At 37.3% G+C, this 72,089-nt stretch overlaps 2 protein-coding genes across 4 annotated transcripts; one reads left to right on the forward strand and one right to left on the reverse strand.

Moving 5' to 3' along the window:
• The first annotated feature begins 257 nt into the window (after positions 1–257).
• Positions 258–20,993, forward strand: CLEC4D (C-type lectin domain family 4 member D). 3 transcript variants are annotated; one of them, XM_058558877.1, is made up of 7 exons: positions 258–414; positions 11,653–11,754; positions 13,465–13,557; positions 15,754–15,864; positions 16,603–16,754; positions 17,802–17,917; positions 18,195–20,993. In XM_058558877.1, exons 2-7 carry the CDS (start codon positions 11,727–11,729, stop codon positions 18,340–18,342), a joined length of 648 nt encoding a protein of 215 aa, XP_058414860.1. In that variant the 5' UTR covers positions 258–414; positions 11,653–11,726; the 3' UTR covers positions 18,343–20,993. The 3 variants fall into 3 exon arrangements, with proteins under 3 accessions (XP_058414860.1, XP_058414859.1, XP_058414862.1); XM_058558876.1 differs by lacking the exon at positions 258–414 and having other exon boundaries at positions 11,522–11,754; XM_058558879.1 differs by lacking the exon at positions 258–414 and having other exon boundaries at positions 11,522–11,754; positions 13,468–13,557.
• Positions 20,994–23,209: 2,216 nt separating this feature from the next.
• CLEC4E (C-type lectin domain family 4 member E) lies at positions 23,210–30,615 on the reverse strand. The gene is made up of 6 exons (XM_058558880.1): positions 30,021–30,615; positions 29,080–29,172; positions 27,966–28,055; positions 26,840–26,991; positions 26,082–26,197; positions 23,210–24,845 (listed from the first exon to the last, which is right to left on the reverse strand). The coding sequence occupies exons 1-6, from the start codon at positions 30,055–30,057 to the stop codon at positions 24,695–24,697; spliced, it is 639 nt and encodes a 212-aa protein (XP_058414863.1). The 5' UTR covers positions 30,058–30,615; the 3' UTR covers positions 23,210–24,694.
• Between the last annotated feature and the right edge of the window lie 41,474 nt (positions 30,616–72,089).

Genomic DNA, 72,089 nt, shown 5'->3' on the forward strand with positions numbered 1-72,089 from the left:
AAAGTTAAGTATGTCCTTGACTATAAAAGCAATACAGATGTAAGTGTCTAATCTCTTATTTCCCAAGGATTTCATCTTCTGTATATAAACCCAGTCAGTTGCCCAGAAGCATGGATGCTGTCTACCCTACTTGAAGAAAGTTCTTTGGTTAACGTCCTCGACTGCAGTCTGGCCTCTAAGATGCGTCAGCAGCACTTACGAGAATAAAGGCAATTCTTTACTGTTGGTCTAGACACATTCACTTGTAAACATTTCTGGTTTACTCTGGCCTGTCTGACCTCTGAGAAGCATATAACCCCAGATGAGTATTTTTCACTTGCTCCACCAAAACAGGAAGCTGTGGGTCCCCACTGAGTCACTGGATTGCTGCTAGTTGTCATCCTGTTTGCCTGTGCTGGTTTCATCACCATCGTGGTTAGTATACATCTTTCCTTTCTCTGCTTCTTGCACAGATTCCTTTTTTAGTGTACTCCAGTCATGATTTCCGTACTTGATATGTTCTTATTCCCTGTTAGTCTATGTTTTTAGTTCATCTGCCAGCTAATGTTTATTTTGTCAGTTGCTTTTTACTTGATAAAATGTCCTTCTTTTCTCTGAGAACTATCACCTAGTGGTTAAGAGTATGGGCTTGAGTGCCGTGTTACCTAGATCTGAATTCCAGTTCTAGCACACTCTCTATGAGTGCTCAGGCAAGTTTTTAACTTTTCAAAGACTTGGATATGTTATTTGTAAAGGGGGGAAAAATGATAGTACTTACCTCATTTTATGAAGATTAAGCAAGTTAATTTCTGTTCAGTGCTTAGAATAGTGCCTGGCTTCTCAACAAATGCTAACTATTATTGCTTTAGAGGTATGTTTTTCATAATGCTCCCAGGTTATAGCTAGCATCAACTGGCACTCATTTTCTCCCAGGTGTATTGCTTAGGTTACTTGTATTATTTGTATTAACTTTTTTAGACCAAGGGGTATTGGGGGTGGGGCGGAAGACACACTAATGATCCAACAAAAGATGTGGATAATAAATCAAAGACAACCTGTAAGACCACCTTGTTAGGAATCAGTCTACAAAGCATCCATACTTGTCGGCCACTCACTTCTCCAGCATCTTCCAGCTGTATTCACCAATGTTAACCTACTGCAAACTCAGCCTTGCTTAGTCTTTGAGTTGAGCTGAGAAATCACAAAGGATGTCAACTCGCCTCATTTGTAGGGCTGAAATTAATTTTGCTGCGGATAGACTTGATATCTACAGTGTGAAGTATTTGCATTGCCTATGAATTTTGAAATTCTTTACCCTATCATCATACTACCCCCCAAATACATCCATTTTTGACCCATTTAATATGATTAGGCTTCTGCCTCAGTTTTTCTGTTGACGACTCTGGTTTCTTGCTGAGTTTTGGACCCTGGGTTGAAACTGTTCAACTGACGCTCAATCCTATCCTTTCTGATCCCCTCCTCTGGCTGTTCTCTGTACCTAAAATCATCTAGTATGAAGACTGTCAGTGCTGTTACTCATCTGATTTCAAGTATGACCAATGGCTTGACCATTCTCCTGTGGCTGAGTCCTGACTCCAGAGTTTGACTTCCTCAGAGACTGACAATATGTTCAACCATGGCTGAGTTAGAAATGCTTTCTGGACGTTGTATAATTGATTGTTCATTCTTATCCCTGTGCTTTAATGCACTCAAAGGGTGCATTTTGCCATTGTAATTCTCTATTCACTTGTACTGACTTATATGCTTTTGCCAATATTGGTAGTATGCAATAATAAAAAAGAATGCAAACTCTGAAATCATAAATGTCTATTGTCAAATAAAATGTGCACAAGAAGACAATTCAAACAGATAAAAGAGTTCATGATGAAAAGCAAGAATCTCTCACGTCATTGTTCCCTATCCTAACTCTATTGTGCAGAGGTAAATTGTTTTAGCTGTTTTTTGTTTTTTTTTAAGTTCTGGTGATTTCTTTCCCATGACTCTAAATAATGCTTGTATCTCTATTTCTGAACATTACAATCCTGTACTTCTTGCTCCACTAATTCTTTTTTACTCCCTCCTCTATTTTTACCTCTTCTGAATTTTATTATTTTTTTTGTGAGGAAGATCAGCCCTGAGCTAACATCCATGCCAATCCTCCTCTTTTTGCTGAGGAAGACAGGCTCTGAGTTAACATCTATTGCCAATCCTCCTCCTTTTTTTCCCTTTTTCTCCCCAAAGCCCCAGTAGATAGTTGTTTGTCATAGTTGCACATCCTTCTAGTTGTTGTATGTGGGACGTGGCCTCAGCATGGCCAGACAAGCAGTGTGTCGGTGCGTGCCCGGGATCCGAACCCGGGACGCCAGCAGCGGAGCGCGAGCACTTAACCGCTAAGCCACAGGGCCGGCCCAGCCTCTTCTGAATTTTGATAATTAAATGATGATGATTATTACTTTTAGTTATTAATTTATTGGTTACTTTTGTAACTGTAAATAATATTTTGTTCATTCATTTTTTTATATCTCTATTAGAATGAGGATGGCTGCCTCTGCACTCCCTTCACCTTTCTGCTCACTTTTACTTCCTACCTTTTGTCAGCCACACTTTTAATTTTACCTTGTCAAAGCTTTTGACACTTACATTCTCTACAACAGCCATGATCAGGTGCCCAGTTTTGTGGAAAGACTAACTCTAGCCAACGAACTTTTACATGACCATGACTCTTTGGGGCCAAGAAATTGTTGAAGATTATGTTTCCTTCTCTGTGGGTCCCATGTCTCAATTCTGATTTGTTAAGAGGAGATTGGTCCTATTACTAAGGTCAAACGGATTCTATTTTCTTAGATTCCATAAATTGTTTTAATTCAAACCACATTTTAATTTGCTTTCTAATTAGACCCTATTCTCTCATATAGCTTTTTTTTTCCTGATATTGTTAATTATCTTTTCTTAAATAATCTGTTTCTGTTATATCCTTATTCTTCAATCCTTCCAATTTGTCTATTACATGGTGTTCATCTTTAATCTGGTTTTCTCGAAGCCTTCCTTCTGCTGCTCCATACTGTACTCACTGCTCTCTAGGCCTGCTCACGGTTGTCAGACTCCCCATCCTGGCTCTCCAGGTTTGTATCTACTGTTTCTTGTATCCTGCACCTTTCTCTTTGTTGCAGTGGGTATAACTCTTTGTCTACAAACTTGAGTGTGCAAAAAAATTCACATTTTTTTTAAGTAAAAAAAATATCTGATTCTAAGACTATTATGCCAGCCTGGTAGGAAAGCCCATCTCAGTCAACCTGGGGCTCCTTTCTCCTCATCGCAATTGCAGGAGAATCCAGGAAGCTTATGTGTTGTCTAGTGAAAGGAGGAAGGACTCTTAATCTTCAGTGCCTCAGGGTCACCAGTCATTGTCCCTTCATTCAAGTCTATGTGGGATCTGGGAGGTGGATGGCATCAGATTTCCTGTGACGACAGTCCAGCTTCTCTAGGGGAACTGAACAGTTTTTCTTCTCTGAAGTCTATCCGCTTTTGGGGACCTGTCAGGGTGCAGAGTACAAGTTCTTAGTATAATTGGAATGTGACAACTTTTGTTCACATCTAAGTCTTTGGAAAGCTCTCCTCTATCTCTTTATCTGCCCTCTAGCCTAATCAGCCCAAGAATCTCCATCTTCTGGAAAACAAAGGGGAGAAAGGATACTGTTTGTTACAAGGAATTTTTCTTCTTGGCCCTGTGCCACAGGCCTTCTCTGAGGTGAGGAAACACAGGCCTGGTGGCCTATGAAAGTGTAATTTCATTTATTTCAAGTACCCAGTTACATTGGTAAGAAGTCAAATATCAATTTCATTTCTTTCTTTTGAGGAGATCTGTATTTTTTCTCTCGGGAAGAGTTCAGCATCCTTTCTTGATGCTCGGTCTTTTAAAATATTTTGAGTCTGTGAGCAATGGTTTGTCATTTTTATGTACTAACTTTTTCTAACATTATCTTAGAACAAAGATTGATACAAATATCTTGTAAAATACTGAGACTCTCACATTTGAAAGGAACTCCATTTCATAAGATTGAAACGAATATCTTGTAAAATACTGAGACTCTCACATTTGAAAGGAACCCTGTTTCACCTAATTAGTGAGTCATTTACTAACTATGCAATCTTGAACATTGTATTGCCTCTTTCTAAGTCTCCCAGCAGGTGGTAGGACATGGTGGGACATAGGGGGACAACTTCTACTTATCTTCTAGGTCATCCCTTCCTCCAGGAGGACTTCTTTCCTCCCTCTGCATCCCTACTCTATCCCCAGACTGGGTTATGTTCTCCCATTTTTCTTCACTATTACTTAGTAATTACTTCTGGGTAACCCACATCAGTTATATAAGTATTCGTTGAAAAATCAGTTTTCCCTAATACAATATCAGCACCAAGAGGGCAGGTAATTTTTACCTATTTTGCCCACCGCCTTTTGCATAGTGCCTGGAAAAGTCCTGGCACATAAATAGGTACATTGTGGAATTGGTGAAAGACCATGTTCCCTGCTATTTTCCCACAACCTACATAGTCCTTTGCATATAGTAGATGCTCACTAAATATTTGTGACTAATTAGTGATTAGTTTTTGTTTCCATCTCCTTCCTGGCCCTGGTTTCTTCATCAGGAATTTCCCTGTTATGTTTATTGTCTATATACCTTACTCAGGTTCTATCATTAGGACAAGTCCCAAAACTCTGAAGGCAAAAAATTGTTTCTTTGCTAAATTTTGACATAAGATTTGAGGCTGAAATGTTTCTTGCACTTCAAAGCAATAATTCACCTGTAAGATACTGTGGGAGAATCTTTGACAACGGCCATTAAAGGGAAAATGGCAAAAAACAGAAACTCATGGTGTGGAAGAGATTGCACAGCCCAAAAGAATGGGCAGCTTAGAATTTTTTTAACTAACAAACTTTGCAATGCATTGTGAGATTTTGAATAGCAGACTATCCATCTCTCTGGCAAACTTCTCTGGCTTACTTTCCATAGACTCATCTCCATTTCCGGGCTTGGTTGCTGCAAATTAGTTTGCTTATTTGGAAGAGTTGTCTGACCAATGTCTTAATGAATTTAGTAGGCTGATTTGATTTTCATGTCAATTTTTAAAAGGACATTTGTCTTTTTTGTTGTTCTTGTTTTTACTTCAAAGAAATAATATATTTTTTATCATGTAGGCATTTATTGCTATTAACTTCCTTCTTAGGACTGCTTTTGCTGCATCTTACAAGTTTTTGTATGCTGTGTTTCCATTTTCATTTGTCTCAAGGTATATTTTGATTTCTCTTTTTATTTCTTTTTTAACTCATTGATTATTCAGTAGCATGTTGTTTAATCAACACATAATTCTGAACTTTCCAGTTTTCTTCTTGTAATTAATTTCTAGTTTCATACCGTTGTGGTCAAAAAAGATGCTTGATATGATTTCAATCTTCTTAGATTTATTAAGACTTGTTTTGTGGCCTAACATATATATGATCTAGCCTGGAGAATGTTCCATGCGCCCTTGAGAAGCATGCATATTTTGTTGTTGGATGGAATGTTCTGTAAATATCTGTGAAGTCCATCTGGTCTAATATGTAGTTTAAGGCCAATGTTTCCGTATTGATTTTCTGTCTGGATGATCTATCCGTTGTTGAAAGTGGAGTACTGAAGTCCCCTAGTATAATCGTATCACTGTCTATTTCTCCCTTCAGGTCTATTGATATTTGCTTTATATATTTATGTGCACCTATATTGGTTGCATAAATATTTGTAAATGTTATATTTTCTTGTTGGATTGACCAGATTCCCATTATTCAGATAATGACATTCTTTGTATTGCAGTCTTTATCTTAAAGTCTATTTTGTCTTATATAAGTATAGCTACCCCTGCTCTCTTGTAGTTTCCATTTGTGTGGAATATCTTTTTCCATCAATTTACTTTCAGTTTGTGTGTGTTCTTGAAGCTGAATTGAGTCTCCTATGGGGGGACTCAATTGGGTCTTGTTTTTTTAATCCATTTAGCCACTCCATGTCTTTTGATTAGAGAATTTAGTCCATTTTATTTAAAGTAATTATTGATAGGTATGGACTTACTATTGCCATTTTGTTCACTGTTTTCTGGCTGTTTTGTAATTCCTTTGTTCCTTTGTGATCTGATGATTTTCTGTTTGGGTATGCTTAGATTCCTTTCTCTTTATCTTTTGTGTATCTACTATAGGTTTGTGCTTTGTGGTTACCATGAGGCTTATATAAAACAACTTATACTTAGAACAGTCTATTTTAAGCTGATAACAACTGAAATTTGAACACATACTAAAGCTCTACATTTTTACCTGCCTCCCCACATTTTATGTTTTTGATGTCACAATTTACATCTGTTTACATTTTTTATTAAGAAATTATTGTAGTTATAGTTACTTTTAGTACTTTTGTCTTTTAACCTTCATACTAGATTTATAAGTGATTTACTCACCACCATTACAACATTAGAGTATTCTGAATTTAACTATATATTTCCTTTACCAGTGAGATTTATACATTCATATGTTTTCACATTACTAATTAGTGTCCTCTCATTTTAGCTTAAAGAAGTTCTTTTAACCCTTCTTGTAAGTCCAGTCTGGTGATATTGAACACCTTCAGTTTTTTCTTGTTTGGAAAACTCTTTATCTTTCCTTTAATTCTGAAGGGCAAGTTTCTAGGTAGGGTATTCTTGGTTGGCAGTTGTTCTCTTTCAGTGCTTTGAATATATCATGCCCCTCCCTTCTGACCTGCAAAGTTTCTGCTGAAAAATCTGCCGATAGTCTTATGGGGGTTCCCTTGTATGTCACAAGTTGTTTTTCTCTTGCCACTTTTAAGATTCACTCCTTGTCTTTAACTTTTGACAATTTAATTATAACGTGTATTGGTGGGGGTCTGTTTGGATTCATCTTGTGCAGAACTTTTTGGGCTTCCTGGATCTGATGTCAGTTTCCTTTTCCAGATTAGGGAAATTTTCAGCCATTATTTAGTCAAATGAGCTTTCTACCCCAATCTCTCTTTCTTCACCTTCTGGGACCCCTACAAAGGACAATTGTTGGTATCCTATAACTGCTTTAAACTATCTTCACACTTTTCATTCTTTTTTCTTTTTGCTCCTCTGATTGGATGAATTCCACTGCCCTGTCTTTGATTTCACTGAGCCTTTCTTCCACTTGATCTAGTCTGCTGTTGAGCCCCTATACTGAATTTTTTAGTTCAGTTATTGTATTATTCACCTCTGTGACTTCTGTTTGGTACTTTCTTATATTTTCTATCTCTTTGTGGAAATTCTCACTGTGTTCATGCATTGTTCTCTTGACCTTAGTAAGCATATTTATGACCATTATTTTGAACTCTTTATTAGGTAAATCACTTATCTCCATTTCATTATGGTCTATTTCTGGAGTTTTATCTTGTTCTTTTGTTTAGAATATATTTGTCTATTTTTAATTTTCCTTGATCTCTGTGTTGGTTTTGGTGCATTAGATGAAACAGCCTCTTCTCCCAGTATAAAAGGAATGGCCTTGTAGGAGATGAACCTTATTGTTCAGCTCAGCCTTAGCTCTTGGTTGTCTCTCAAACTTTTGTGATTAACCAAGCCACCTTCTTTGTTCTTAGTGGTTCCCAGTAGTTGAGGGTGTGCAAAGACCTGATAGTATCCCAAAGAGGAGGATCTCCACACCTAGAAGTGGGCTGATTACAAGTCTGACCCTCAGACAGCAACTTTTAAAGTATGCAAGTAGACCTTTTTCATGGAAAGACTGGGAGCATTTCTGTCTGCTGTCTTTGCATTGAGCCCTAGGAAGATAGCCAGTTAAGAACTGTTTCTTTGTTTGCTATAGTCTTGTGGGTCTCATGGACCCAAGCCCCACTGGCTTTCAGAGGTAGGTGTTTTGGGGGTCTATCCCTCAAGTGAAGTCTCAAAAGTTGAAGTGCTAGATGTTGGGTTCAAACCCTTTCCTCTTCAGTGTGTAGCTGGGAGTTGGACATTCCCTCCTGATTGCACATCGCTGTGCCAGGGGTGGGGTTTATGGAGAGAGTGTGTCTTAGCCTTTCTGAACCATTTTGATATGGGTTTTTTCCTCATTTGCCTGATGTATAGGAGTCCTTCAGCTAGTTTCTGGATTTCTTTCAGAGGGAGTTGTTCCTTGTCTAGCTGTAGATTCATCGTGTCCATGGGAGGAGGTAAGTTCAGGAGCCTCCTGTGTCTCCATCTTGGACTGGAACCTGATAATTATTTTCATTTATAAACTTCACTTGTGATATTAGTCCATTTTAGTCTGTACTTTTCATAGGATTTATTTTTTTGCCACCAGATGTGTCTCCCAGAAATATTGTACTTCTACTATCTTGCTTGGCTACTGTTACATAACTTACTAGCTTCATCTGTTAGCAATATTCCAAAACCATGTATTCCTCATTTCATCAATATCAGTAAGTTCATATTGGGGTTTTATTCTAAGATATAAGTGAGTCCATATTCTTAGCTCTTTTGCTTAGTATATCTGACTAATTCATAATTTTGCATTGCCTTGCGAACCCTATTTCTACTCAGTTATTTTGTTTGAACTCTTGGCTTCCCTTTCCACTTGGTTATTAAATGTAACAACTGATGTATATTAGTCTTTCCTGTTGTTGATGCAGAATTGACTTTTTCCCAGGATTACTTCTCTTATCATTTCTGGTGTCTATTATTTAGTTTTACAAGACAAAACAAGGAAATACCTATGCTTGGAAATGTATATACTCTTACTGGAAAAAACAAACACTCACATGTATTAATGTACATATTATAATAATTTCTTTTTTTTTTTTAAGGTTTCTGCTGAGAAATCTGCTGAAAGCCTGATAGGGGTTCCTTTGTAGGTTATTTTCTTCTGCTGTGCTGCCCTTAATATTTTTTGTCATATTATCTGCCTTGGAGAAGGTCTTTTTGCATTGATGCAATTAGGACTTCTATTTGCTTCATGTACTTGTAAGTCCCATTCCTTCCCCAGGTTTGGGAAGTTCTCAGCTATTATTTCTTAGAACAAGCTCTCTGTTCCTTTCTCCCTCTCTTCTCCCTCTGGGATACCTATAATTCTTATGTTACTTCTCCTAATTGAGTCAGATATTTCATGAATAATTTCTTCATTTTTAAAAAATCTTAGTTCTCTCTCCTCTTCCACTGGAAGCATTTGTAGATTTTTATCTTCTAGGTCACTACTTCTTTCCTCCATAAAGTCTGCTCTATCTTTTATGCTTTCTACATTATTTTTTATCTCATTAATTGTGTTCTTCATATCTAGAATTTCTGTATGGTTTTTTTTAAGGGCTTCAATCTCTTTGGTAAAGTATTCCTTCTGTTCATTAATATCTTTCCTGAGCTCATTGAACTGTCTTTCTGCATTTTCTTGTAATTCATTGAGTTTCTTTATGACAGCTATTTTGAATTCTCTGTCATTTGGATTGTAATCTTCTGTGACTTCAGGTTTTGTTTCTGGAGAGTTGTTATTTTCCTTCTGTTCTGCAATGTTATGGTAGTTCTTCATGGTGTTTGATGAATTGATCCTCTGCCGGTAGGATTTGCGGTAGTGTCTGGTCACGGATTCCACCTACCAGCACTGCGGAGGCAGGGGCTGTGTTTTCTGTTCTCACCTCATTTCCTCATAGTTGTGCCGCTCTACATTTGGGTGGGCTGGCCACAGCCACTCAGCAGGTTGTGCTTATGTGGGCAGGCCTGATGTACTCAGCGGGCAAGTTGCACTTGCATGGGTGGGGTCACTGTGCTTGGCAGGAAGGTCATGCTAGCATGGGCAGGGCGCCTTTGCATGGGCTGGGTGCTGCATTTGGTGGGTGGGTCTGGCTGGGCTGCTGCACTTGCCAGGCAGGGTGCCTTTGTGGGCCAAGTGCTGCACTTGGTGGGTGAGGCACCTTCGTGTGAGCTGAGCTGCCACCATTCATGTGGATGGGGCCGCCGCAGTAGGTGGATGCCCCTGAGGGCTGGGCTACCACTCTGAAAGCATTTCCACGCAGGCCAGGCTGCCCCACCTCCACCCATAGTCCTGCTGGCTGTTGTGTGAGGATCTGTGACCTGGATTGCTGCTGCTGGGGAGGGGCAGGGGTCCACTTCCTTAGTTCTATTGCTTCCCAGGGGTCCAGTCCACCCACCTTCAGGTGTATACCTGTGTGGATCTCTCAGGCATCCTGTTGTGTTGTTTAGGGAATCCTCTGTTGGTTAATGAATGTCGATTTAGTTGTAACTTAGAGAGGAGAGACAAAGGGAACAACTCAGTCTGCCATGGTGCTGATGTCCCCCCATAATAATTTCTTTGTTTGCTAAAATCAATTAAAAATAAACAAGCCTACTAATATTTATTCATAGTTTATATTTGAATATATTTATATTCAAAATTTATATTTTGAATCATTGGGAATTTATGGATTTTTATATATTCAAATAGTTCTAATTAATCATCATCATAAAAAGAAATTATATTTATGCCAAAATTATTTAAACTTGTCCCTGCAAATGTTAACCTTCAAAAACAGAAACCAGTTTAAGAGGCCAGGTGTTTATTTGGGATCAAAGAACTACAATTCAGGGAGAACAGACTCAGGTAGGAACTCAAATAGTGTCCCTCTAGGGAGTAAAAGTCAGGGGCTTTTAAAGGCAAAGAGGGGAGGTTGTAGTACAAAGAATTTTAGTCGGAGTTGGAGGCAGCGAGCCAATCTTGGCTAGACACTGATTGACTATTGATTCTATCTTCAGCAAGTCCAGAATCCTCAGTCTTTGTCATCAGAATGTCCATTCTCCTGCTGACTTCTCAAACAATTGCTTGTAAAACAATTGCTGTTTTGGCCCAGTCCAAAGGTTTGGCCCAGTCCAACGTTCAAGACAGCAAGGCAGTTTCTCTGGAAAGGCAGCTCTGACTCCATTTTAAAATTGTTCCACTGTAGTTAATTTTGACACATGTTAACCACTTTACTTTTTAGTACATTTTATTTTTGATAAAGATTGTGTATTTACCACAGAATTTCACATTTCCTCTACCTTTGCCTTAATAAGTCTGTTTTATCTAGGAAGATCTTAGGGTTTAATCAACAGCTCCACCACCTCTTCCTCAACTCTAAAACAGAGGTTCTTGTGTCTTTACATACAATGTACATACTCTGTGTATATTAATAGCTTTTGTTCACTGTTCACGTTGTCTTTTGCCATCTTGCACACAACTTACTCAACTTGGAGAACTTTCTAAGGTGGAGCTTACCTCAAGCATATAACTGCCTTTGAAAATATAATATCCAGGAAAAAAGAAAGATGAAGGAATATTTATTAAATTTTTATTAGGTATAGTGATTATTCTTTTAAGGCATTGCTATATTTTTTGTTTGAATGAATAAAAAAATTGAGACATTCCACAAGACACACTGACCTAGTGACCTCAACATACTTAATGGAAATTTCTACTAACTACTTTTGGGCATTGCTTTCTCAATTTCCTTTTTTCTTTGCTCCATCTCCCAGAGTGAATCAAAGGAAACCTCTGTCTTTAAAAACACTTCTTCTTTTGGTTAAGTCTTTTACATTGAGAACTTTCTAATCTCACCAGAGTAGGTAAGATTGATGTTCAATCTCAAGTATTTCTCATGATTCCTTTATTCACAGAAATATACTCTGGGGAAAAAAATAAGAGGCTTCTGGTCCTCCCAATCACTGGAAAACAAGAGAGTTAACACACAATGAGGGGAGAAGAACCTCAAAGTAAACGTGAGTACTTTCTCTCCTTTCAACTTGAAAGAGGCAGATAGAAACTAAGATTTAAATATATGAGTTGACAGTAGTTGTAGTTGTGAAGATTGACGATGATAACGACGGGGAGGAGGAGGTGGAAGGAAATGAGGATGATTTTGGTGAAGAGGAAGGCCCTAGATAGATTCAAATAAATTGGGTAACAGCAACTTCTTTATAAAATGTAAATTGGGCCAAGAGAGGAGATAAAGTATACATAAGAGAAATAAGATGGAAAGAAATAGAGTAATTTGGGAAGATTCTTTTAAAGGGAAGAGAGAGAAGGAAGATATAGAAAACACACTGACTAAGGCTCACAGTGTGCCTGAGGCTTAAACTTTATTCCATTTTGTGTTTTACTTAATTGACACAAATAGATTTGTATTATGAGAACATTAAATAACATTTTTGAGAACTGGAAAGAACAAATGCAAAAATACATAATTTTAAAATTAAAGTTTTTCTTCATCCCTCGTCACTCTTCCATGGCAAACTTCAATGGGACCACAATGTACAATGGTCCAAAAAAACACATTTTTATGTAAAAATATGTCTTGGAGATTTTTTATGTCAGTAAATACTGATATACACGATTATTTTAATTGCTATATTGATTTCAATCATATGGATTCAGCATAATTTAGAATTTCTACTATTGATAATACGCATGCAAGCCTTGCAGGACATTTGGTCCTGTTCAAAACATCCATAACACATTTGGTCCATGCCAAAAAGTCCTTGATATTTACTCCTGTCCAAAACCATTTGGACCAAATATGCTCATGGATGTCTTGGACAGGACCAAATGTCAAGGACGTTTTGGCATGGACCAAATGTCTTCTGGATGTTTTGAACAGGACCAAATATCTGCTAATCCATGCAAGTATTAGTTTATAGTGTTTTTTTCTATTTTTAAAAGTACTTCAGTGAATATTCTTTTATATAAATAAGTTCAGTTATTTCTATAAGATAGATTCCTACAACTGAAATTCTTGTGACAAACGTAATGCATTAAAAATTGATAAATGCTGTTAAATTGATATAACAGGTTTTCTAATTTACGGTTCAACAGCAGCAATTATTTCCTCACCAAGAGTGCTTATTTCCCCTCATCCTTGCCAACACTACATATTTTCAATATACTTTTTAATATCTGATATGTGAAAAATCATACCATAATATTTTAGATTACATTTCCCTGATTAAGCATACTTTTATTTATTTAATGGCCAGTCATAATGTCAGCAAATTACATTTTCAGCAAATTTCCTGCTCAAATTTTTGCTCAGTTTTCTAATTGATTTTTATAATTCTGTATACAGCCTGGATATTAATACTGTAACAAGATTTTTCTTTCATGAGTTCCTTGTGTTTTAACATTATTTGTTATATAGAAATTTTAATTTTTATATACCCAAACTATCAATTTTTTAATGAATTTTTTGGGGTTATGTGTCTTGCTTATAAAAAGCCTTTTGATTCCAAGAAAAAAAACTGTTTACATTTTTCTTATTTATTTATTCATCAGTAAGCTCTAAAATTAATTTATTCAAGGGAAATCTTTAAGCACTCCTCTAGATCTAAAATATTTTGGGTGATTTCATATTTACCTGCTTCTTGGTAGAATTAGCTTCTCTAGTTCTTGTGGCTGAGAAGGGGATAACCTATTTATCTTTCTCTTCATCCTAGTAGAAGGAGGCTGCCATTCCCAGCTCATCCCTTGGGCCATTGCCATTGTTCTCATCTCAGTTCTCAGTGTCTGTTTTATTACAAGTTGTTTGGGTAAGTTATCAGCAAAAGTAGAACCCTCCTTGAATAACTTTCCCAAACAAATTTCATAAAGTTGCTCTAAACCTTTTATTATCTTGATTTTCCCCAGCATATCAATCTATAATGCCTTCAGGGTCTTGGATTAAAATTAAGAGCTACATAATTAACCTTCTGTTCTTTGCTGGTGCTGCCTTGTGTCAGGGAATGAAAGAGAATTCAGACCCTTTTCTATACATGTGAAGGTTGTTGACCATAGTAAATCATTCCCCATTTTGGCTGAGATTACAAAGAACTGCATTTTATGAGTAAAGAGTAACCAACAAAAGACCAACTTTCTTGTGGACTGCAGTCTGCCTTTGAAAAGAACAGTTGGAAGACTTGTTCTCTCTGATATTGAAGCCTTGTATAAAGTTACTGTAATTAAAGTAATATAGTGTAGGTGCAAGTATGGACAAATAGACCAGAGGAAAAGAATAGAGAGTTTAGCACATATGAACTCTTTACATAACACAAAAGGGGATATTGCGGAGTTATAGGGAAAGAATAGTTTTGTTCAATTAATGTGGTAGAGACTATTGATTATCTATATTTAAAAAAGTAAATTGGTCTCTTGTCTTATATCACGTACAAAAACCAATCTGAGGTGGATTATTGGCCAAAATGTGAAAAGGAAGTCAGTAACACTTTTTAGAAGATAAATGGAGAATATCTTCATGACCTTCAGGCAGGGAATGATTTCTTAAACAAGTCACAAAATGTGCTACCCAATAAAGAGAGCATTGAAAAATTATACTACATTAAAGTAAGAATTACTATACAACAAAAGATACCACTAAGAGTGAAAACAGAAAGGCACAGGAGATGTTTGTGTGCATACAATTAATAAAAGATTAGTGTACAGAATATATAAACAACTCTTTCAAATCAACAGGAAAAATATCGACAATACAACAGAAAAATGGGGCAAGTCTTGAATAGGCACTATAGAAAAGAGAAAATGAAATGTCTAATAAACATATAAAAAAGAGTCAACCTCATTAGTTTTCAGAGAAATGCAAAATCAATTCACAACGAGATACCTTGCAAACATACCAGGATGGCAACAATTAAAAAGTCTGGCAGTACCAAATATTGATGATGCCGTGAAATAAGTGGACTTGAATGAATTACTGCTGGTGGGAGTGTAAAGCAGCACGACCACTTTGGAAAAGTTTGCCACTATCACAGTTGACAATATGCATATCCTATTGCCAGCAATCCCACTCCTAGGCATATACCCTACAGAAATGCATGCTTATGTGCCCTGGGATGCATGGTCAAAATTGCTCACAGCAGCACAGCCCACAATAGCCAAACACTGGAAACAATGCAAATAACTACCAGAAGAATAGAGAAATACATTTTAGTGCATTAAAACAATAGATCACTTTACAGCAATAAAAAGGGGTGCTTATATTTGCATGTAACAACATGGAAAAATTTCAGCTTTCGGCTCAATGCTGAGCCGAAGACAGAACCAAAAGAATACATATTGTATGATTCCATTTACATAAAGTTCAAAAGCAGGCAAATCTGATCTACATGGTTTAGAGATATGTTATTAAGTGGTAAAATTGTGGAGCAAAGCACAAAGTGATTACTTTGGAAGCCATGACACAGTTACCTTAAGAGAGAGAGACTGGGCTACGTTTGGAATGTGAGGGCCACCTGGGGTGTTGGCAATGTTCTGTTTCTGGAGCTGGGTAGCTGTCACCTGAAGTGGTCACTTTACTATAATTTGATAAACTGGACATTTATGTTTTCCCTTTTACATTTGGTTATATTTCAAGGTAAAAATATTTAAAAGATAAATGTAAAAGGCTCATAAAACTTTGCAGAACTATCCCAGTGTTCACCAAAAATCTCCACTCTAACACAGATTCTGATTAAAAAAAAGTTCTTAAAAGCACATGCACATAAACCTCCACAAAGCACAAACACTCCCATAAAGCACAAAATGGACAATATGATAATAAAAGTATTAATTTTCAAACGTTGCTTTCAATTAATTCACCTGGAGCTGGAACAAAGGAACTGCGTAAGTAAGAAAAGAGAATGTAGGGGTCTTAACTATTAGGGTAGAAGAAAAGATAGAGAGGTTGGCCCTCATTTCCCTAATTAAGTGGTTATACAGGAAAAGGAAACTAACTTTTTTTTTCTCCTTGACAGTGTCTCATCGAAACTTTGTACGCTGCAGAAGAAGCATGAGTGGGTTCCAGTTACCAGAGCAGCACACAAAGCTGACGTGCATCAGAGAGAAATCAGAACTGAAAGGTACAGGTAGCAGAGAGCATAAGAGAATTTCTTCCTTATTTCCATTTTTATTCAAATTCATAATTTGATTTAAAGAATATCAGTAGTAAACCAGCAGAGATCAAAATAACATAAGATGAGAATCCGGCACAAAAGTGAACATCAGTAAATTGAGATGGAATTGCTTCTCATGATTGTAATCAGTTTTATAACTGGAGAACGTAACAATACATTTACGGGCCATTTTTGACATCCAAAACATAACGTTAATTTAATTCCATTTTCTTTTGATTTAGACATATCATAAGGACTGTTTCCTCCTAGAATATATAGTGTCTTTATCTTTTTAATTATTTTGGAATTTATAAAGTCAAATTCTCCCCAAATAAGGGAGAACGGAGAAATGCCTGAGAGTTTTAGCAGGTTCTTTGCCCCCTTCAGATAAAATATCCTGCCAAAGGCTTTGCTATGGATATACTTTAAATATGAAAGTAAATAGATGTAGGGACATTGAAAAATATCATGTTTTCTAAGAGAATACCCTGTAATTTTCTCACAGTCATTATGTGATTCAGATACTTTTGTTTAGAAGCTATTTAAAAATGTGACTTTCAGAATCTTTAAAAGGAGGAACAGAATGATTTTGGTAATCCTTGTATTATTCCCATAAATGTTAATTAAATATCAGGTAGTAGAATAGTCATGCAATCTGTTACAGATGAAATGCTCCTTTGTAGCTAATTTTCATTTCAATTTTCACATGAGAGAGCGCCTGGAATTGCTGTCCTGTTGGCTGGAGATCTTTCCAGTCCAACTGCTATCTTCCTCTTAATGACAACAAGACCTGGGCTGAGGGGGAAAGGAACTGCACAGGGATGGGGGCTCATCTGGCCACCATCAGCACAGAAGCTGAGCAGGTAGGTTGGGAGGCTCACATCAGTTTCTCTGTGGGTTTGAATCTCTTTCCTAAGAAAGAAATTTCCCTGCTCTGCCTCTGAGCCTTTACTTCATCTATTCCATCTTCCTGGAAAGCATCCTCTTCCTCTTTCATTTTTCTTCATATGGCCAACTTCCTTTGTTTTTCCAGATTTGATTCATGTTATTTCTTCCAGAAAACTACCCTGACCACCTTCCCTCCTCCATCTTCCCTATTCTAAGTTGGAGGTACTTTCGTGGTACTCTGTGCAGTGGACTGCAATTGTCTGCTCGCTGCTCCGTCTCTTCCACTGACTCCTACTTTGCAGAGGGCTGGGGCCATGCCTTACTCATCTTTGCACCTCCAATGTCCTGTGCCGTGCTAGGCAAACTGGATAGGTCTTGATAAATGTTTGGTGAGTAAGTGAATAAAGGAATGGTTAATCAGGACTGAAATAGCTTCTCAGGATCAAGCATAGGAAAAATAATTCAGATGTATGGTTATAATTCTAAATTAAAAAAATCTTAAGGTAAATTCAATTCTTTAAAAACTGAAATTTATTTCCTCACATAATATCTTTCCATATATGTACCATGACTCTGATTCTACTCTTTTCTTCATCAGCATGGTTTCCTGGAGGATTCTGTTTTCACGGCCTTGCAATCCACGGGTTCACTCTTTGAATAAAACGGAATTTAATGAAATACACAAAGAAGGCAATTTAAAAAAAAAAAGTTCCTAAAAATCAGATCCTATTAAGCACTGTGCTAAGTGGTTTGCAAATACAATCTCACTTAATCTTCACAGTAACTTTATGAAGAAGTGGAGGTGTCCCTTTTGGAGATGAGAACTGGGGTTTGGTGAGACTAAAGCACTTACTAACATTACACAATAAAGAGCAGAGGTAGGATATGAAATCACGTCTGTCTGATGCCAATGCTTTTCTGCTTAACTATAATCTATTTGATCTCTTCCCTCTTTTTCTAATATAACAGCTACCATATAATAGATGCAAATATATTTATAATAATTTACATTTTTTATGCAGAACTTTATTATTCAATATTTGGATAGACGATTTTCGTATTTCCTGGGACTTACGAATGAGAACCCTGAGGGCCAGTGGCATTGGGTGGACAAGACACCATTTAACCCACATATAGCGTGAGTATATTGACTGGGTGAAAGAGCTTTACAGGCAAAGGCGAGAAGAAGGTAGCAAGCAGGATTCATTTCGGGATGGAATATAACAGTATAAAAATGCTTATTTAGAACAGAGCAGTATGTATTGAGTAACCTCTATACTAGTCTACTACTATATGTTTATTGGATAGTGCAGCTGTAAGTTTTTCATCAGGGGCATTTCCTCTGCATTGTCCCCTGACCTCCACACACACTTGCACGCACACACACACACATAATTTTTTCTTTTTCATTTCAGATTCTGGCATGAGGGTGAACCCAACAACTATCAGAAAGAAAACTGTGTTATCCTTGTAAATGCTCAAGACAAATGGGCCTGGAATGATTTTCCCTGTAATGCTGCGAGAAGAAGGATTTGTAAGATACCTGGAACAGCATTCAACTAGAAACCTATGAAGGCGTCCTTGTGTTGAGGACAGAGAAGAACCAATGAGACTAGGGCAGCATGTAGGTGCATCATTGGAATAGAGAAAACATGCTGAGTCATAGAACATTTTCAGTCATGATGGCCTTATTTATTTTTGTTCATTTCATTCAAGATAATGTGTTTTTGTCTGGTGGTTTAGTGGAAAGAATCATCTTTTCTGTGAAAATCAGTTTTCATTAACTTTGCTTGCTTTCTTTTTTTTTTAATTTTATTTATTTTTTCCCCCAAAGCCCCAGTAGATAGTTGTATGTCATAGCTGCACTTCCTTCTAGTTGCTGTATGTGGGACGTGGCCTCAGCATGGCCAGAGAAGCAGTGCGTCGGTGTGCGCCTGGGGTTCCAAACCCAGGCCGCCAGCAATGGAGCGCGCGCACTCAACCGCTAAGCTACAGGGCTGGCCCTAACTTTGCTTTCTTGATAGTTTTTCAAAGCATTTACTTTTTGATTGGTGTGCATTGGCTACATATCTAACAGAATGGCTTAAAGGGTGTAATCTCTTAGTCATTTTTTCCTCTGCTCAGATTCTTAGCACTTAAAATTCAAAGGCAGGATATTCCAACTGGTAGTGGTATACTATTTTTTTTAACCCAAATATCACAAATATTTTGTCTCAAGTTGAACTTAATGTCTTTTTGAGTGGAAAAGTCTCTTATGGCCTACCTTAACCAAACTCCTTCAATTTGTATAGCCGAGGAAACAAAACCCTCAGGGAGCCAATGAGCTCACCTTCACGTCGCTAGTTCATGACAGAAACAGGACTATGACCCAGATCTACCTTCATGAGTGGTGAAACGTATTCCCTTTGGTATTATGGAAAAGTTACTGGGGCTGACTTGGCCTCTTGGCTAACAGATAAAAGTTCTTAATTATTCGAAGTAACATTGTATTAGTGTTTCTATATTTTTAATCTGAATCAGAAAGAATCATATTTTCAACTCATTGATGTAAATTGTTAACATGTTTCTTTAGAGCTATAAAGCTATAGTTCAAACTAACAAGGAAGTCATTGTTTTAACAACATGAAATTATGATTTTGTGATATATGCAGTACTAACTATGAAGCGGTCACATCCAATGTCAACACAATATGTTGGTCTTTCTTAAAATTCTCAATTAGCTGCTGTTTCCTGGATCTAAGTTAAAAAAAAATTCAAGCAACAGCTTTTTAACTTAAATTCCTTACCACTATTTTTAAAAACAGTATTTATTATGTAAATAATTAGTGATTTTCTGAGTTTGGAATATTAACATTTGATAGATTAAGTGTGTGTGTGTGTGTGTGTGTGTATATGTGTCTGTGTTTAAGCTGATACTTTTAAGTGAAGTGGTGCTAGGTGATTTTAATTGTGTTTGCCATATTCACTAAATTCCATAGCACAAAATCTTTGTAGATTTGTTGAAAATAACAATAACTTGTTGAAATAACTTTATGTAAATGCTAATAAGCTTTGTAGAGATAATATTATCCATTTTTAATTTGTATAAAACTGTATATAGATAGAGATTCAGTTGTCAATAAAATGTGACCTCTTTGTGATGTTATACATCTATGTCTCCATCTCTATCTCTAATCTGCTTCTCCCAATGCTGCCCATTTTTCACTAACTCCATGGTGACCACCACAGACCAAGGTACCATCTCTCTTACGTAGACTACTGCAATGGCCTTCTGATTGGTCTCCCTGTTTCCACCCTTAGTTCTTCAGTCTATTCTCAACCCTCATGGCCCCTCTCCTATTCTTCACAATTTCTTTAAGACAGCTGAGAGTAATTTCATAAAAATAAATACTAATTTTTTAGTACATTGTGGTAGTCCTAGAAGTTTGAAACAGAAAAAGTTTAAATACTGTTTCCATCTTTGAAAAAGAAATGTATATATATGTTAGAAAGACAAACAGTAAAAACATTTATTAAAGTATAAGATAAATCTTCCTTCCACCCTGAACTCCATCCAGTCCCCTAAATGCGTCTTCAGAGTAACTATGATTATCAGTTTCTTTTATGTATTTCAATATATGTTTACATGTATTATATAAACACGTATAAATATATAACCCTCAATTTTTACACTAATGGAAACATTGCCTACATAATCTTGAACATTTTACATTTTTTAATTTAACAATATAATTTAGAAAATCTTTCATACCTTGTTCCTTATAAGTAAATAGTGTTTCACTGTATTGGTGTATTACAATTTGAAGTAACCTTAAAATGACAAAATATTTCCTTTAGGTAATAAAAATCAACAAAATAATGGCTGTGAAACAAACTACAAGAGCAATCCCAGTTCAGATCAGAAAAGGAAGACAGAGTTCCAAGAACATTTCTTTTCCCCATGAAAATATAGGACTAATAAAATGCGCTTAATACATTGAGAGGTGATGTATGATTCCGGGAGAGTTAAGGGATGAATTATTAATTAGTGCATACAAAACTAGATAAATATGAAAAATGATGCCAATATTAGCTACATGAAAAGAAAAATGTGTTTAAGAATACACAATCATGATATAGTACATGATTCAACTGTGAATAATATTTACATATTCATAAAAATGTAAATGTTGAATATTGTTTTAACAATAAATTATGATTTAGTGATATCAGAAGGATGGGAATTTTGTGTGTGTGTGAGAGGGAGATTCTTGTTTCATTTCATTTCATGTGGAGAAATTATTGAATTATCTAAAATTGAAAAAAATCAAAGCTTTATAGTTTAAAGTGTTTTTAGAAACTATTAGAAATAGCCAATCTATTTAGTAACATGGAACTCAACAGAAGAAGGAACATCTAAAGAGTTGACTATGGTTGCCTCTTGGACATGGGAATCAGGAGTTGGCTAAAAACAGCTATTTTTAGCTATAATCCTTGTAGAAGAATTGTTTTTTTTTTAAGCAATGTACATGTATGTACATTGTATGCAAATTTTTGATGTAATTAATCATATTGACATTTAAAAAGAGATGCTTAAGCATCATTTAATAGAATCAATAAACCATTCAGTGTAAAATATTTAACAAATAAGAAATAAAAACAATTTTCTACAGAGGGTCTACTCCAAACCTACAGCAATCATTATACTTAAAAGTAAACCATTAGAAGCATTTTCTTTAAAGTCTAGAAGAAAACAAGGATGCCCACTACAGCAGCTTCTATCTAAACATATATTGGTAGTCCTAGCTAGCTTAGTATGATCAGAAGAACTGGAAAGGGAAAAAACAAAACCATCATTATTTGCAGACCAGAACCGTGCAAAGGAAATACAACGCAAGTCAAAAATATGAGCCATGTATGCTCACATTTTCCAGTAACTACATCAAAAAAGTAAAAATAAATTATTATTGTAACAATTTATTTTATTTAAACCAATATATCCAAAATATTATCATTTTAACACGTAATCAATATAAAACTATGAGTGACATATTTCACTTTTTTTTCAAAATAAGTCCTCGAAAAATGTGGTGTATTTATTTTACAGTTCCCAGCATACCTCAAGGAGGACTAGTGTTCAGTGTGCAGTAGCTACGGTACTAGATACCTCAGTATACAGGCAACATAATTATCTGCAAAGAAAATGTAAGGGAATCTACAGCCAAAGCGTTAAAAAATAACAGCAGAGTTCAGCAATGTTTCTGGATAAATTATCCATATACAAAGATCAACAATATTCCTGTATAATACCTGCAAAATATAGAAAATGTATTTCTACATCAAATGTTACATTTACCATAGCAATACAACTGTAAGACACCCAAGAATAAACTCAACCAAATGTGCAAGTTCTATGGAGAAAACGATGAAACTTGGTTGCAATGAGTGCTCGTCTGCGTGCTCCACCCTGCGACGCTTCTACGCGGCCTCTCTTACGCGGTGCTCCTACTTGGACTCAGAGGCCAGCGCTCCTCACGTTAGCTCAGGCTTTGACACTTCAGGCAGTCTGCGCCTCCGCCAGGATGCTCTCCTGAATCCGCTGGGGCTCCGACACCCTTACTAGCCTTCCCGCCTCCGCCCTCCGCTTGACGCAGACTCACCTTGCTCAGGCTCTCACTCCCTGTGGAATAATCATGCACCCCCGTGCACACTTCGCCCCCATACATCCATGCATACACGTGTAAGCGCTACCTTGCTCTGCTCCATTTGGTAAATGATTTTAGGACTGTGCTGTTAAGAAAGGATAAAAAGGAAAGGGGATTGAGAAGAAGAGGATGTAAAAGAGCAAGAATATTTTACATGATTCTTCATAATTTTTCTGTACATCAGAGGGACCTTTTAGGAAGTAATTTTTTGTGGTAACCTATAAAGCCTATAAAATTCTTGAAGTTCAAGAATTCTTTAATTTCACTTCAATTTTTCGTTTGTTAAATTCAAGTAAAATTAAGTTTAATATTTTAAAAGTATCATTTGGTATATGATTTCTTTCTAAATGTATATATGTTTACATATGTATGTATATATATATATTTTCATATATATGTATAAATATTTATCTTCCACCTCCTTGTCTTTCCATCCTTTTATCTAATTTTTGAAGTCAAAAAAAGTTTTCTGGAGTGATGTTCATGATAATTATTTCTGCAACTTGATATTTAGATTTTTTTCACTTTCATCTTTATGCAGTTGTACTCTTTAGAAATGTTTGATAATGAATATGTACCATTTTTACAAAATGTAGTAGAGTGATTTTTCTTTTAAAAAAATTAGGGGCCCAAATGCTAAAATTTAAGTCTTAACAGTGGTTTGTTTTGGGAACATGGTCTAGGGAATATGGGTGATTACTTACTCTTTTATTTTTTGTAACTTTCTGGGTTTTTGTAACTTTCTGGGTGCCTAAATATTTGTGTAGCCCCATTTATAAAATATTATATTTTAAAACAGTTTCAACTGGATAATTTACTTCTCAAACAAGAATTTTCCAGATAAATAATTTAGGTTCCAATGATCTTTAACCACTAAGCCCTTAGCAATTGTTTCTTTTCTTGCCAAACTTTGAAGACCAAGTTAATTGTATAACTTAAATGATAAATATATGGTGAAATAATACACACTAACATTTTCATGTCTTTTAATAATGAAATAAAACTCAAAATAATCAAATTATAGCCACCTGCAAGGAAACAACAATGAAAAAAGCAAGTTTATATTTTTCAGTGTTTCCTCATTGATGTTTATGATTTGAAAAAAGGGAATTAGAAAGTTGAAGATATACTTATTGGATTACTTTTAGGTTGAATGACTTTTGATTTAAAGGTGTGTTGATTTCAAAACCACAGGTTGTCACTTATGTCTAGGGGAAATAAACATTTATAAGGAAAGCTAATATATTATATTTACTTGTTTAGTTGAATTTTCCCATTCAATAATTACACATTAATTCCAATGTATGAATTTTGAGAGTCTCTTTATGGTACAGTCTGCAAGAAACATGGTTATAAAAGCTGCCAAGTTATTTACATATTCTTGTATAACATTATCAGTATTGATAGAATATTATGCAATAAATGAATAGTCTTAGACAGGAAAATGTCAAGCTGAATGTCTCCTTAGAATAATTTGACTGTTCGACTCCGGATCTAGCTGAGCAATAGACACAAATTCAGGTGAGATCCAGTTAGTCAATGGCAGAGACTAGAGAGAAAAGGGAGTTCCTGCAATGAGTGGACTGGATCTCAGTCGATTTGGAGCTAAAAGTTAGCATAGCCTTTCCCTAAGAAGGTGCAATAAAGGCCTTTGGCAAGAAAATTTACATCAGTCTTTCGAGCAGAAATAAGTTCCATGGCTTGAGGAAGTTTCTTGCTCATTGTAGAGAAGAACATAGTGAGGATATATGCTTGGGCAGGGGATAAAAACAGTATGAAATCAAGATGAGAAGACAGATTTTTCAGGAGCTAGAAAGAAGAGGAATTGACACAGAGCCTGAATTTAGGCAGTTGTTCAAAGGCACTTTCCAAAATCTCCTTTGCTGGACTCTGTACTTGTTCTATGTCCTTGTAGTTTCATATGCTCACAAATGAAGCAAATGTACCAAAAAAAGCATTTCTTTCTTCTAGCATTTGCTGGAGAATTGCTTGGTAAATTCTGAGAAGTCCTGAGACTAATGTAAAGAAAAATGCACTTCAGTTAGTATAATGAATTATGACATTCAGAACTAATCATTTTTATTTATGTCAGAGCAACAAACACTTGTGAAGTCCTTAGGAAGTGCAGTGTACACTTTTCTTGTGTTGGAGGCGAGGCTGTGTTCATGCTCTTGTTCCTCCTCATTTATACATTTAAGTTCTGCCTTCCGTTCTTAGAGGTTTTTCTTTGTTCAGGTTTTAATTTCTGGCATTTCACAAATCCAAAACTGACGGAAGAAACAGGGCACATCATTCCAATTTTGCCTTGAGTTTGAAGAGTCTCTTATGGTGGCGCAGTCCTCTACTGTAGCTAAGTTGTTGGGCTCCCCTATATCCCAGAAGCTGAAAGAGAGCAACACGGGAGATTTTAAATCTCAGCTACAGGAGGTAAAGTGACCTAATATGTTAGGTGAATTACATTTGCGTTATTTAACTTCACACCAACTTTGTGAGGTAGATATTATTATTATTATTATTAATTTTGTTGAAGAAGATTTGCCCTGAGCTACCATCTGTGCCCATTTTCCTCTGTTTTGTATGTGGGTTGCCACCACAGCATGGCTGATGAGTGGTGTAAGTCCGCGCCTGGGATCCAAACCTGTGAACCCCGGGCCACTGAAGCAGAGCACATCTAACTTAATCACTGTGCCATGAAGTGGGCCCTGTGAGATAAGTAGTATAATTTCCATTTTATTGATGAAAGAAAAGAATCTCAGAAAAGCTCAATCATTTGTGTGAGTCATAGAGTTTATGAGTAGTGAAGCCGCACTGGCTATTTCTGATTTTCTATTTTGTCGTGCTCCCTCATAGCTTTAGACCCAGAATGAGAAGTTATTGGAAGGATTGATATCCTGATAGATTTGTTTCCTTTGCATTCATACCCTGTGTCATGTTTTGTTCCCTTTATTCTACACAGAGTTTGTATTAACTTAGGTGCATACTTGAGTGGTGTTACAGTGCTATAGTGAAGCAACTTTCTAAAGTATCAGAGCATCTGGGCTATATTCTCAGAACTGATTTAACCTCCTTGGCCTTTAGTTTCCTCAAACACTAAGTGAAAGTTAATAATATCAGTGTATCTCAGAAAGGTGTCATTTAGGTAAAATGAAATGATGAATGAGATAAAAACTTGGAAAACTCCAAAATGCTGTGCTCTAATGATGTAAGGCCATTATTAAGGAGAAAAGAGATGTTATGAAGGGAGTTCCTGCTTTCACTCCATAAGAATCTGCTATCTTTCCCAAATCACTATTTTTGTCTCATTCACTACAGTTTGAGGGCATAAGACTCTGAATTTCACTCTCCGTCTCTGCTGCATTTCTAATGAAATTAGTCTTCAATTTTAATCCTCTTCTCATCTTCATCTGTTATTTCCTCTTTATTCTTGAGATAGCCTTAGGAAATGAGAGCAGTAGATCCTCATTCTTTTCTTTTCTCTCTTCTTGTTTCTAATATCACCAAGGATGGACCTGAATATATCTCATGGAACAGAAGGAGGTTCTGAGAACTCCCCTCAACAGTGGTCTAACTTTAGGATTTGGGGTAGTGGTACAATTCTCCTACAAGAAGAAAAATTACCTCAGCGACTCTGTGAGAGGTGTGCCATCGACCCATTGCCATTGACCCTCGATCACCTGGTCAGTCAGTCCAATATAAAACTCTTTCTCTCTAGGTTTCTCACGGAAAAGGAATTCCTATAGAAGATACACAATCAAAAAATATATCAGTGATTTCAATTCTGAACAAATGTTGAAGCTAATTGTTATTAAAAGAGATAAAGTAGAATCTGGACTAAAGATGATAGATCAAGGCCCTGAAATTGTAAGGTCATGGAGGATTATCTCTTGATGTTTTTATTGTGACAGAAATATACATAATATAAAATTAAACCAACAAAAAAGAACCTTCAGCAGAGAAGGAGATTCTCAATAACTCATGTAAAATTTATCTACTGTTATATGTAGCAAAATATACTGTATATATCTAGCACAAACCAGTACTAACAGTAGCTTAAAGATAATAGACTTTCTTTCCTTTGTTCATATGATATGTTCGTAAATATAATGGTCATTCTAAAATGAACTCCCAATCCTTTTTTTCCTGCCTTACTAATAAAGGACCTGAACATGGAAATTCCATTTTTCTTGGACCCTTCTGGTAATGAAAATAAATTAGAGTAGGTGTTGACTTACAGAAATAGTAGAAACAGCATACATTTTAGTACATTCATTTAACAAGTAGTAATGCGGGCCAAACATTGTACACGTGTATGAAGAAAGGGATAGATCCTGTGAAGAATGTTACATTGATGCTGGAGGAAGCTATACTCCAACTACCTGCTCCTCCTGGGTGTTGATAACCACCAGATGAGCTCCCACATTTGAGCAGTTTTTTAAACTTGCTGTCCAGGACATGACGTTAGTAGAAAAGAAGTAGCAGCTAGATTGAAAATGTACCCAGTTCAATGGACAGCAATTCTTGACTGAACCTAGGAGGAGAAGTTTCTGTGAGTGTCCCATATGAACTAAGTAAGAAAACAGAAACCTTCATCTGGACCCATAAAGTCCACAGTCAGAAGCCTTGGAATGCTTTGGTCATGTCCCACATCTTACTATCTAAGACTTTAGATAACTCCTATGTCAGTAAACACAAACAGCAATTTTCTTGTCTTTTGAGACATAATCCTTATTTTCTAGATGTCAGTGCTGGTAAATGTAACCATATATACAATCTATCTCAGGTAGCTTTTGATATAGAACCCTATTATCTGTTCTTAGACTGCCAAGGTTGGAGAAAGTTATGCATTTTATCTGAGTGACTTCTAAGCAACCATTTCTCATGTTGCCCAAAACAATGACCCTCAAGAAAATCTTCAGACTGGTTGTGCAGATGGGCTAAATTTCTTAGAATTACAGAATTTAACACTTTGAAGTTTATTAAAAATAAATAGTCTAATCTCTCTCAATTTAATGGTGAGGAAATTGTAGCCCAGAGAAAATAGTCATTTTCTGGTGTCAGGTAGCATTTTGCTAAGTCTTGGAACAGGACTGTATATAAGAGTATAGGGAGTGTATTTCTGAGGTATTTCCAAATTCCCTACTCTATACATTTTTTTTTCTCTTTCATCTCATTTTGGAAGCAGGCAATAAATTAAAAAAAAAAAAAAAAGTGTATTCCTGGGATAAACTTCTACTTCTAGATTCACTGTTCAGACAGATACCTCAGATTTATTCTAAAAGTTTGCTATAATGTCCCCAAGATGTCCTGCCCTGAAGCTAATTGCATTTCCAAAGTTCTGTTCCTGTCCTCTTCCTAACTTCTCATCATTCTCTTACAGCACAGGCAAGATTGTACATTTTGTTTTTGAAAAACAGGACCTAATCCGACTACTTTACTTCTCCCAAAATCAATCCAGAAGCCAGATATGTAAATTTTGATGTTCAAATTTGAGGACTATTATACCTGATCCACCATTATAGCAGGAGAGCTCTATGAAATCCTCCTGTAGCTGGAACTTTTTCTCATCACAGGATTGAAAGATGTGATATGTCACTGTAAGGAAAGGGGCACAGTTAATGTTCATTACTCTTTTGATAAAAAATAAATTTTATCATTTTTGTACTTATAACAAAAGAGACAATAATTATCATAATATTTTCTTACTATTACATTTCCTTTTGTATGGATTCACTTACTCAAAGAAAGAAGAGGGCATTCACATTTCAGGATTTTCCTGATTTATGAGGATGAATGTACTTTATTTCAGGCCCAAAGGCCCAGAGAAAACAAATGTATTTGCACTCTGTCTTATGCCGAGTCTAACTCTTTCTACTCTGCCTTCCAAAAAGTGATTTGTCATGTCTCTGGCTAGGACTTGTGAAAGATGACATGAATGGAGCCATATTAAAATAGAGCCAGAGCAGCCATTTTAGAGGAATTGCCTTGCGTGTCTTGTTTTCTTTACCTTCCAAACTGGACCAAACTACCAAAATTCCAAGAAGTCAGTAGGGACAAGACTATCCTGTTTGAAAGGACTGGTGAAAGTGGACTTTTCTGATGACTGAATTGCTAACCCAGTTAACAAAGTATAAGTCTAGCCTTACTTCATCTAGCACTAATGAACTCTTCGTTAATAAAACTTACCTCATCTTCCTCTCTTTTCCCAGAAAATCCCTGAGCACCTCTCCTGTAATCGAGACACTATTTGGGTTTCTACCTGAATCTGTGCTCCTTGGATTGCAATTCTTTGATCCCAAATAAATGCTTTGCCTCTTAAACTGGTTTCTGTTTTTGTAGGTTAACAGACTTCATAGGGAGGGTTACACATAATGTTATGAGTACACTGGGAGAGGACTCAGGGCTACCAAGGAGACGAAAAATGTCTATCATGAAAAGTGTGTCAGAGATCACTGAAATTTGGTAAAAGTTTTGTACTAGTTGGGGTTTCTGGCTTGAGGAATAACCTGGAGATATATGAGGAAAAAAGTGAATAGAAGAGAAGAGAATCCACAAGCAGCAAGGAAGAATTTACTCCTAATATTCACCAGGGAGATTGAATTTGACCTTCAGAACTCACCAACACATCTGGTGATAAAACAGGCACTGAGTAGTAGGATGGAGACCCCAGCAACAGTCCATAAGAACACTTGGGAAGAGAAGTATCCTTTTTCTGTAGGAAGAAAGACACAAACTTGGTCAATATTTCTTAAGCAAGATACAAAAGAGATATGAGATTCTTATTCAAACTTACTTATTTCCTGCCATTTGATTTGTCTATATTAAGTAATTCTAAAATTTCAGCATGCATCAGAATCATTTAGAGGGCTTGTTAAAACACAGATTATGTGGCCTCAGCCTCAGAGAGCTGCTATGAAACCAACAAATTCCCAGTTGCTGCTGATCTGGGGATCACACTTTTAGAACCACTGGAGTAATCTTTTACTAATTTTATGACTCTGATTCATGAACTCAGACAGATGTGCCATTTTTGCTTTCTAAGTCATCCAGTTAAAAAAATACTTTCATAGTTTCTAAGATTTTTTTTTCTTCTTTCTCTATCTTTCTCTCTGCTTTTCTCTCTCTCACCATCTCTGTTTCTCTTGTCTCTCTCCTGCTCTCTTCTTTTCAGTGTCTAGTTTTCCAAGCCCTTTGTAGATCAATTAGATAAAACACTGACAATCATCTGGTAGTTCCTCTCCTCCTCCCTCCCAATACACATTTTACAGACAAGGAGAGTGAGCCCCAGAGAAATGAAGTGACTTGCCCAGCAGGGCACAGGGAACTATAGAAAGAGTGGGAACAGCACTCTGGTAGCTCTCTCGAACTCCATCTCCAGCAATTTTTCCAGTGTAACATATAGTCTTCTAACCATTCTCTTTTATTTTTCTTTCTTTCATTCTCTACCTCTCTTATTTCACTTTACTGGTTACTTTTCTATCATCCTGTCCTTCAACATATTTATCACTTCTTTCAAAAAAAAAAAATCTGTGAAAGAAAAGGGAGAGCTGCAAATTTTACCTGTGCATTGTGATGCAGGTGATTTGGATGAATTCATTCTTTCTCTTTCCTCCTCTCTCTCTCTCCTTCTCTCTTCAATTTCTGGATCCAGGAGTGTCTTGTTGGTAAGATTCAAGGAAAATGAATCTTGAAGGTTGAATACTTTATCTGTATTTTAGGAAGCTCAACTCTAAGACATAAAAATATTGTTAACTTGTTCTGTGGCTGTGTGTTAGGTCAGAATTTCTTTTCTTGCATAAGGAGGACAAGGGAATTTACTGGGCAACAAATCAGTCTCCACTCCAGGAAGCAACAAAATGGGGAAGTGATGAAATGTTAACAGAAATAGACTTACTGTTGGGAAATGTGATGGGCTTAAAAAATATTGTTTTATTTTGGTGAATAAAATGTCTCTTCTTTCTTCCAGACCTAACTCATCCCTCAGTTTTTCCTTGACACTTCTGGAGCCTACCTCTGCACTCCCAATTTCACTTTCAATCTTCAATATCACACATATTCATTAACTGAAAAGGAGACAAACTCCAAATCGCCCACAACACTTAGCACAGAGCTGGGTGTATAGTGTATGTATTTATACCTTAGCAATGTGAAGGGATAAATTTCATCTTTTCATCTTATATGTTTTTTCTTCCTCATGATACCGGCTCAAGACAAGGTTGACATAAGGGAAGCCATATTGTAGAAAGGAAACCCTATTGTAACTTTGAATGACCTCTAACTAACCCAGATGGATATGCACCCTCCAGGAGATCTAATTGCTTTGTAGATTTTACAACCCCTGCTTGTGCATGTACCTCCCAGCTGCGATAAGATGATAACTTTGTTCTTTTGAGTTCCTTAGGAATGTGATGACCCCTGAACAGAGAGTCTATGCTGATAGCCATCATCAATGAAAAATGAAATATACGTTGTGGTGACTCCCAGCCTGTAATACACGAGGGTCAACATTCCTAAACCCCTCCCCTATTACCCACTGGCCTATATAAGTGCTGTAAGATTTTGTGCCCCCTTCAGATGGTTTTTTTGGACATTAGTCGGCCATCTTCCCTCTTGCTAGCAAGCTGTAATAAAAAGTCCTTTCTTTCCTACCACCTTGCCTCTTGACTATTGGCATGTCTTGCAGCAGGCAGATGAACCCCCTTTTGGGTGGTAACACTCCTTCATTTGCAGGTCTTGAACATTCTATTATTGCAGAATTATATCTGTTTTATCAAAGTGCTGACTACTAGGCTGTTTCACAGGTCCACCTCAGTTGAACAGCCTCATGTAGTATGACTATTTTAAAACTCAGCTCAATTCCTTACATCATAACACAGCTTCTGAAGCCGTAGAGACTCAGTAGATTCTATGATTCTATTGTTCTGAATCATTTGGGTGTTTTTGTTTTATATTGTAACTTACATTAGGAGAAATAAATTTGAGTGTCAGAAGAAGCAATTTCAATTAGATGTTATAATATAATGCTTCTCAATCAAAACTGCAATGAGATATCACCTCACTCTCATCAGAATGGCTATTATTAAAAAGACAAGAAATAACAGTGTTGGAGAGGAAATGGAGAAAAGGAACCTTTGTACACTGCTGGTAGGAATGTAAATTGTTGTAGCCACTATGGAAAATAGTATGGAGATTGCTCAGAAAATTAAAAATAAAAATACCATATGATCCACCTATTCCACTTCTGGGTATTTGTCCAAAGAACAGGAAAACACTAATTTGAAAAGATAATATACACCAGTATGTTCATTGCAGCATTATTCACAATAGCCAAGACTTGGAAGCAACTCAAGTGCCCATCAATGGACAAACGGATAAAGATGTGGTATATATATATATATGATGAAATACCACTCAGCCATAAAAAGATGAAATCTTGCCATTTCTGACAACAAGAATAGACTTTGAGTGTATTATGCTAAGCAAAATAAGTCAGACAGAGAAGGACAATTACTGTATGACTTCACTCATATGTGGAAGATACAAACAAATAAACACATAGATACAGAGACCAGATTGGTGGTTGCCAGAGGGGGAGAGAATGGAGAGTGGGTGAAAGGGGTAAAGGGGCACTTGTGTACAGTGATGATTGGCAACTAGACTTTTGGTAGTCAACACAATGCAGTCTATACAGAAGTTGAAATATAATGATGTACACCTGAAATTTATATAATGTTATAAACAATGTGACCTCAATAATGAAAAAAACAGAAAAAAGATATAACACTTCTCTGAAAGCTTAGTTAGATATAGTAATATTCCATCTCCTTCCTTAAAAATACTTAAGAATAAGTTCAAACTGGTCTCAGTTGATTTGAATTCAAAAGTGTCAGGAGGAGTTAGTAATATAAATATATGACCTGGTAATCCCCACACCCAATGACTCATAGGTTTTCTGTGTGTTAGAATATATTCCTGTTCTCAAAGGGACTTTTCATTGTTTCAATACATTGGTCAGTTTCTTCTGCATTCTCCATTTTACAGTTATGTAGATTTATTAAAGAATGTCTAAAAATTATACATGTACATGTTATAAAATATACACATTTTTTTAAAGATTTTATTTATTTATTTATTTTTCCCCCAAAGCCCCAGTAGATAGTTGTATGTCATAGCTGCACATCCTTCTAGTTGCTGTATGTGGAACGCGGCCTCAGCATGGCCGGAGAAGTGGTGTGTCGGTGCGCACCCGGGATCTGAACCCGGGCCGCCAGCAGCGGAGCGCACGCCCTTAACCGCTAAGCCACTGGGTCAGCCCTATACACATATTTAATATGTGTATTATCAGCAAATGGCTTTTGGCCAGTAAAAAGAAAGAAATTATCTAGTGGATAAATTATATGAATTATTAAATGATGAATCATAATGACCACAGTCAATTATTTATTAATTATGGTCAATCATCGATAATCAACATTAACAATAATAAACAATTATACATTAATAATTTTATGAATATGCAATTAGCTAGATATTAATAATTAATAAATTAATACTATTTACCAGGCAAACTATGTATATCTTTTTATCCTTTGCTTTATCACTTTTTCCCAAATTATAAAAATAATATTTTTATGGTTAACAATATGACAAGAAAGTGACAAGTAAAAAACTTCCCGTCTATCCTTAGCACGCTCTTCTAAAGTCAACTACACTTAATGATTTCTTGTATATAATTTGAGATATTTTTAACATTATATAAACGCAGTTTGTATAATATATTTTTTATTCATTTTTATGCACATAACATCATACTGTGCGTAATTTTATGTTTTGAAAATTACCTTTATATTCATCAATGTATTTGGACATCTATCTTCTTAATTCTTTTTTTATGCTTATCCTAGCATTTCTTGTCTTTTTTGTTGTTGAGGTAACGTTAGTTTATCACATTATATAAATTTCAGGTGTACACCGTTATATTTCTATTTCTGTATAGACTACATGATGTTCACCACCCAAAGACTAATTACCATCTGTCACCATACACATGTGCCCTTTTACTCATTTTGCCTTCCCCAGCCCCTTCCCTCTGGTGACCCCCATCCAATCTCTATATCAATGTGTTTGTTTGTTTGTTGTTGTTGGAGTTGTTTTTATCTTCCACTTAAGAGTGAAATCCTACAGTATTTGATTTTCTGTCTGACATATTTTGCTTAGCATAATACCCTCAAGGTCTATCTCTGATGTCACAAAAGGCAACATTTCATCTTTTTTTATGGCTGAGTAGTATTTCATTGTATATGTACACCACACCTTCTTTGTCCCTTCGTCCATCGATGGGCACTTAGGTTGTTTCCAAGTCTTGGCTATTGTGAATTATGCTGCAATGAACATGGTACAATATCTTTTGATTTGGTGTTTTCATGTTCTTTAAATAAATACCGGGTAGTGGAATAGCTGGATGATATGGTAGTTCTCCTCTTAATTTTTTGAGGCATCTCCGTACTGGTTTCCATAGTGGCTGCACCGGTTTGCATTCCCACCAGCAGTGTATGAGGGTCCCTTTTTCTCCACATCCTCCCCAACACTTGTTATTTTTTTGTCTTGTTAATTATAGCAATTCTGATGGGTGTGAGCTGGTATCTCATTGCAGTTTTGGTTTGCATTTCGCTAATAATTAGTGATGTTGAACATCTTTTCATGTGCCTGTTGGCCATCTGTATATCTTCTTTGGAAAAATGTCTGTTCAGATATTGCTCAATTTTTAATTGGGTTGTTTTTTTGTTGTTGAGATATATAAGTTCTTTACATTTTTTTGGATATTAACACCTTATCAGATATATAGTTTGCAAATATCTTCTCCCAATTGTTAGGTTGTCTTTTCATTTTGTTTATTGTTTCCTTTACTGAGCAGAGTTGTTAGTTTGATGTAGTCCCATTTTTTAAATTAAATTAAATTAAATTTTTTTTTACTGTTTCCCTTGCCTGATCAGACGTGGTATTTGAAAATATGCTGCTGAGACTGATGTCAAAGAGCATACTGCCTATGTTTTCTTCTAGAAGTTTTATTGTTTCAGTTCTTACATTCAAATCTTTAATCCATTTTCAGTTAATTTTTGTGCATGGTGCAAATTAATGGTCTACATTCATATTTTTGCGTGTGGCTGACCAGTTTTGCCAACACCATTTATTGAAGAGACTTTCCTTTCTCCATTGTATGTTCTTGGTTCCCTTGTTGAAAATTAGCTGTCCATAGTTGTGTGAGTTTATTTCTGGGCTGTCAATTCTTTTTCATTGATCCATGTGCCATTTTTGTGCCAGTACAATCCTGTTTTGATGACTATAGCTTTGTAGTATATTTTAAAGTCAGGGACTGTGAAACCTCTGGCTTTGTTCTTTTTTCTCAAGATTCCTTTGGCTATTAGGGGTCTTTTGTTGTTCCATATAAATTTTAGGATTATTAGTTCTATTTCTGTGAAAAATGTCTTTGGAACTTTGATAAGGATTGCATTGAATCTGCAGGTTGCTTTAGGAAGTATGGAAATTTTAACTCTCTTAATTCTTCCAATCCAAGAGCCTGGAATATCTCTTCATTTCTTTGTGTCTTCTTCAATTTCTTCTTCAATGTTTTATAGTTTTCAATGTACAGGTCTTTCACCTCTTTGGTTAAATTTATTCCTAAATATTTTATTCTTTTTGCTGCAGTTTTAAATGGGATTGTATTTTTGACTTCTCTTTCTGCTACTTTGTTGTTAGTGTACAGAAATGCAACTGATTTTGTATCCTGCAACTTTACTGTATTCATTTATTATTTCTAAATGGTTTTGGTGAATTCTGTAGGATTTTCTATACATGAAATCATGTCTTCTGCAAAGAGTGACAGTTTCACTTCTTCCTTTCCAATTTGGATCCTTTTTATTTCTTTTTCTTGCCTGATTGCTCTGGCGAGGACTTCCAATACTATGTTAAATAAGAATGGTGAAAGTGTGCATCCTTGTCTGGTTCCTGTTCTTAGAGGGATAGCTTTCAGTTTTTCTCTGTTGAGTATGATGTTAGCTGTGGGGTGTCATATATGGTCTTTGTTATGTTGAGGCACTTTCCTCCTATACCCATTTTGTTCAGAGTTTTTATCATAAATGGATGTTGTATCTTGTTGAATGCTTTCTCTGCATCTATGACATGATCATGTAATTTTTATTCTTCATTTCGTTAATGTGGTTTATCATGTTGATTGATTTGCAGATGTTGAACCATCCCTGCATCCCTGGAATAAATCCCACTTGATCATGGTGTATGATTTTTTTAATGTATTGTTGTATTCAATTTGTTAGTATTTTCTTGAGGATTTTTGCAACAATGTTCATCAGTGATATTGGTCTGTAATTTCCTTTTTTTGTTTTGTCCTTGTCTGGTTTTGTGTTCAGGGTAATGTTGGCTTCGTAGAATGAGTTAAGAAGTTTCCCCTCCCCTTCAGTTTTTTGGAAGAGTTTGAGAAGGATAAGTATTAAGTCTTCTTGGATTATTTGGTAGAATTCACCAGGGAAGCCATCTGGTCTGGGGCTTTTATTTTTTGGGAGGTTTTTGATTACTGTTTTGATCTCCGTACTGGTGATTGCTCTATTCAAATTCTCTATTTCTTCTTGGTTCAGTTTTGGAAGGTTGTATGATTCTAAGAATTTATCCATTTCTTCTAGATTATCCAATCTGTTGGCATATAGTTTTTTGTAGTATTCTCTTATAGTTTTTCATATTTCTGTGGTGTCCATTGTAATTTCTCCTCTTTCTTTTCTGATTGTACTTATTTGAGCCTTCTTTGTTTTTTTCTTGGTGAGTCTAGCTAAAAGTTTTCCAATTTTGTTTGCCCTTTCAAAGAACCAGTTCTCAGTTTCATTGACTTTTTTCTATTGTTTCTTTAGTCTGAACTTCATTTATTTCTGTTCTAATATTTACTATTTCCTTCCTTTTACTGATTTGGGGCTTTGTTTATTCTTCTTTTTCCAGTTCCCTTAGGTGCACTGTTAGATTGTTTATTTGAGATTTTTCTTGTTTATTGAGATAGGCCTGTATTGCTATAAACTTCTCTCTTGGTACTGATTTTGCTGTATCCCATAAATTTTTGCATGTTGCATTTTCATTTTCATTTGTCTCCAGGTATTTTTGGATTTCTCCTTTGATTTCTTCATTGACTTTATAGTTATTCAGTAGCATTTTTTTAAATCTCCACCTATTTGTGGCTTTTCCAATTTTCTTCCTGTACTTGATTTCTAGTTTCATATCATTGTGGTCAGAAAAGATGGCTGGTATTATTTCAATATTCTTAAATTTATTGAGACTTGTTTTGTGGCCTAATATGTGATCTATCCTGGAGAATATTCCATATGCGTTCAAAAAGATTGTGTATTCTTTGGTTTTTGGATGGAAAGTTCTGCATATATCTACTAAGACCATCTGGTCTAATATGTCATTTAAGGCCAATGTTTCCTTACTGATCTTCTGTTTGGATGACCTCTCCTTTGGTGTAAGTGGAGTGTTAAAGTCCCCTACTGTTATTGTGTTTCTGTCTATGTCTCCTTTTATGTCTGTTAATAATTGCTTTACAGATTTGGGTGCTCCTATGTTAGGTGCATAGATATTTACAAGTGTTATATCCTCTTGTTGGATTGTTCCCTTGATCAATATGTAGTGCCCTTCTTTGTCTCTTGTTACAGTTTTTGTTTTAAAGTCTTTTTCTCTGATATAAGTATTGCTACTTCAGCTTTCTTTTCATTGTCGTTTGCATGGAGTGTCTTTTTCCATCCCTTTACTTTCAGTTTGTGAGTACATTTAGGTCTGAAGTGTGTCTCTTGTATGCAGGATATATATGGATCTTGTTTTTATATCCAATCAGACACCCTATGCCTTTTGATTGGAGCATTTAGTCCATTGACATTTAAAGTAGCTATTGACAAGTATGTACATATTGCCATTTTGTGACTTTTTTTCTGGGTGTTTTAGTAGTCCTTCTCTGTTCCTATCTTCTTCTCTTTCTCTCTTACATTGTGGTTTCATGGCTTTCCTTAGTATTATGTTTGGGTTCCATTTTCATAATATTTTTGTGTATTTATTATAGGTTTCTGGTTTGTGATTACCGTGAGGTTCATATATAATAACCTACATAAATAGCAATCTATATTAAGTTGATGGTCTCTTAACGTTTGACCTCTTGCTAAAAGCTGTACTCTTTAACTCCCCTCTTCCCACATTTTCTGTTTTTAATATCATATTTAACCTGTTTTTTATGCATGTATATCCATTACCATCTCATCATAGAAATAGATAATGATGTTAGTACTTTGTCTTTTGACCTTCATATTAGCTTCATCGGTAGTTGATCTGCTACCTTCACTATATATATGTCTTTACCAGTGATTTTATTGTTTTGTTTTAATAATTTTCTTATTCCTTTTTGTGGTCTCTTCTTTTCCACTTAAATAAGTCCCTTTAGCATTTCTTGTAAGGCTGGCTTATTGGTGATAAATTCCTTTTTTTTTTTTTTTTTGCTTGTCCAGAAAACTCTTTGTCTTTCCTTCCATTCTGAAAGATAACCTTGCTGGGTAGAGGATTCTTGGCTCTAGGTTTTTTCCTTTCAGCACTTTAAATATATCATGCCACTACTTTCTATCCTGTAAGGTTTCTGCTGAGAAGTCAGCTGATAGCCTCATGGGATTTCCTTTGTGTGTAATGTGTTGTCCTTCTCTTGCAGCATTTATGATTCTCTCTTTATCATTAATTCTTGACTTTTTAACTATAAAATGTCTTGATGTGGGCCTCTTTGGGTTCATCTTGTTTGGTGCCTCCTGTACCTGGATGTCTGTTTCGTTCCTGAGGTTAGGAGACTTTTTGGCTATTATTTCTTTGAATAGATTTTCTGCCCCTATGTCCCTCTCTTTTCCTTCTGGGACACCTATAATATGTATGTTAGTGCACTTGATGTTGTCCTGGAGGTTGCTTAGATTGTCCCCATTCTTTAATTCTTTTTTCTTTTTTCTGTTCAGCTTGGGTGATTTCCTCTAGTCTTTCATCCAGCTCACTGATCCTTTCTTCTGTATCATCTACTCTGCTATTGTTTCCCTCTGGTGAATTTTTCATTTCTGTTATTGTTTTCTTCAGTTATGATTGGTTCTCTTATACATTTTCTGATTTTTGTTGAAGTTCTCACTGTATTCATCCATTCTTCTCCCAAGATTAGTGAGCATTCTTACAACTATTAATTTGTACTCTTTATCAGGTAGAGTGTTTATCTCCATTTCATTTAGTTATTTTTCTGAGGATTTGTTCTGTTCCCTTATTGATAATGTATTCCTTTGTCTCCTCATTTTGCCTCTTTCTTTTTGCTTATATCTATGTATTGGGTAGATCAACTATGTCTCCCAATCTTGGAGAAGTGACCTTATGTAAGAGAAGCTTTATAAGGCCCAGCAGTATGCTTCCTTCTTGTCACCAGTTCCAAATGTTCCAGGAGTGTCTCCTGTGTGGGCTACATGCTTCCATCTGTTGTGGTAGGGTTGCTCTTGTTGCAGTTGCATGGGGATGCTAGGCTGTCCCCCTGACTGGCTGGTTGTAATGCTCAGCTTTGTGTGGCTGCTATGGCCCCTTCAGTCACTTTATCAGGCACGGGGAGCCCCAGTAGTGTTGGCTGCAAGGTCTAATAGCACATACCTGCTGCAGTTTTTCTGTTAAGTGAGTAGGCCCCCAGCATGGCTGATTGCCAGGCTCAGCAGCTTACAATTGCTATAGGTCTTTGTCCTGCAAGGTTGTTGTCAACTCTATCAGGAGTGCAGCTGGGTGGACCTTGCCCCAGGTGTGGCAGCACACAATTGTTTCAGGTGTTGGAAGGTGGGGCCAATCCCCTATGTGGCTGTTTGTGAAGCACAAGTCTGCTTCAGTTGACAAACCCCACTTCCCACAGGCCCACACATCCCATCAACACAGTCCTGCCCCCTGTGTACACCCAGACCCACTGAAGTGGACCCACTTGTCTTGCTGCAGAGACCCCATACACTCTGTCAATGCAAGCCTGCCCCTCATGCACGCCCTGCCCTGGAGAGGCAGACCCACTCACCTGGCTGCAGAGGTCCCACACACCCTGCCTATGTGGGCCCACAAGTTGCCTGAAGGCTTGCTGTTAGGTGGGGCTAGTCCCTAGGATGGGCTGCCTGCCCTGGCTGAGCTGGATTAAATCAGTGCTTTAGTGGGTGGGGCAGACACCTGGCGTAATGGGCCAGGGGAAGAACTCCAATGGTGTCTGCCAGCATCTGTGTTAGCACGCCAGTACTAGGTCACAATAATGGATGCTGCCAATGTCTCAGTCCCTGTTATAGCTGATAACAGCTGCCTCCTGCATCACTGAGATGTGCCCAGAACCTGTCAAGTGAGTCTCTTTTAACCAAAGGACTGTGCACCTTTCTTTCTGGTGATTTTAAGATACTTTCCAAAATGAATGAATTTGCATGAGGGCCCTTTAATAGCAGGCTTTTCATTCTCTTATGCTTGATATCTTTTCTGGGGGTATTCCCCATTGTTGTTAACAGGCAGCAAAGCCAGATATTATGATGCTTATCTCAGTTGTGCTGAGTTCAAAAGCTGCTTACTGTGGCAAAGCTCTCCCACTCAGATCCTCCACTCCTCCAGGGAAAGCTTTGTACCTTAAGATTTCTCCCGGCCATGAAGCACCGTGGCTGGAATGTGGCTTTTTCCTCTCCAGAAAGGAATTTCTGCCTCTTCCACCTCAGTCAGCACTGTCTCTTTTTGTGGGGGTTCTTTTTATCCAGTTTCTGCTTCTCCAAGAGGTAGTTGTTCCAAGGGTATTTGTAAATTTGTTGTGTCCATAGGAGGAGGTGAGTTCAGAGTTGTCCTATGCTGCCATCTTCCCAGCAATCCTCTGTAGAATTTTATTCTTGATAATACATATAGATTTATATTTCATCACACTGAAAGGAGTTTGAACATATATATCATGTAAAGAGATTCTTTAATTGAATTTGTATGACAAATGCTTGATTATATTTAAGCAAGTATCCAAATATTAGCAATAAATCCAAATGAATGCTAAGGTTGCATTATTGACATTGATTAAATAAGATGATCACCTATGTGATTATGTGAAAAATGGTCACAAACAAGTTGAGGGATTCTAGAAATAACCTACAGGTAGACATTCAGCTACTTGGCCTTCAATAGCTAGAGGCTAAAGCTTCTGTGAAAATGCAGATTCTGGCTGATAAAATAGTCTAGAGCCACAGGTATGTCTCCTAACTTTGTATACTTGTTTGATTATAGCGACAGGCTAAGAGTAGGATTGCCTCACTAAAAGGTACACATGTTTAAAATTTATAATAGATAGCAATACATTACCATCTAATAATATTGTACCTAATTACATGCTTATCTAATAGTATATAACATGCAAGTTTCCCTAAACCCTTACCAACACCGGACTTATTGAACTTTAAAATATCTAACCTGAGAGGCAGAAAATGGTATCTCAATCTTTTTTTTGCATTTCATTAATTATGAATGAAGTCAATAATCTTTGAGCTTAATTTGTTTGTCTTTATTTTCTTAGAAACTGTTCATATCTTTAGATTGTTTTTGGGAGGGTATGCTGCATCTCTTTCTTAGTGATTTGTAAAAGTACTTTGCATATTTAGGAATTATCCATATATTATTCATATATGTGGCAAATATTTTCCACAGTTTGTTGTGTTTTGGCTTTATTTATTTACTTAGTGGTGGTAGAAAAGCTTTTACATTTTAATATAATAAAATTTGTTAAGATCTCCTTTATGATTTCTTTATGTTGTGCTGTGCTTAGAAAGGATTTCTGCACTCCAAGATGATTAATTGTTCACCAATATTTTAAAATGATACTGAAATTCATTTTATGTAAGAAGTGATAGGAATCCAACTTTGCTGTTTTATAAGTAGTTATTGAATTTCTACACATATAATTGAAATATATACCAATTTTGTATATCAAATTCTCACTTAGATATTTACATTACTACTGGACTATTCCTTCACTAGATTCAAAAAATTAAGTTATTATTGTAGTATTTTGTTTAAAAATATTTGGTAGGACATATACCCTTTCATTGCTTTTATTTTCCACAGTTTTGCTCTGCTACACAGGTTTATCAGAAAAATTTAATGTCATGTTTCAAGAAAATATTTTAAAATAGAAATACATTGAATTTATAAATTAATTTAGGGAGAACTGATACTTTTATAATATACAACTCTGTGTGAATATTGTCCATTTGCATTTTCAGATCTAATCTCTACCTTCTCCACCTTGTTCTGTGCCCTGAGTGGCTGACTTTTATCGAGAGCATCAGTACGTTTCCTTGCTCTCTGGCTTCCTGGTTAGGATTGACCATGGGAAACATCTTTAGGAGATTAGAAAGGGGCTGTATTTTTTCACTGAAAGGTACAGATCCAAGCCAAGTCTCTGGCCTACAACTATAAATCCTCTCTCCAGATTTAGCGGTGATGGCAGCCCTTGCTCTTCAGGTCTTAGGGTGTATGGATAATGCGTCTCTAGCTGTTGCTAGATCCAGGATGCTTCATCATCTTTTTTGGTTTCCTTAACTCTGCCCACACATTTGTAAATAGTCCTCTCATTAAACTCTTGTCACTCTTTTAAATATACCATCTCTTTCTGCAGAAACTCTGACTTATATAAGTACATTTGGGATTTGTACAGAGTATAGGAACTCTTTATACAGTTCATTCTGTATCATAGACTGATTAGAAAACATAAATGAGAATCATGTACAAGTCATTTTAAGACAATAGCCAGGATCTATTACAAAATTGGTATGCAGGCATGAAGTCGAGTATCAGAAGTCACTACTGAGCTATGATGACATTGAGTTTGAAAGTAGTATCACAAAATACACATCTTCCTTGACTTATGATGGGGTTATGCCATGAAAAACCCATCATAAGTTGAAAATATCATAAGTCAAAAGAACATTTAATACACCTAACCTACTGAATATCATAGCTTAGCCTAGCCTACCTTAAACATGCTCAGAACACTTAATGTTAGCCTACAGTTGGGCAAAATCATCTAACACAAAGCCTGTTTTATAATAAAGTGTTGAATATCTCATGTAATTTTTTGACTACTGTACTAAATGTGAAAAACAGAATGGTTGTATGTGTACAGAATGATTGTAAGTGTATCGGTTGTCTATGCTTGTGATCATGTGGCTGACTGTGGCTACCACTTGCTGCTGCTGCCCAGCATCATGAGAGAGTATTGTACCACATATTCCTAGCCCAGGAAAAGATCAAAATTTCATATTTGAAGTATGGTTTCTACCGAATGCATATTTCTTTTGCACCATTGTACAGTTGAAAAATTGTAAGTCAAATCATTGTGAGTCAGGGACCATCTGCCCTTTAAATTTTCTGGGAAAATCTAGACAGGATGAATGCTGGCTTGTTAAATTTTGCCAATGAGGGCTGGCCCCGCGGCTTAGCGGTTAAGTGCGTGCGCTCCACTAGTGGTGGCCTGGGTCCGGATCCTGGGCACGCACCGATGCACTGCTTCTCCAGCCATGCTGAGGCCACGTCCCACATACAGCAACTAGAAGGATGTGCAGCTATGACATACAACTATCTACTGGGGCTTTGGGGAAAAAAAAAAATTTGCCAATGAGTTAAAATTCTGAGTCCTAAGAGAACACCTGATGGTTTGCATTGTGGAGGTGAGGCAGAGTTAAGAATGATTTTCGATTTCTGGCTTGTCCAGGTACAAGGAAGATTATGCACTATGCTGACATGAGGAAGACAAGGAAGAAACAGATTTGTAAAGAATGAATTAAGAGTTCATTTTAGGATTTTATAAATTTGGCAAGTGTATTTGTTGTGAAAAATGAAATATCAAGTAAGTAATGGGATATTGGAATTTGGAGTTCAAAGGAGAGTTATTCATTAGAGATATAAGTTTGGGGAAGTTATAAAAATTAAAATGGATGTGTTTGCATGGAAGTAGATGAGATAACCAGGCAAAAAGTAGAAAAGGATACAAGGAGATGATGTATTAGGAAGTACTGAGGAACCCAAAATTTAAAATTTGCTTTGAAGAGGAGGAGTCAGCAAAGGAGACAGACAAGGAGAGGCCTATGAGACAGGAAGAAAAGCAGAAGAGATTGGTGATATGAAAACCAAAAGAGGAAACTGTTTCAAGAATGAAAGAGAGATCAGCTATGCCAAATGCTGCTGAAAGGTAACATGAGGACATAGGTGTTTCTATTGATTTGACAACATGGCAGTCATTGGTGACCTTGAAAGGAAGCCATTTTCATAGAAAAGAAGAGGCAAAATTTTGCCTAAAAATGGTTCAAAAGAGAATGGGAAATGAAGATAGCAAGTGCCAACAACTATGTGGAGACTTTTGTTATAGAAAGAGGTATCAGAGAAATAGGATAGTGTCAACACATATATGTGGATAGAAGGGAGAATTTTGTTGTTGTTGTTATTGGTGGTGTTTTTGATGGTAAAAGTAGAGCAGTTTTTTTACACTTATGGGAATGATCTCAGAGGGATGGAGAGACTGAAGTTGTAGGAAAGAGAGGGGAAACTGATATATTTACATCCCAGAGGAGAAAGGGAAATAAAAAACACAAAGAGAGGGATCAGAGTTTGTAACCAGACAGAAGAGAAAGATGATACATAGCTGTTTAAGTTTGTTGGTAACAAGATAATGGAATTTTTCCACTCTTTGTTTTTAAAGAATTATGAGGCAAGGTTAATAGCAGAAGGTGAGGATAAAGGAGATTCGACCTAGTAAACTCCAAAATGAGAAAAGGAGCTTATTAGAAAATGTAGTAGGATTACCAGGCATTTTAATCAGAAGGCCAGTTTGAGGTTATGAATGCAAAATGAAAATGGCTAAAATTTGTAGTTTTCTCTTATAAAGGTCAATTGCCTGGGTGGAGGCAAATAGAAAGTAGAGAGTACGGCATTCTAAGGTTAGCATTTTCTAGGCATGTTTTCTTTCATGTATTCATCAATGGTAAATATTTGCATAAAAATTATTTTGCTTTTAGGAATATATCCTCTTTCAGATGTCTTTTACATTCCTTCCTCCCGTTGTCTCCTCTTTCTCCCTCTCTTCCTTTTCTTTTCTTTTTAATTTCTTTTCTTTCTTTCCTTCCTTCCTTCCTTTGTTCCTTCCCTCCTTTCCATCTTTTTTTCTTTTGTTCTCTCTCTCTCTATCTTGGAATATTTTTATAGGTATTTGGCTGGTAATTTATTTTTCATTTTACTTATATTTGATGTGGGCAGCTCTACCTGGAACTTGTTTTTGTCCAACTATAGCATAGGTAATTTCTCCTTGACTCTCTATCCACCTATTGTGAGAACTATTTGTTTTCCTCTCAGAGCTTTAATGTAAGGTTTGATAATATCTGACTTGTGATCTATGTGCTTTTCTGTTTCTAGTGGAAGACAAGAGAACTGGTGCTATGGGCATTTGTGATTGGTATATTTTCTCTCTGCTCTATTTACTGTAATTTATTAAAATTCCTGTACCTGGTATCATTCTAACACACCAGGGAGTAACCCCATATGTGTGTGTGTGTGAGAGAGAGAAAGAGAAAGAGAGAGAGTGACAGAGAGAGAGACAGAGACAGAGACAGAGAAAGAGACATAGAGAAATATTTGTAACTGTGGGCCCTCCAGGACCAGTTCAAGTGACCCCATCTCTTGTCAACAGAGTGATTAAGAATTGTCTTTCAGAAAATCTGCAAAGTCATGTAGCCAGGGGGTGTATAAAAGAAGAAATTGTGACCTGAAATGACCTTGGAACTAAAGATCCTCCTCCCCACGGAACCCAAGAACTGGGAACGACCAGAACTTGAAAGTCAGACTCGTATCAGTATTGAGGGGTCCCTCATTCAGGAAGATCGGGTGTTAAAATTCCTTCCTCTCCTCATCAAAACTGTTTAGAACCCCTTCATAAACATTCAGAACTCTGTCGTAAATATTTAAAACCTTACCAAAAATGCTTGAAGCCCCCCGATCAAAACCTGTCCCACTAGCATTTCCGCGTGTCAGTCTGTTCTCCCTAACCTCTTAAATTTCACCCCAAATCCTGAATCAGGGAGACAGATCTCAGGGCACGTCCCCCCTGTCTCCCTGCAGATTGATCTCATAGAACAAAGCTGATTTCTCCTCCAAAGGCTGATGCCATAATTAGTTGGCTTTTCTATGCGCATTGGGCAGAGAACCCCAATTTTGTGTGGTAACAGATTGAGATAGAGAGAAAGCATAAGTCTTTGGATTTTCTCTCATTACAGGCTACACTTCAATCATCTGGAGTTATCTATTTCTCCTGAGCATCCCTTCCATTCCACTCATAGTAAAAGGAGAAGATATATGAGGAGTTTGGTCCACAGCGGAGAAGAAGATTTAAGTTTAACTTTGTGAGTTTTCAAAGTGGGTTCCATGATTTCTGTCTTCTTTTTTTTCCTTTGGGCTTTCTGTGATAAATCCTGTTTTCCACAGTTGGATATGAATAGCTTTGGAAAATCACGATCAATCTCATTTCTTTCTCTATTCTTTCTCCCAGTCGAGGTGACAACATGTCATATTCCAACATATATATTCTGCCCCTTTTGCGCCACTGAACTGAGAAGGTGATATTATTTTAAAGGCTTATTTAACAATTTTTTCTTGCATTCCTTCTATCACCTATGTTTGCTTCTTTCTATAGAGTGGCATGAGTGATATTATTCTAGAATTTTGCCTACTTATCTTCTTCCTGGTATTGAGAGGTGATAGCTTTGGAGGGGAAATGTGCAGGGAATGAGATTTGAAAATCGCTTTCTTTCAATCTGCTGTCACCCTGTCTCTGGCTGATGTGACACTTTTCAAAATTGTAGGAGTGCCCATTACACTTTGTGAAAACAACTTTTATTGTTTTTTCCCAGTTTTATTGAGATATAATTGACATATAACATTGTGTAAGTTTAAGGTGTACAATGTGATGATTTGATACATGTATATATTGCAAACTATTTTTACCACAATAAAGTTAACACATACTTTACCTCACATAATTACCATTTTGTTGTTGTTGTTATGGTGAGAATGTTAAAACTCTTCTCTTAGCAACTTTCAAGTATATAATACAGTATTGTTAACTGTAGTCACCAGGCTGTACATTAGATCCCCAGACTTATTCATCTTGTAACTGGAAGTTTGTACTTTTTGACCAACATCTCCCCATTTCCCCTACCCTTCAGCCCCTGGCAACCACCATTCCACTCTCTTTCCATGAGTTCAGTGTTTTTAGATTCTGCATATAAGTGAGATCATGCAGTATTTGTCTTTCTCTGTGACTTATTTCACTTTGCAAAATACCCTTAGTGTCCATCCATGGTGTCACAAATGGCAAGATTTCCTTCTTTTTCATGGCTGAATAATATTCCACTGTCTGTGTGTGTGTGTGTGTGTGTGTGTGTGTGTGTGTGTGTGTATGTACACGACATTTTTCTTTATCTATTCATCTGATGTAGGTTGTTTCGATGTGTTGGTTATTGTGAATAATGCTGCAATAAAAATAGGAGTGCAGAAATCTCTTCAACGGAGTGATTTCATCTCCTTTGGATATATACCCAGAAGTGGGAGTACTGGCTCGTATGGTAGTACTATTTTTAATTTTTTAGGAACCTCCATACTGTTTTCTGTAGTGGCTGTACCAATTTACATTCCCACCAAAAGTACATCAGGTTTCCCTTTTCCCACATGCTCACAGCATTTGTTATCTCTTGTTGTTTGGACAATAGCTGTTCTAACAGGTGTGAGGTGATATCTCATTGTTGTTTTGATTTGCATTTCCCGGACGATTAGTGATGTTGAGCACCTTTTCATGTACTTGTCGGCCATTTGTATATCTTCTTTGGAAAAATCTCTATTCAAGTCCTCTGCCTATTTTTTAATTTGTTTATTTGTTTTTTTGCTATTGAGTTGTGTGAGTTCCTTACAATTTTGGATGTTAACTCCTTATTGGACATATGGTCTGCAAATATATTCTCTGATTCTGTAGGTTGCCTTTTTATTTTGTTTATTGCTACTTTTGCTACGCAGAAGCCTTTTAGTTTGATGCAGTCCCACTTGTTTATTTTTGTTTTTGTTGCTTGTACTTTGGTTGTCACCTTCAAGGTATCATTACCAAGACCAATGTCAAGAAGCTTCTTCCCTATGTTTTCTTCTAGGAGTATTACAATTTCAAGTCTTACATTAAAGTCCTTAATATATTTAATTTTAACTTAATCTACTTATATTTAACTTAATCTAGTTAATTTTTGTGAGTGGTATAAGGGTCTGATTGCGTTCTTCTGTGTGTGATATCCAGTTTTCCCAATATCATTTATTAAAGATATTATTTTATTTTTATTCTCTTAAATCTGTTCCATTGGTCTATGTGTCTGTTTTTATTCTAGTACCATACTGTTTTCGTATAGCTTTGTAATGTACTTTGAAATCAGGAAGCATGATGCCTTTATCTTTGTTCTTCTTTTTCAGGATTGCTTTAGCTATCTAGGGTCTTATGTGGTACATATGAATTTTAAGTTTTTTTCCTATTCTATGAAAAATGCCATTGACATTTTGAAAGAGATTGCACTAAATCTGTAGATGGCTTTGGGTATTATGGACATTTTACTGATATTAATTCCTGTGATCCATAAACATGAGCTATCTCTCCATTTATTTCTGTTTTCTTCAATTTACTTCATCAATGTCTTAGAGTTCTCAGTGCATAGATTTTTCACTTCCTCGGTGAAATTTATCCCTAAGCATTTTATTGTTTTTGATTCTATGGTAAATGAGATTGTTTTCCTTATTTCTTTTTCAGATAGTTCATTTTTAATGTATAAACTAAACTTCTTTTGATATGTTGATTTTGTATCCTGCAATTTTTCTTAATTCGTTTATTAGTTCTAACATTTTTTGGTGGAGTCTTTAGGTTTTTCTATGTACAATATCATGTCATCAGTAAGCAGTTATATCCTCTTGATAAATTGTACTTCTTCCTCTCTGATTTGAAAGCCTTTTCTTCTCTTGCCTGATTGCTGTGGCTAAGATATTCAGTACTAAATTGAATTGGAGTGGTGAGAGTGGGCACTCTTGTTTTTTCCTGATTTTATAGGAAAGGGTTTGAACCTTTACTGTTAAGCATGACCTTGGCTGTGGGTTTGTCATATATGGCCTTTATTATGTTGAAGTACATTCCTTCTATACCCAACTTGTTGTTCATTTTTATCGTGAAAGGATGTTGAATTTTGTCAAATGACTGTTCTACATCTATTGAGATGATGATACAATTTTTGTTTTTCATTCTGTTAATGTGGTGTATTGTATTTATTGATTTACATATGTTGAACTGTCCTTGCTTCCTAGGGATCAATCCCACTTGGTTATGATATATGATCCTTTTAATGTGCCATTAAAATCCATTTGGTAGTATTTTGTTGAAATTATTGTATCTATATTCATCAGGGATATTGGCCTGTAGTTTTCTTATAGTGTCCTTATCTGGCTTTGGTATCAGTGTAATGCTGTCCTCATAAGATGAATTTGGGAGTGTGTCCTCCTCTTCAGTTTTTTTGGAAGACTTTGAGAGAATTGGCATAATTCCTCTTTAAATATTTGATAGAATTCACCTGTGAAGCTATCTGGTCCTGCAATTTTCTTTTTGGGAGATTTGTGATGATTGATTCAATCTCCATAGTCTTATTGGTCTGTTCATATTTTCTATTTCTTCATGATTCAGACATGGTATATTGTATGTTTCTAGGAACTTATCCATTTTTCCTAGGCTGTCCAATATGTTGGCATACAATTGTTCATAGTATTCTCTTCTGATCCTTTGTATCTCTGTGGTATCACTTGTAATGTCCTTTCTTTCATTTCTAATTTTATTTATTTGATCATCTCTCTCCTTCTCTTGGTAAGTCTAGCTAAAGATTTCTCAGTATTATTTATCTTCTCAAAAACCAACTCTTAAGGTTTATTGATCTTTTCTCTTGTTTTTCTATTCTCTATTTCATTTATTTCTGCTCTGATCTTTGTGATCTCCTTCCTTCTGCTACTTTGTGCTTAGTTGGTTCTTGTTTTTCTAGTTCCTTGAGGTATAAAGTTAGGTTGTTTATTTGAGATATCTCTTTTTTTTCTTTATATAGACATTTATTGCTCTAAACCACCTTCTTAGCACTGCTTTTGCTGCATCCCATAAGTTTTGGTATGTTGTGTTTCCATTTTGTTTGTTTCAAGATATTTTTTAATTTTCCTTTTTTTTTTGTAAGGAAGATTGGCCCTGACCTAACATCTGCCAATCCTTCTCTTTTTGCTGAGGAAGACTGGCCCTGGGCTAACATCCATGCCCATTTTCCTCCACTTTATATGGGATGCCACCACAGCATGGCTTGCCAAGCGTTGTGTCAATGAGCGCCCAGGATCTGTACTGGTGAACCCTGGGCCACCACAGCGGAGCGTGCGCACTAACTGCTTGTGGCACTGGGCTGGCTCCTTAATTTTCCTTTTGATTTCATTTTTGACCCATTTGTTGTTTGGGAGTGTGTTGTTTAATTTTCATGCATTTGTGAATTTTCTGGTTTCCTTCTGTTATTGATTTCTATTTTATACTGTTATGGTTGGAAAAGATACTTGGTATATTTCAATCTATTTATATTTGCTGAGACTTGTTTTGTGACCTATCATATGATGTATACTGGAGAATGTTCCTTGTGTGCTTGTAAAGAATGTGTATTCTTCTGCAGCTGGATGGAATATTCTGTTTTTGTTGTTGTTGTTCTTGTTAGGTCCATTTGGTCTAAAGTGTAGTTAAACTCCAATGTTTTCTTATTGATTTTCTGTCTGGATGATCTATCCATTGTTTAAAGTTGTATATTGAAGTCCTTTAATATTTTGTATTGTTGTCTATTACTCTCTTCAGATGTGTTAGTATTTGTTTACTATATATAGGGGTTCTGATGTTGGGTGCCTATATATTTACAACTGTTATATCCTCTTGATAAATTGACTTTTTATCATTATATAATGACATTTTTTGTCTCTTATTACAGTTTTTGAATAAATATTTATTTTGTTTGATATAAGTATTAGTCTCTTTAGTTTCCATTTGCATGAAATGTGTTTTTCTATCCCTTCACTTTGAGCCTCTGTGTGTCCTGAAGGCTGAAGTGAGCCTCTGTAGGCAACATATAGTTGGGACTTGTTCTTTTACTCATTTGGCCACTTTGTGCCTTTTAATAGGAGAATTTAATCTATTACATTTAATTATTAATAGGCAAGGTCTTACTATTGCAATCTTGTTAATTGTCTTCTGGCTGTTTTGTAGTTCTTTTGTCCCTTTCTTCCTCTCTTGCTGTCTTCCTTTGTGAAGTAGTGTACTTTGTGAAGTAGTATACTTTGATTCACTTGTCTTTATTTTGTGTGTACTATTATAGGTTTGTGTTCTGTGTTACCCAGAGACTTACTTGAAATATCTTACAGATATAACAGTATTTTATATGCCGTATGATTCATCAGCTCAGATCACCGAAGTCCACATTATCAACAATTGTGTGGTCTTTGGTAAGCGCTGTGGGTGGGTCTACAGAGACTGCAAAGGCTACTTGCATGCTCAGTGGCACCTCCAGGTTGAGCAGCATGGGCCAGGACTGGCAGCTGTGGTGGCTGGAGCCAGTGGTGTGCACACACTCAGCTACGGGTGCCACCTGTAGGTGCCTGTGTAGTGTCAGGGGCTGGTTCTAAACACACATGTAGTAGTGGGGGCCAGGGCTAATAGCAAAGGCTGGTTGTACTGGCAACTGCAGGGAAACAGCTGCGGGGGCCTTGGCTGTTGGTGTGCATTCTTGTGGCTGCAGATTCTCACCACAGGCTCATGGCAGTGGTTTCTGGTGATGGGGGTTAGGCCGTGGACATGTGGGTGCACAGCTAGAGGGCCTAGTTCCAGGTGAGCCCAGTGGTGCACCCAGTGACAAAAGACAGGGTCATATTTGGGCCCCCCAGCAACTGAGGAGGCCATGACTATCAGCATGCCCTCCTGTGGCTATATGATCTCTTCATGGGCATGCACATGGCCATGGAGGTCAGTGAGAGGTTAGCCTAGGGGCATGCAGATGCATAGATGCAGGGGCCAGCTGTAGATGAGCCTAGTGCTGCAGGCCAGTGAAAGGTGACGGGGCCAGATATGGGCCTTCAAGCAGCTATAGGGGCCCTGGTTGACTTTTATTGTTGCTGTTGTTGTTAATTGCCATTTGATTTTTATGTTTTAGAGTGTTCACTTTTCATTTGTTTTAAATTGCAAAATTATTCGTTATGTTAGAATTTCGAGAGAAGAAAGTTTTAAAATTTGTCTTTGCATCATTTAATCATAGAAATCTCTTAAATAGCTGTCCCTGTTCAGATTAATTTTGAGGCATGGGATCTTTTCCAATAGAGTGTTATAATCAACATTAACAGAAAGCTAGAGTAAAAGATATTTTAAAAATAAATTAGTGTGTACAACATCCTACTGCAATTGTTTCCAAACTCTGGAACATGTTTCTAAGGAGTAAAACAGGCTTTTACAATAATATTTAATCAATGCCTGTGAACAGTCTGATTCAGTTCTTTCTTAAGGCAGAATATGGTTGCAAATGGCTTCTGAATTCTTTTCCTTTCGCTTTGGTTATATTGTCTCACGACAATAAAATTTGTTGTGAATTTCAACTTGTAGAAAGACATGTTGATGTGTAAATTAGAGAGTGTTTCATACGTCTCAGGAATTCTAGTTTCCCCAGGTCTGTTCTGCTGTCAATGAACAGATGAAATCTTTGGAAATTTCAGAGGCTAAGAGCAAAGATTTAGAATGTCTCAAGGAAAAAAAAAAAGAGTTCAGAGTTTTTAAGGAGCGCAGAAATGGCTATATTTAGTTAAGTTAGGATGGATATGTAGGGGAGGAAGATAATTCTTCTACCCACTCTGGGTCCTTCTGGCTGGGCTATGAATCAAATTGACTAGAGACTGAATAACAGGAGAAAATCAAACAAAGCTTTATAAGATTTATACATGGGAGGAACCCAGGAAAAATAAGTATCTTGCCAGAATGGCTGAGCTGCCAGCCTAAATATCACCTTCAGCTAAAGACAAAGGAGAATATTGGGGGTAGTGGTTTGGGACTTTAAGGGGGAGGAAGGCAATTTACATGGAGATGGAAATGTAAGTGGGCCAACTACAAGACAATGTGACCTGAGAGACACATTTTACATTATATTACAGTTATCTTATGGTATTAGCTCCTTCCTGGAACAGGCCCTTCTATTTTAAATACTTTTAGGCAGTTGGGGGTGAGATCAAAGTTTCTTTCAGAGTCTTTTCTTCTTAAAACTAATCAAGCCAAAGGGACATATTTTGAGGTGTCCAATTCTGATCCCCCACAGATACAAGGAATTATTAATTTATAACTGTGTGTGCTTGAGATTCTCACATATTGAGGTATATGGCATAACTATTCCAGTTCAAAACTAATTCAGCTTGAACAAAAAAACCTGACTTATGGCCTATCAAACATACATTGTACATCCGCTTAACCACTAAAGTAAAGAATACACACTCTTAAGATAAGAATGCATACTTCCCCTCCTACTCCCTGTTGGTAACATCTTATTGGTAACACTCTATTGGTGACGGCCAGATTAGTCCCTTTCCTGACACCATGGTCATGTTGACCTGCTAATTTGCAACTGAATACCTTTTGAAATTTTGATGAAAATGTATCCTGGTTTTGTTTAATGTATGTTCTTTGTTCTAAAAAGATATGACTGTAATGAAAACCATGCTTCTCCAGAACACATTCTGAGGCCTTCCCCGGTTATAATCCTCACTCTGGCTCAAGTAAATTCACCTTATTTCTCTTATCTATAGAATGGTTATTAGTTATTTGGGGTCGACATAAGTAATCATTGTCTAAGGTATTTAGAATATGTAAAATATTTCCCCATAGAAATATGTATGTCTTCAAATAAAACAACAACTTATTTTTTTTTTACATTTTTTGTTTATTGCAGTAACATTGGTTAATAACATTGTAAAAATTTCAGATGTACATCATTATACTTCTATTTCTGCATAGATTACATCATGTTCACCACCCAAATACTAATTACAACCCATCACCACACACATGTACCGAATTAGCCCTTTCACCTTCCTCCCTCCCCCCTTCCCCTCTGGTAACCACCAATCCAATCTCTGTCCCTATGTGTTTGTTTATTGTTGTTATTATCTACTACTTGATGAAGGAAATCATACGGTATTTGACCTTCTCCCTCTGACTTATTTCACTTTGCATTATACCCTCAATGTCCATCCATGTTGTCACAAATGGCTGGATTTCATCATTTCCTATGGCTGAGTAGTATTCCATTGTGTATATATACCACATCTTCTTTATCCATTCGTCCCTTGATGGGCACTTATGTTGCTTCCAAGTCTTGGCTATTGTGAATAATGCTGCAATGAACACAGGGGTGCATGTACCTTTACAAATTGGTGTTTTCAAGTTCTTTGGATAAATACCCAACAGTGGAATAGCTGGATCGTATGGTAGTTCTATCCTTGATTTTTTGAGGAATCTCCATACTGTTTTCCATAGTGGCTGCACCAGTTTGCACTCCCACCAGCAGTGTGTGAGAGTTCCCTTCTCTCCACATCCTCTCCAACACATGTTGTTTCTTGTCTTGTTAATTATAGCCATTCTGACGGGCGTGAGGTGATATCTCATTGTAGTTTTGATTTGCATTTCCCTGATAGTTAGTGATGTTGAACATCTTTTCATGTGTTTGTTGGCCATCTGTATATCTTCTTTGGAGAAATGTCTGTTCAGGTCTTTTGCCCATTTTTTTTTTTGTGATTTTTATTGTTCATTTTGTTAATGTGGTGTATGACATAATGTGTTGATTGATTTGTAAATGTTGAACCATCCCTAATTCCCTGGAATCCCACTTTGTCATGGTGTATGATCTTTTTAATGTATTGTTTTATTCCATTTGCTACTATTTTGTTGAGGATTTTTGCATCAATGATACAAAAATTGGTCTGTAATTTTCATCAGTGATATTGGCCTGTAATTTTCTTTTTTTTGTGTGTTGTCTTTGGTTTTGCTATCAGGGTAATATTGGCCTCATACCATTAGTTAGGAAGCTTCTCCTCCTCTTCAAATTTTTGGAAGAGTCTGAGAAAGATGGGTATTAAATCTTCCTTGAATGTTTGGTAGAATTCACCAGGGAAGCCATCTGGTCCTGGACTTTTATTTTTTGAGAGTTTTTTTTTATTTTTTTTATTGATGTTTTAATGGTTTCTAACATTGTGAAATTTTGGGTTGTATATTTTTGTTTGTTCATCACCATATATATGACTCCCTTCACCCCTTGTGCCCACCCCCCACCCCCACTGCCCCTGGTAACCACAGTCCAGTTTTCTCTGTCCATGTGTTGGTTTATATTCCACATATGAGTGAGATCATACACTGTTTGTCTTTCTCTTTCTGGCTTATTTCACTTAACATAATACGCTCCAGGCCCATCCATGTTGTTGCAAATGGGACGATTTTGTCTTTTTTTTATGGCTGAGTAGTATTCCATTGTATATATATACCACATTTTCTTAATCCAATCGTCAGTCGAGGGACACTTAGGTTGCTTCCACTTCTTGGCTATGGTGAATAACGCTGCAATGAACATAGGGGTGCATAAGCCTCTTTGGATTGTTGATTTCAGGTGCGTTGGATAGATTCCCAGTAGTGGGATGGCTGGATCATAGGGCATCTCTATTTTTAATTCTTTGAGGAATCTCCATACCGTTTTCCATAGAGGCTGCACCAATTTGCATTCCCACCAGCTGTGTATGAGGGTTCCTGTTTCTCCACATCCTCTCCAACATTTGTTGTTTTTTGTCTTGGTGATTATAGCCATTCTAACGGGCGTGAGGTGGTATCTTAGTGTTGTTTTGATTTGCGTTTCCCTGATGATTAGTGATGTTGAGCATCTTTTCATGTGCCTATTGGCCATCTGTATATCTTCCTTGGAGAAGTGTCTGTTCATTTCCTCTGCCCATTTTTTGATCGGGTTGTTTGTTTTTTTGTTGTTCAGTTGTGTGAGTTCTTTATATATTATGGAGATCAACCGCTTGTCAGATGTATGTTTTGCAAATATTCTCTCCCAGCTGGTTGGTTGTCTGTTCATCTTGATTCTGATTTCATTTGTCTTATAAAAGCTCTTTAATCTGATAAAGTCCCACCTGTTTATTTTTCTTTAGTTTCCCTAGTCTGGGTAGGCATGTCATCCGAAAAGATTCCTTTAAAACCAATGTCAAATAATGTGTTGCCTATATTTTCTTCTATGAGTTTTATAGTTTCAGGTCTCACCTTCAGTTCTTTGATCCATTTTGAGTTAATTTTTGTGAATGGCGATAGCACATGGTCCACTTTCATTCTTTTGCATGTGGCTGTCCAGTTTTCCCAACACTATTTATTGAAGAGACTTTCCTTTCTCCATTGCATGTTCTTAGCACCTTTGTCGAAAATTAGCTGTCCGTATATGTGTGGTTTTATTTCTGGGCTTTCAATTCTGTTCCATTGATCTGTGTCTGTTTTTGTACCAGTACCATGCTGTTTTGATTACTATTGCTTTGTAGTATGTTTTGAAGTCAGGGATTGTGATGCCTCCTGCTTTGTTCTTTTTTCTTAGGATTTCTTTAGCTATTCGGGGTCTTTTGTTGCCCCATATAAATTTTAGTATTCTTTTTTCTATTTCTGTGAAGAATGTCATTGGGATTCTGATTGGGGTTGCATTGAATCTGTAGATTGCCTTAGGTAATATAGACATTTTAACTATGTTTATTCTTCCAATCCATGTGCATGGGATATCTTTCCATTTCTTTATGTCATCATGGATTTCTTTCAATAATGTCTTGTAGTTCTCATTGTATAGGTCCTTCACCTCCTTGGTAAGATTTATTCCTAGGTATTTTATTCTTTTTGATGCAGTTGTAAATGGTATTATCTTTTTGAGCTCTCTTTCTGTTAGTTCATTATTAGCATACAGAAATGCAACTGATTTTTGTAGATTGATTTTGTACCCTGCAATTTTGCTGTAGTTGTTGATTGTTTCTAATAGTTTTCCAACGGATTCTTTAGGGTTTTCTATATATACAATCATGTCATCTGCAAATAGTGAGAGTTTCACTTCTTCGTTACCTATTTGGATTCCTTTTATTTGTTTTTCTTGCCTAATTGCTCTGGCCAAAACCTCCAGTACTATGTTGAACAGGCGTGGTGAGAGTGGGCAGCCCTGCCTCGTTCCTGTTCTCAGAGGAATGGCTTTCAGTCTTTCCCCATTGAGTATGATGTTGGCTGTGGGTTTGTCATATATGGCCTTTATTAAGTTGAGGTACTTTCCTTCTATTCCCATTTTATTGAGAGTTTTTATCATAAATGGATTTTGTATCTTGTCAAATGCTTTCTCTGCGTCTATTGAGATGATCATGTGGTTTTTATTCTTTGTTTTGTTGATGTGATGTATCACGTTGATTGATTTGTGGATGTTGAACCATCCCTGCGTCCCTGGTATAAATCCCACTTGATCATGGTGTATGATCTTTTTAATGTATTGTTGTATTCGGTTTGCCAATATTTTGTTGAGGATTTTTGCATCAATGTTCCTCAGCGATATTAGCCTGTAATTTTCTTTCTTTGTATTGTCTTTGTCTGGTTTTGGTATCAGGGTGATGTTGACCTCGTAGAATGATTTAGGAAGTGTTCCATCTTCCTCTATTTTTTGGAATAGTTTGAGAAGGATGGGTATTAAATCTTCTTTGAATGTTTGGTAAAATTCACTGGAGAAGCCATCTGGTCCCGGACTTTTATTTTTTGGGAGGTTTTTGATTACTATTTCAATCTCTTTACTTGTTATTGGTCTATTCAGATTCTCCATTTCTTCTTGGTTTAATTTTGGGAGGTTGTATATGTCTAAGAATTTATCCATTTCTTCTAGATTGTCCAATTTGTTGGCATATAATTTCTCATAGTATTCTCTTATAATCCTCTGTATTTCCATGGTATCCGTTGTAATTTCTCCTCTTTCATTTCTAATTTTATTTACTTGAGCCTTTTCTCTTTTTTTCTTAGTACGCTTGGCTAAGGGTTTGTCAATTTTGTTTATCTTCTCGAAGAACCAACTCTTTGTTTCATTAATCCTTTCTACTGTTTTTTTTGTCTCAATTTCATTTATTTCTGCTCTGATTTTTATTATTTCTCTCCTTCTGCTGGCTTTGGGCTTTGTTTGTTTTTCTTTTTCTAGTTCTGTTAGGTGTAATTTAAGGTTGCCTATTAGGGCTTTTCTTGTTTGTTAAGGTGGGCTTGTATCGCTATGAGTTTCCCTCTCAGGACCACTTTTGCTGCATCCCATATGGTTTGATATGGCATATTATCATTTTCGTTTGTTTCCAGATGGTTTGTGATTTCTCCTTTAATTTCATCAATGATCCATTGGTTGTTCAGTAGCATGTTGTTTAATCTCCACATTTTTGTCACTTTCCCAGTTTTTTTTTTCATGGTTCATTTCCAGTTTCATAGCCTTATAGTCTGAAAAGATGCTTGTTATGATTTCAATCTTCTTAAATTTATTGAGGCTTGCTTTGTTTCTCAACATATGGTCTATCCTAGAGAATGTTCCATGCGTGCTTGAGAAGAATGTGTAGCCAGCTGTTTTTGGATGGAGTGCTCTGTATATGTCTACTAGGTCCATCTCGTCCAGTTTTTCATTTAAGTTTACTTTTTCTTTATTGACTTTTTGTCTGGATGATCTATCCATTGATGTAAGTGGAGTGTTAAGATCCCCTACTATTATTGTGTTGTTGTTGATTTCTCCTTTTAGGTTTGTTAATAGTTGCTTTATGTACATTGGTGATCCTATGTTGGGTGCATATATATTTATAAGTGATATGTCTTCTTGATGGAGTGTCCCTTTTATCATTATATATTTCCCTTCTTTGTCTTTCTCAACCTGTTTTATCTTGAAGTCTACTTTGTCTGATATGAGTATGGCAACACCTGCTTTCTTTTGTTTGCCATTAGCTTGGAGTATTGTCTTCCATCCTTTCACTCTGAGCCTGTGCTTGTCTTTAGTGCTAAGACGTGTTTCCTGAAGGCAGCATATTGTTGGGTCTTGCTTTTTAATCCATCCTGCCACTCTGTATCTTTTGATTGGAGAGTTCAATCCATTTACATTTAGGGTAATTATTGATATATGAGGGCTTAATAGTGCTGTTTTGTCACTTATTTTCTGGTTCTTTTGCATTTCCTTTGTTTCTTGTCCCATTTGTTTTGGACTGCCAATTCAGTTTGGTTGTTCTGTCTTATGACTCTTCTAGTTTTCTCTTCGTTTATCATATGTGGTTTTGTTTTGATTATTTGTTTAGTGGTTACTTTGAGGTTTGGGCAAAAAATCTTGTGTATGAGATAGTCCATTATCTGATGGCCTCCTATTTCCTTATACTAAGTCAATTCAGTCACTTTCCTCTTCTCCTTCTAAGTTGTTCTTGTTATACCTTATTCTATCTTGTGTTGTGGCTGTGTGTTTACAGTGATGAGGTTAAATTTATTTTTGGTGAATTTCTTCCTTTGATCTATGAATTTAGTATTTAAGTGGTTGCTAACCTATTCCGGTAAAGATCTACTATTTTTCTGAGTTTGTCTACCTACTTTTTCTCCTTGCTCCAAGCTTTGTGTTCCCTTTCTCTTCTTTTTTTCAGGCCTGAGGGCCTTCTTGAGTATTTCTTGTAGTGGAGGTCTCGTGGCCATGAACTCCCTTAGCTTTTGTTTATCTGGGAGAGTTACTATTTCTCCATCATATTTGAAGGATATTTTTGCTGGATAGAGTATTCTTGGCTGAAAGTTTTTGTCTTTCTGTATTTTGAATATATCATTCCAGTCTCTTCTAGCCTGTAAAGTTTCTGTTGAGAAATCCGCTGAGAGCCTGATGGGAGTTCCTTTGTACGTTATTTTTTGTCTTTGTCTAGCTGCCCTTAATATTGTTTCTTTGTCGTTGACCCTGGCTAGCCTTACCACTAGGTGTCGTGGTGAAGGCCTTTGTCTGTTAATATATATAGGTGTCCTGTTGGCTTTGCTTACTGTTATTTCCTGCTCCTTCCCCAGATTTGGGAAATTCTCAGCTATTATTTCCTTGAATAGGTTCTCTGTTCCTCTTTCCCTCTCCTCTCCCTCAGGAATAACTATAATTCTTATGTTACATTTTCTAACAGAGTCAGATATTTCTCGGAGTCTTTCTTCATTTCTTTTTAGTCTTAGTTCTCTCTCCTCTTCCATCTGGAGTACATCTGTATTCCTATCCTCTAAAGTACTAATTCTTTCCTCCATATTGTCAGCTCTGTTCTTTAAAGATTCCAGATTCTCCTTTATCTCTTCCATTGTGTTCTTCATCTCCATCAGCACTGATTGGTTTTTCTTTATGATTTCAGTCTCTTTTGTGAAGAAACTCCTAATCTCATTGAATTGTTTGTCTGTGTTGTCTCGTATTTCGTTGAGTGTTTTTATGATAGCTATTTTGAAATCTCTGTCATTTAGTTTATGGATTTCTGTGTCTTCGGGGTTGATTTCTGGGTTCTTGTCATTTTGTTTCTGGTCTGGTGATTTCATATATTTTTGCGTTGTGGTTCCTGTGTTGGTTTTGTTTTTCCTCATCCTGGAAATCTCTGGTTGCAATTTCCACCTGCCGCCACTGTCTGGTGGTAAAGTGCTGTGTAGTCTAAGTCCCCTGCGCTCTGCCCCGGTTTTTCTGCTGTGATCCACAGTTTTGTTTTTTTTGTGTTTTTTTTCTCGCTGCAATCCACGGGTCCAGTCGTTTGATCCGGTCTGCCGTGGATCGCTTGGTCTGGTCTGTCTCGGATCACTTGGTCTGGTCTGCCGCAGAACGCTAGGTCTGGTCTGGTCAGTTGAGCCGCAAAGTCCGGTTTGCGGGGAGGGGGGAGCTCTCTCTTTTGCCCTCTGGGTCCCTGAGGTGGGAGGCTTCTCGTTTGCCCCTTTTTATCCGCTCTCTGGGGTGCTCAGATGTTGATGGTAGCCCTGTGGCTCCTCTGAGTCCTCTGTGCCGGAGTTTCCCACTGGCTGAGAGAATCCGAAGAGCCATGGTTTCCCCGCCGAGGGCCGCCCCTCCCCCCTCTCTGGGAGCCACAGACCTGGATCGCTGATCTTATGGGGAGGGAGAGGAGTTTTCCTTACCTCTCCCCACTTCCTCCGGGGGCCCAGCACGTTCCACTCTCAGATGTGTGGCAGTGTGGATCTTTCCCATCTAGCTTTTAACTGTCTGAGATTCCGTTGTTGGTCTGTGACTGTTCCTTTTGTTGTATCTTGTCGGGGGAAGAGTTCACGGGAAAGCTCACTCTGCCGTGATGCTGATGTCACCCTCTCTTTTGCCCATTTTTTAATTGGATTGTTAGTTTTTTTGTTGTTGAGATGCATGAGTTCTTTATATATTTTGGAGATTAAGCCCTTATCACATGTATGGTTTGCAAATATCTTCTCCCAATTGCTAGGTTGTCTTTTCGTTTTATTGATGGTTTCCTTTGCTGTGCAGAGCTTTTTAGTTTGATGTAGTCCCATTTGTATATTTTTTCTATTGTTTATCTTGCCCGGTCAGACGTGGTGTTTGAAAAGATGTTGCTAAGACCGATGTCGAAGAGCGTACTGCCTATGTTTTCTTCTAGAAGTTTCACAGTTTCAGGTCTTACATTCAAGTCTTTAATCCATTTGGAGTTAATTTTTGTGTATGGTGTAAGGTAAGGGTCTACTTTCATTTTTTTGCATGTGGCTATGCAGTTTTCCCAACAGGATTTATTGAAGAAAGTTTCTTTTCCCCATTGTATGTTCTGGGCTCCTTTGTCAAAGATTAGCTGTCCATATATGTGTGGGCTTATTTCTGGGCTTTTGATTCTATTCCATTGATCTGTGTGTCTGTTTTTGTGCCAGTACCATGCTGTTTTGGTTACTATAGCTTTGTAGTATATTTTGAAATCAGGGAGTGTGATACCTTCAGCTTTGTTCTTTTTTCTCAGGATTCCTTTAGCTATTCGGGGTCTTTTCTTGTTCCATATAAATTTTAGGATTCTTTGTTCTATTTCTGTGAAAAATGTTGTTGGAACTTTGATAGGGATTGCATTGAATCTATAGATGGCTTTAGGAAGTATGGACATCTTAACTATGTTAATTCTTCCAATCCAAGAGCACGGAATATCTTTCCATTTCTTTGTGTCTTTTTCAATTTCTTTCAGAAATATTTTATAGTTTTCAGTGTACAGACCTTTCACCTCTTTGGTTAAGTTTATTCCTAGATATTTTATTCTTTTTGTTGCAATTGTAAATGGGATGGTATTATTAATTTCTCTTTCTGCTTCTTCATTGTTAGTGTACAGAAATGCAACTGATTTTTGTGTGTTGATTTTGTATCCTGCAACTTTACCATATTCGTTTATTACTTCTAAAAGTTTTCTGGTGGATTCTTTAGGGTTTTCTATATATAAAATCATGTCATCTGCAAATAGTGACAGTTTCACTTCTTCCTTTCCAATTTGTATCCCTTTTATTTCTTTCTCTTGCCTGATTGCTCTGGCTAGGACTTCCAGTACTATGTTAAATAGGAGTGGTGAGAGTGGGCATCTTTGTCTGGTTCCTGTTCTTAGAGGGATAGCTTTCAGTTTTTCACCATTGAGGATATTAGCTGTGGGTTTGTCATATATGGTCCATATTATGTTGAGGTACTTTCCTTCTATACCCATTTTATTCAGAGTTTTTATCATAAATGGATGCTGTATCTTGTCAAATGCTTTCTCTGCATCTATTGAGATGATCATGTGATTTTTATTCTTCATTTTATTAATGTGGTGTATTACGTTGATTGATTTGTGAATGTTAAACCATCCCTACATCCCTGGAATAAATCCCACTTGATCATGGGGTATAATCTTTTTAAGGTATTGTTGTATGCGATTTGCTAGTATTTTGTTGAGGATTTTTGCATCGATGTTCATCAGTGATATTGGCCTGTAGTTTTCTTTTTTTTGTGCTGTCCTTGTCTGGTTTTGGTATCAGGGTAATGTCAGCTTCATAGAATGAGTTAGGGAGCTGCCCCCCCCCCTCAATTTTTTGGAAGAGTTTGAGAAGGATAGGTATTAAGTCTTCTTGAATATTTGGTAGAATTCACCAAGGAAGCCGTCTGGTCCTGGACTTTTATTTTTGGGGAGGTTTGTGATTACTGTTTCGATCTCCTTACTGGTGATTGGTCTATTCAAATTCTCTACTTCTTCTTGATCCAGTTTTGGAAGGTTGTATGATTCTAAGAATTTATCCATTTCTTCCACATTGTCGAATTTGTTGGCATATAGCTTTTCATAGTATTCTCTTATAATCTTTTGTATTTCTGCGGTGTCTGTTGTAACCTCTCCTCTTTCATTTCTGATTTTACTTATTTGTGCCTTCTCTCTTTTTTTCTTGGTGCGTCTAGCTAAAGGTTTGTCAATTTTGTTGATCTTTTCAAAGAACTAGCTCTTGGTTTTATTAATTTTTTCTATTGTTTTTTTGGTCTCTATTTCATTTATTTCTGCTCTGATTTTTATGATTTCCCTTCTTCTACTGATTTTGGGCTTTGTTTGTTCTTCTTTTTCCAGTTCCTTTAGGTGCATTGTTAGATTGTTTATTTGAGATTTTTCTTGTTTGTTGAGATAGGCCTGTATCGCTATAAACTTCCCTCTTAGAACCGCTTTTGCTGAATCCCATAAATTTTGGCATGTCGTATTTTCATTTTCATGTGTCTCCAGGTATTTTTTGATTTCTTCCTTGATTTCTTCGTTAACCCAGTCGTTGTTCAGTAGCATTTTGTTTAATCTCCATGTATTTGTAGCTTTTCTGATTTTCTTCCTATAATTGATTTCTGATTTCATACCGTTGTGGTCAGAAAAGATGCTTGGTATTATTTCAATCTTCTTAAATTTATGGAGACTTGTTTTGTGGCCTAATATGTGATCAATCCTGGAGAACGTTCCATGTGCATTTGAAAAGAACGTGTATTCTTCGGTTTTTGGATGGAATGCTCTATATATCTACTAGGTCCATCTGTTCTAGTGTGTCATTTAAGGCCAATGTTTCCTTCTTGATCTTCTGTTTGGATGATCTATCAGTTGGTATAAGTGGAGTGTTAAAGTCCCCTACTATTATTGTGTTACTGTCTATTTCTGTTTTTATGTCTGTTAATAATTGCTTTATATATTTAGGTGCCCCTACATTGGGTGCATAGATATTTACAAGTGTTATATCCTCTTGTTGGATTGTTCCCTTGATCATTATGTAATGCCCTTCTTTGTCTGTTTTTACTGTTTTTGTTTTAATGTCTATTTTTTCTGATATGAGTACTGCTACCCCAGCTTTCTTTTCATTGCCATTTGCATGGAGTATCTTTTTCCATCCCTTCACTTTCAGTTTGTGAGTGTCTTTAGGTCTGAAGTGTGTCTCTTGTATGCAACATATATATGGGTCTTGTTTTTTTATCCAGTCAGCCACCCTATGCCTTTTAATTGGAGCATTTAGTCCATTGACGTTTAAAGCAGCTATTGATAAGTATGTACTTACTGCCATTTTTAAACTTTTTTTTTCTCAGTGTTTTAGTAGTCCTTCTCTGTTCCTTTCTTCTTCTATACAGAATTGATGGTCACTTTAGTTTGACCTCTGTCTGAAAGCTGTACTCTTAACTCCCCTCTTCCCTCCTTTTATGTTTTTGATATCATATCTAACCTCTTTTTTGTGCATTTGTATCCATTGCATTCTAATCATGGAAATAGATAATTTTTCCTATTTGTGGTCTTCTCTTTTCCCCTTAAATCAGTCCCTTTAACATTTCTTGTAGCACTGGTTTCTTGGTGACAAACTCCTTTAATTTTTGCTTATCTGGGAAAATTTTGATCTCTCCTTCCATTTTGAATGATAACCTTGCTGGGTAGAGTATTCTTGGCTGTAAGTTTTTTCCTTTCAGCACTTTAAATATTTCATGCCATTCTCTTCTAGCCTGTAAGGTTTCTGCTGAGAAGTCAGCTGATAGCCTTATGGGGTTTCCTTTGTATGTAACTTGACATTCTCTTGCGGCTTTTAGGATTCTCTCTTTATCTTTAATTCTGGACATTTTGATTATGATGTGTCTTGGTGTGGACCTCTTTGGGTTTATGTTGTTTGGGGCTCTCTGTGCTTCCTGTACGTGGATGTCTGTTTCCTTCCTTACGTAGGGAAGTTTTCATCTATTATTTCTTGAAATAGGTTCTCTGCCCCCTTGTCTCGCTCTTCTCCTTCCAGGACACATATAACACGGATGTTTGTGTGCTTGATGTTGTCCCAGATGTCCCTTAGACTGTCCTCACTCTTTTTAATTCTTTTCTCTTTTACCTTTTCACCTTGGGTAATTTCTTCTAGTCTTTCATCCAGCTCACAGATCCGTTCTTCTGTATCCTCTACTCTGCTTTTGAATTCCTCTAATGAATTTTTCATTTCCAGTATTACATTCTTCATTTCTGATTGGGTCTTTTTTATATCTTCCATTTCTTTGTTGACATTCTCACTGAGTTCATCTATTCTTCTCCCCAGATCAGTGAGCATCCTTAACACTCTTTGTTTGAACTCTCTGTCGGGTAGGTTGCTCATTTCTGTTTCACTTAGTTCCTTTTCTGGGGTTTTGTCCTGTTCCCTTACTTGGAATGTATTCTTTTGCCTCCTCATTTTGTCTCTTTCCCTGTGCTTGTGTCTACGTATTAGGTAGGTCAGCTACGTCTCCTGCTCTTGGATAGGTGACCTTATGTAAGTGATGCCTTAGGAGGCTTCCAGTGTGCTTCCTTCAGTTCTCAATGTTCCAGGGGTGACCCCTATGTGGGCTACGTGTGTCCTTCTGTTGTGGCCTGTTTGCTCTCCCTGTAGGTGCCAAGGGAGGCTGAGTTATGCTCCTGGCTAGCTGTTGTAATGCTCAGCTGCTTGTAGTTGTTGAGGGCTCTTTAGTCTGTTTATCAGGTGTGGGGAGCCCCAGCACAGTTGGCTGCAAGTTCTAATACCACATTTGTGTTGCAGTATTTCTTTTAAGTGAGTAGGCCCCCAGCGTGGCAGGTTGTTAGGCTCAGGGCCTTACAATTGCTGTAAGCCTCTAGCCTATTAGGTCTCTTGTCAGTTCTCTGAGGATTGTAGCTGGGTGGGGCTGGCCTCAGGCACAGGAGCACCCAATCGTTTCAGGCTTTGGAAGGTGGGGCAAACCTCCTATGTGGGTCTTTGAGAAGCACAAGTCTTCTGCAGCTGACAAACCCTGCCGCCCACAGGTCCACACACACAGTCAACACAGTCCTGCCCCGTGTGAGCACCCCGACCTCCCCAAGCGGACCCAGTCTCTCCATGGCAGGAGCCCCACACACTCCGCCACCACCCCACACTCTCCACCCACTCCTTGTGCACACCCTGCCCCGCTCAAGTCGGCTCAGTTGCCAGGCTGCAGAGAATCCAGTCACCAATATATGCAGGCCCACAAGTTGCCTGAGGGCTTGTTGTTGGGTGGGGCCAGTCTCTAGGGTGGGCTGCCTGCCCTGGCTGACCTGGATTAAATCGGTGCTCTAGTGGGTGGGGCAGACCCTGGGCTAGCAGGCCTCAGGGAGAACTCCAATGACGTCAGTGTCAGCACGCCCACACTGGGCCACAACAATGGCCGCCGCCAATCTCCCAGTCCCTGGAGAGGTCTCACCCCTCACCGAGATGCACTCAGGGCCTATTAGGTGAGTCTCTTTTCACTACAGCACTGTGCACCTTTCTTTCTGGTGATTTTAGGATGCTTTCTGAAACGGGTGAGTTTGCGCGCGTGCCCTTTAAGAGCCAGTTTTAGTTTCTTTGTGAACCGGGTTTTCTGGGGGTACTCTGCAATGCTTTAGTAGCAGGCAAAGTCAGATATTATGCCACTCGTCTCGATTGTGCTGGGTCCACAAAATGCCCACAGCGGGGGCGCTCCCCGGCTCAGGGCCCTGCGCCTGCAGGGAGGCTGTGTACCTGTGGGCTGCTCCCGGTGGCCGTGAAGCTGGCGGCCTGTGAAGGCGGCATTTTTCCTCTCCAGAAGGGAGTCTCTGCCTCTTCTACCTCAGTTAGGATTGTCCGTTGTTGCAGGAGTTCCTCTTATCCAGTTTTCAGTTCTGTCTCAGGGGTAATTTTTCCACGAGTAGTTGTAAATTGGCTGTGTCCATGGAAGGAGGTGAGTTCTGAGTCTGCTTACGTGGCCATCTTGACTCCGCCTCCTACCTTATGCCTTTTAATTGGAGCATTTAGTCCATTGACGTTTAAAGTAGTTATTGACATGTATGTACTTACTGCCATTTTTTTACTTTTTTTCCCCCAATGTTTTAATATTCCTTCTCTGTTCCTTTCCTCTTTTATACAGAATTGATGGTCACTTTAGTTTGACCTCTGTCTGAAAGCTGTACTGTTTAACTCTCCTCCTCCCTGCTTTTATGTTTTGGATATCATATCTAACTCTTTTTTGTGCATTTGTATCCATTACGTTCTTATCATAGAAATAGATAATTTTTCCTATTTGTGGTCTTCTCTTTTCCCCTTAAATCAGTCCCTTTAACATTTCTTGTAGCACTGGTTTCTTGGTGACAAACTCCTTTAATTTTTGCTTGTCTGGGAAAATTTTGATCTCTCCTTCCATTTTGAATGATAACCTTGCTGGGTAGAGTATTCTTGGCTGTAAGTTTTTTCCTTTTAGCACTTTAAATATATCATGCCATTCTCTTCTAGCCTGTAAGGTTTCTGCTGAGAAGTCAGCTGATAGCCTTATGAGATTTCCTTTGTATGTAACTTGACATTCTCTTGCGGCTTTTAGGATTCTCCCTTTGTCTTTAATTCTGGACATTTTGATTATGATGTGTCTTGGTGTGGGCCTCTTTGGGTTTATGTTGTCTGGGGCTCTCTGTGATTCCTTACATGGATGTCTGTTTCCTTCCTTAGGTTAGGGAAGTTTTCATCTATTATTTCTTGAAATAGATTCTCTGCCCCCTTGTCTCACTCTACTCCTTCCGGGACACCTGTGAGCTGCTCCCGGTGGCCGTGAAGCTGGCGGCTTGTGAAGGCGGCATTTTTCCTCTCTAGAAGGGAGTCTCTGCCTCTTCTACCTCAGTTAGGATTGTCCGTTGTTGCAGGAGTTCCTCTTAACCAGTTTTCAGTTCTGTCTCGGGGTAATTTTTCCACGAGTAGTTGTAAATTGGCTGTGTCCACGGGAGGAGGTGAGTTCCGAGTCTGCTTACCCCACCATCTGGACTTCCCCTCAACACAACAACTTATTTAACTCATAAAAATTTTGAGATGTTTGCCAACAGATTGTCAAGGCATCTTTTTGTAAGTGGAGAGAGGTACTGTGCATTTCCATAGACTCTGTGGGAAGGAAAGAGGAAAGAGAGACTTAGGTAACTGTCAACTTTTCAATCAGGTGATTGAGCAGCCAAAACCCAGAGGCGGCACACACATGATATGGCTGCGTTATTGCCAAACTATGCCTTCTGCTGTGTTGTGTCAAATTTCTCTTTCCCACTGGGTAGCAAATATTTTAATACTAATTTGGCAGATTCCATAGTTTTCAGGTCACTTTTACTTGTTAAATTTCCACTCTAGTCTAATCTATCTTAAAGCCGATTTTATATTTCTTGGTTATATTTCTTTTCACTTTTTCCCATTACTCTTCCAGCCCACTGCACTACAGGCATGGGGCCTGGCCTGAGGAATCTGTAGCAGAGAAACGAAGTATGTTCTGCTTTTTGAATATCTTTACTCTTTGGAATAGCTCCTTCCTTTCCTCTTCTGCATTTGGCCTCTCTGTTTCAGGGGACAGGGAAGAGAAACAGAGAGGAGAGAGGTCATTTTATGCTTTTGGTTAATGATTGCTGACGAGGAAGCATTTGCTTAGGCTTATTTTGGTTTCACTGCATGGTGGTGGTGGTGCCTAATTTTCATAGGGGCAGTTTTCAGTTTCATCTCTATCACCTAGGATTACCTCAGAGAAATGGATCCACTGTTAGAAATTTGTATCCCTAGCTCAGGGTGGGAAATTCTTTTGCTTGGGAGCTCTCTGGGCAGCCATATGGCTCCTTTCTTCTTGTCCACACTTTGAGTTCCTTCACACAGAGCCAAGGAAATCAGGGGTCCTCCTCTTCCTCCTTCTCTTCTTCCCAGGCACTCTACATCATGAAACATTTTCCCTTGCTGGCATAGACTGCTCCAGCAGCCTCTTGCCTTAGGAAGCTACTAATTTTTATTATAAATTTATCATCAAATTATAGGGAATATATGTCAAGCTTTTCCAAGAACAATTACACCACCCTCCTCTAGAATGTAAGTTCCACAAAGGTAGAGAATTAGCTATTTTGTCTATCACTGTATTCATAGAGCAGAAAATAGCTCAGACATCATAAGCATTCAATAATTTTTCATTGAAAGAATAAGTAAATGAAATTGTGTCAAGTATTTATTTTTTTAATCTTTAATACAGGTTGGATGACATTGGCTTTTGATTAACCTGTATTTACTTTAGTCTAGTGGTTCAAAACTGGTGGTGATTTGGTCCCCCTCCCTCTGGGGACATTTGGTAACATCTGGTGACATTTTTGGTTGTTACAACTTGGAGAGGGGTGCTACTGACACCCAGTGGGTAAAGACTAGGGATGATGCTAATCATTCTGTTATGCACAGACCAGCCCCCAAATCAAAGAATTATCCAATCCAAAATTTCAATAGTGCCAAAGTTGAGAAACATTGTATTAATCCATTAATCAATTATTTAATTATAGAAACAGAAGTTATTCAACTAACAACTGAAGTATTTCAAAAATTCATTGACATTTTCGGTTATCTAGAAAAATTCCTGTTTTTAAAGACTGCTCTCGATTTCTGAATAGCCTAAATCTTTTCAGGACATTTTTTACAGAAAATATGATAGTGTTTGATTGTCAAATGTAACATTTAAAATAGGTACTTTAGGGCCGGCACTGTGGCTTAGAGGTTAAGTGCGCGCACTCCGCTGCTGGCGGCCCGGGTTCGGATCCGGCGCACATCAACACACTGCTTCTCCAGCCACGCTGAGGCCGCATCCCACATACAGCAACTAGAAGGATGTGCAACTATGACATACAGCTATCTACTGGGGCTTTGGGGGGAAAAAATAAATAAATAAAATCTTTAAAAAAAATAGGTATTTTAAACTTTTTTTCTAGGAGGGCTTTCAATATGAATAATATAACATTATGGCAAGTCAGTCCTTAGATTGTTGGGATAAGATTTGATGCAAAAGACCTAACTATGACTCTGATGTTAACTATACTCTTATTCATAAACTTCAGAAGTGATATTTTATTAAAAAATAAGCAAAAGAAAGCTGTACATGAAATAAATCTGAAGCCTTATCTATGGCATGCAAAGAGTCATTTCATTTTCTTACAGCAGATTCATTCTAAGTCATCTAAGTCATCACCCTTTCCTCTGAAAATAAATTACCCCATCTGTATTTCAGATTTATTATTGCAGAAACATATACCTTAGAGCAGTTTGACATTATATAGCTTTCTTAAATCTTTTCTGGGGGATAGGATTATTCTTTAATATTGTTCTTTAATCCTTATTTCTAATGTTTACAGAAAGCTGTTTATTTAAAATTTAAATAACAGTTTTAGTGAGATATAATTATATATCAAAAAGTTCACCCTTAAAAAGGCCATATATGAAAAGCTCACAGCTAATATCTTACTCAATGATGAAAAACTGAAATCTTTCCCTCTAAGATCACATTAAAAAATCATATGCCATGGCCAAATAGGATTTATTCCTAGGATGCAAGGATGGTTCAATATATGTGAATCAATAAATGTGATACACCACATTAACAGAATGAAGGATAAAAATCACACAATTATCTCAATAGTTGCAGAAAATGCATTGGACAAAATTCAACATTATTTCATGATAAAAACTGTCAAACAATTAGGTGTAGACGGAACTTACCCCAAAACAATAAAGGCCATTTATGAAAAGCCAACAGCTAACATCATGCTTAATGGAAGAGCTGAAAGATTTCCTTCTGAGACCCATAGGAAGGTAATGATGCCCACTATCACTTCTATTTAACACAGTACTGCAAAGAGGTGATGTCAGCAAGATGGTGGAATAGGGGGTCCCCCAGTTGTATCCTCCCTCACTAACAATAATTCGGCAGCCATCCACAGACAAAAGTGCCTTTGTGGGAGCTTTGGGGTTGAGGTAGAAGATTGTAAAATCCAAGTTTTCTTGGTCAAGACTGATGAGGGCCATTTTGAGAGGGCAGGCTCATGTCCAGTGGCTGACTTGCTGATCGTGGTCCTGGTTACAGACCCAGAAAGAGCTCTGTATCCCTGTGAACTCAGCTACAACCTCATTTGGCCTTGTCCTCCTACCAGCACCATACATCAAGGGACTTTGGAAGAGTCACACTCACTCATGCCTCTGATAAGAGGCCTGCAAACCTCAGTTTTGGCTCTAGACCCTGAAGTGGCCCATGACCTGTCTGGAGCCCTTGAAGGCAACACTGCCAAACTCATTTTAATTGTAGAATCTGAAATGACCCCGTAACTGGGCTCTAGCCCCTGCTATCTATGGTCCACAAGCAATCTTCTCAGCATAGGGATCTGGAAGAGACACACCTGTCTGTGCCCCCAGAGATCCTAAAGTATACCTATATTTGGTTCCAGCCTGTCCTAGCTGCTGCATACAAGCAGTTCTGCCAGCCAAGGGACCCCTTGGGAGACATGCCCATCAGTGTCACTGGAGGGAGACCAGTCACCCTTTGTCTGACAGCAAATCCTGAAACTACTATGTGACTTGATCTCAGCCTTCCAGCCATGGGCAAGGAGCAGTTTTGTCCATTCAGGGACCTGGAGGGAGACATACCCATCTGTGCCTCCAGATCCAGGTCTGCAGACCTTGATCCTGGCTGTGGACCCTAGAGTAGCCCTGGGACTCAGTTCCAGCCCCTCTCAGTCACAATATGGGGTCAGTCTTGCCCACCCAGGGACCCACCCAGGAACTCAGCAGGAGCCCTCCCAGGGACCTGGTGGGAACCACATCCATCCATGCATTTGTAACAAGCTTGCTGTATGCAGACCCAGCTGCAAGCCCTGAAACAAACCTTGTTCCAATGCCAAGGTCATGGAGGCAGTCTCATCCACCCAAAGACCAGACAGAATTGATGCCCACCAGAGCCTATGGTAATAGGACCATCAACCTTCAAACTCCACTGCAGACCCAACAACAGCCTGATGATCTAGGTCCAACACAGCATGACTGTAATTCCAGAGGTAATCCCACCAGCCTGGGGAACCAATTAGAGAAGGTCTTTACCTGCTGAAACCAGTCTTTAAAGACTAGAAGAGGTGTTTCCTCCTTCAAATGCAGACACAAATACAAGGCTA

This window comes from Diceros bicornis, chromosome 17, assembly GCF_020826845.1.
Source record: "Diceros bicornis minor isolate mBicDic1 chromosome 17, mDicBic1.mat.cur, whole genome shotgun sequence".
NCBI lineage: Eukaryota > Metazoa > Chordata > Mammalia > Perissodactyla > Rhinocerotidae > Diceros > Diceros bicornis.

Excerpts from the sequence above, each read along its gene's own strand:
- CLEC4D (XM_058558877.1), top strand. The coding sequence starts at position 11,727 with ATGAGGGGAGAAGAACCTCAAAGTAAAC. Across the intron at positions 13,558-15,753 it reads TTTTATTACAAGTTGTTTGG|TGTCTCATCGAAACTTTGTA; the intron begins GTAAGTTATCAG and ends TCTCCTTGACAG. Across the intron at positions 15,865-16,602 it reads ATCAGAACTGAAAGGTACAG|AGAGCGCCTGGAATTGCTGT; the intron begins GTAGCAGAGAGC and ends TTTTCACATGAG.
- CLEC4E (XM_058558880.1), bottom strand. The coding sequence starts at position 30,057 with ATGAATTCATCCAAATCACCTGCATCACAATGCACAG. Across the intron at positions 29,173-30,020 it reads ACCTGCATCACAATGCACAG|AAAAAGGATACTTCTCTTCC; the intron begins GTAAAATTTGCA and ends TTCTTCCTACAG. Across the intron at positions 28,056-29,079 it reads TTTTATCACCAGATGTGTTG|TGACATATCACATCTTTCAA; the intron begins GTGAGTTCTGAA and ends CTTTCCTTACAG.